The sequence below is a fragment of the Mustelus asterias genome, chromosome 21, assembly GCF_964213995.1.
Source record: "Mustelus asterias chromosome 21, sMusAst1.hap1.1, whole genome shotgun sequence".
Taxonomy (NCBI): domain Eukaryota; kingdom Metazoa; phylum Chordata; class Chondrichthyes; order Carcharhiniformes; family Triakidae; genus Mustelus; species Mustelus asterias.
In genome coordinates this window covers 30,214,226-30,286,314 of record NC_135821.1, presented here as the reverse complement: position 1 = coordinate 30,286,314, position 72,089 = coordinate 30,214,226, and the positions used below count along the sequence as shown (strand labels likewise).

The following is a 72,089-nucleotide window of genomic DNA, read 5'->3' as shown; positions in this document are numbered from 1 at the left end:
CCTCGCAATATAGGCCAACATCCCATTTGCCTTCTTGATCACCTGTTGTACCTGCAGACTGGGCTTTTGCGTCTCATGCACAAGGACCCCCAGGTCCCTTTGCACGGTAGCATGTTTTAATTTGTTTCCATTGAGATAGTAATCCCATTTGTTATTATTTCCTCCAAAGTGTATAACCTCGCATTTCTCAACGTTATACTCCATTTGCCATATCCTCGCCCACTCACTCAGCCTGTCCAAATCTCTCTGCAGATCTTCTCCGTCCTCCACACGATTCACTTTTCCACTTATCTTTGTGTCGTCTGCAAACTTCGTTACCCTACACTCCGTCCCCTCCTCCAGATCATCTATATAAATGGTAAACAGTTGCGGCCCGAGTACCGATCCCTGCGGCACGCCACTAGTTACCTTCCTCCAACCAGAAAAACACCCATTTATTCCGACTCTTTGCTTCCTGTCGGATAGCCAGTCCCCAATCCACTTTAACACACTACCCCCAACTCCGTGTGCCCTAATCTTCTTCAGCAGCCTTTTATGGGGCACCTTATCAAACGCCTTTTGGAAATCCAAAAACACCGCATCCACCGGTTCTCCTCCATCAACCGCCCTCGTCACATCTTCATAAAAATCCAACATGTTCGTCAAGCACGACTTTCCCCTCATGAATCCATGCTGCGTCTGATTGATCGAACCATTTCTATCCAGATGCCCTGCTATCTCCTCTTTAATAATGGATTCCAGCATTTTCCCTACTACAGACGTTAAGCTGACCGGCCTATAGTTACCCGCCTTTTGTCTCCTTCCTTTTTTAAACAGCGGCGTAACATTAGCCGTTTTCCAATCAACCGGCACTACCCCAGAATGCAACGAGTTTTGATAAATAATCACTAACGCATCCACTATTACCTCTGACATTTCTTTCAATACCCTGGGATGCATTCCATCCGGACCCGGGGACTTGTCCACCTTCAGTCCCATTAGTCTACCCAGCACTGCCTCTCTGGTAACATTAATCGTATTAAGTATTTCTCCTGCTGCCAACCCTCTATCGTTAATATTTGGCATACTATTTGGCATTCACGTCCTCCACCGTGAAGACCGACACAAAAAACTTATTTAAAGACTCAGCCATATCCTCATTTCCCACTATTAACTCCCCCCTCTCGTCCTCCAAGGGTCCAACATTCACTCTAGCCACTCTATTCCTTTTTATATATTTATAAAAACTTTTACTATCATTTTTTATATTAATTGCTAGCCTAACTTCATAGTCTATCCTTCCTTTCTTTATCGCTTTCTTAGTCTCTCTTTGTTGTTTCTTAAATTTTTCCCAATCACTTGTTTCTCCACTATTTTTGGCCACTCTGTACGCAGCTGTTTTTATTTTAATACTCTCCTTTATTTCCTTCGTTATCCACGGCTGGTTCTCCCTTTTCTTACAATCCTTGTTTTTTGCTGGAATATATTTTTGCTGAGAACTGAAAAGGATCTCCTTAAAAATCCTCCACTGTTCCTCAGCTATCCTACCTGCCAGCCTGCTCTCCCAGTCTACCTTAGCCAATTCATCCCTCATCCTATCATATTTCCCTCTGTTCAAACAGAGGACACTGGTTTGAGACCAAACTTTCTCCTCTTCCATCTGAATCAGAAATTCGACCATATTGTGGTCACTAGACCCAAGAGGGTCCTTCACAATAAGATCCTTAATTCTACCTACCTCGTTACACAATACCAGATCCAAAATAGCTCGTTCCCTCGTCGGTTCCGTAACATGCTGTTCAAGGAAACTATCCCGACAGCATTCTAAGAATCACCTCACATTTGTCAGGGTTAAACTCCATCTGCCATTTTTCAGCCCAGCTTTGCATCCTATCTATATCTCTTTGCAGCCTACAACAGCCCTCCACCTCATCCACTACTCCACCAATCTTGGTGTCATCAGCAAATTTACTGATCCACCCTTCAGCCCCCTCCTCTAAGTCACAAATAGCAGAGGACCAAGCACTGATCCCTGTGGCCTTCCGCTAGCAACCTGCCTCCAGTCCGAAAATTTTCCATCCACCACCACCTTCTGTCTTCGATCAGATAGCCAGTTACCTATCCAATCGGCCAACTTTCCCTCTATCCCACACCTCCTTACTTTCATCATAAGCCGACCATGGGGGACCTTATCAAACGCCTTACTAAAATCCATGTATATGACATCAACCTTCATCAACACACTTAATTACCTCCTCAAAAAATTCTATCAAATTTGTGAGGCACGACTTGCCCTTCACGAATCCGTGCTGACTATCCCGGATTAATCCGCATCTTTCTAAATGGTCATAAATACCATCCCTAAGGACCTTTTCCATCAACTTACCAACCACCGAAGACTAACCGGCATATAATTACCAGGGTCATTTCTATTCCCTTTCTTAAACAGAGGAACAACATTTGCCACTCTCTAGTCCTCTGGCACCATCCTGTGGACAGTGAGGACCCAAAGATCAAAGCCAAAGGAACTGCAATCTCATCCCTTGCCTCCCAAAGAATCCTAGGATATATCTCATCAGACCCAGGGGACTTATCGACCTTCAGTTTATTCAAAACTGTGAGTACATCCTCCCTCCGAACATCTATTTCCTCCAGCCTATTAGCCTGTAACACCTTCTCTTCCTCAAAAACATGGTCTCTCTCCTTGGTGAACACTGAAGAAAAGTATTCATTCATCACCTCTCCTATCTCTACTGACTCCATACACAAGTTCCCACTACTGTCCTTGACCGGCCCCAACCTCACCCTGGTCATTCTTTTATTCCTCACATAAGAGTAAAAAGCCTTGGGGTTTTCCTTGATCTGACCCGCCAAGGACTTCTCATGTCCCCTCCTAGCTCTCCTAAGGCAGAGGTAGATAGATTCGCGGCTAACGAGGGAGTCAAAGGTTATCAAAGGTGGGTAGGAGGAAATGTGGGGTTGAAGCCACAATCAGATCAGCAAGCTCGAGGGGCCGAATGGCCTATTCCTGCTTGCAATTTGTACACTCGTAGGTACTTCAGCAGCATGTTAGCATTTCAGGATCCCCGGTGGTTGTACAAAGAACGAGATTTCCTTCTTTTTAGACTCTGGTTTGATGTCCCTTGGTGGCCTCTTGTTTAATCTCGATTCTATTCTGTTCAACATGGACACAGTTGCTTTTCTGACAGCCAAGTTCTTGTGCAGTGTCAACACCCTGTCCTGGTCCCCCCATAGTTAAGAAAGCCCCACCAACGCCTCTACTTTCTCAGAAGACTAAGGAAATTTGGCATGTCAGCTACGACTCTCACCAACGTTTACAGATGCACCATAGAAAGCATCCTTTCTGGTTGTATCACAGCTTGGTATGGGCTCCTGCTCTGCCTAAGACCACAAGAAACTACAGAAGGTCATGAACGTAGCCCAATCCATCACGCAAACCAGCCTCCCATCCATTGACTCTGTCTACACTTCCCGCTGCCTCGGCAAAGCAGCCAGCATAATTAAGGGCCCCGTGCACCCCGGACATTCTCTCTTCCACCTTCTTCCGTCGGGAAGAAGATACAAAAGTCTGAGGTCACTTACCAACCAACTCAAGATGGGTCGAATGGCCTCCTGCTGCACTGTAGTGATTCTACAGATTCTGTGATGTGGGCCTCTCTGGCTGGGCCAGCATTTACTGCCCATCTCTAATTGCCCCTTGAGGTGGTGGTGAGCTGCCTTCTTGAACTCGCTGCAGTCCCTGTGGTGTAGGTACACCCGCCGTGCTGTTAGAGAGGACTTCGACCCAGTGATACTGAAAGAATGGTGATATATTTCCAAGGCAGTGCATGTTGTAGATGGCACACACGGCTGCCACTGTGCATCAGACATGGAGGGAGTGAATGTTTATGGAAGGGGTGACAATCAAGCGGGGCCGCTCTGTTCTAGATGGTGTTGAGCTTCTTGAGTGTTGTTGGAGCTGCACCCATCCCGGAAAGCGGAGAGTTTTCCATCACGCTCCTGACTTGTGCCTTGTAGATGGTGGACAGGCCTTGGGGAGTCAGGAGGGGAGTTACTCACCACAGGATTCCCAGCCTCTGACCTGCTCTTGTAGCCACTGTGTTTATATGGCAGTGGCTAGTCCAGTTCAGTTTCTAGAACATAGAACATTACAGTGCAGTACAGGCCCTTCGGCCCTCGATGTTGCGCCGACCATTGAAACCAATCTAAAGCCCATCTAACCTACACTATTCCAATATCATCCATATGTTTATCCATGACCCTTTAAATGCCCTTAATGTTGACGAGTCCATTACTGTTGCAGGCAGGGCATTCCACGCCCTTACTACTCTCTGAGTAAAGAACCTACCTCTAACATCTGTCCTATATCTATCACCCCTCAATTTAAAGCTATGTCCCCCTCGTGCTAGCCATCACCATCCGAGGAAAAAGGCTCTCACTATCCACCCTATCTAATCCTCTGATCATCTTGTATGCCTCTATTAAGTCACCTCTTAACCTTCTTCTCTCTAACGAAAACAGCCTCAAGTCACTCAGCCTTTCCTCATAAGACCTTCCCACCATACCAGGCCACATCCTGGTAAATCTCCTCTGCATTCTTGTTCTGGTCAATAGTAACCCCCACCATGGTGATAACAGGGGATTGTGTGGTGGTAACGCCATTGAATGTCAAGGGGGAGATGGTTAGATTGTCTCTTGTTGGAGGTGGACATTGCCTGGCTGCTGTGGGTGTGAATGTTACTTGTCACTTCTCAGCCCAAGTCTGGACATTGTCCAGGTCTTGCTGCACTTGGACATGGACTGCTTCCCCCCCGCCTTCGCCCCAGAGCCCTGTCCATTCTTCCTCGTCAGGTAACAATCCAATTCCCTCTTGAAAGCCTGGGTGAAGCCTCCCCAATGAGACACATCCAAACCACTCGCTGCGTGAAGATGCTTTTCCTCGTGATGCCTTTGCTTGTTTTGCTGATCACCGTTAATTCAGTGCTCCCCCACACCCCACCCTAACCCAGGTTAGCAGCCCTTCAGCACTGCAAACAGTATCTCCTCATTCACTCGATGGAAAGCCGCCAAGATTTTAAACAGCTCTCTTAGCGTTCTCTGCTCCAAACAAACCATCACCAGATTCTCCATTATCTCTACATAAGACCATAAGACCATAAGACATAGGAGCGGAAGTAAGGCCATTCGGCCCATCGAGTCCACTCCACCATTCAATCATGGTTGATTTCAACTCCATTTACCCGCTCTCTCCCCATAGCCCTTAATTCCTCGAGAAATCAAGAATTTATCAATTTCTGTCTTGAAGACGCTCAACGTCTCGGCCTCCACAGCCCTCTGTGGCAATGAATTCCACAGACATAACTCCTGCCCCTTAGCAGGCAATATAACCTCCTGCATTTTACACTCTATTCCTCCGTTCACAAACACAGTGATAATTTTATTCATCATTTTACAATTATATTTTATAAAATTGTGGGGTTGTGAACTATTTAGCAATTGAGGATCAACAGCACCACCTTGTGACAACATGCCATTACTGCATCTCTCTCCAAGTGCTGACGCTTTCTGTTCATTTACAGGGATGCTGGTTAGTCCAACACTTATTACCCATCCCTAGCTGCCCTCGAAAAGGTGGTGGTGAGCTGCTTTCTTGAACCGCTGGAGTCCCCAAGGTGTAGGTACATCCACCTGTGCTGTCACAGAGGGAGTTCCAGGATTTGGACCCAGCGACAGTGGAGGAACAGCGACATATTTCCGAGTCACGCTGGTGAGTGGCTTGGAGGGGAACTTCCAAGTGGTGGTGTTCCCAGCTGTCTGTTGCTCTTGTCCTTTTAGGTGATAGAGGTTTGGAAGGTGCTGCCTAAGGAGCCTTGGTGAGTTCCTGCAGTGTATCTTATAGATGGTACACACGGCTGCTACTGTGGATGGGTGGTGGAAGCAATGGATGTTTGCAGAAAGGGCACCAATCAAGTGGGGCTGCTCTGTCCTGGATGGTGTTGAGCTTCTAGAGTGTTGTTGGAGCCACACCCATCCTGGCAAGTGGGGAGTATTCCATCACACTCCTGACTTGTGCCTTGTAGATGGTGGACGGGCTTTGGGGAGTCAGGAGGGGAGTTACTCTCCGCAGGATTCCCAGCCCCTGACCTGCCACAGTATTTATATAGTTAGTCCAGTTCCTGATCAATGGTAACCTCCAGGATGTTGATGGTGGGGATTCGGTGATGGTAATGTGATTGAAGGTTTGGGGGAGGGGAAGGAATTATAACTATTGATGAATTTCACAGACTTATAGGAAGTCTTGAAAATGTCATCGCAAAAGACAGGCCGTTTGATGTTTCCATCAGAAACATTATTTGACACTGTCCCATTTTAAATCGACCTTTCTCAATGTCATTACTGATGCAGACTTCACAAATTACTGTTGGAACTACTCTACTTTGACTCAAAATGAGGGAGAGTCACCAACACTACGCTGACAACACCATCCTCATAGCCACAAACCAAGGAGACTTGCAAAGATTAGTCCTGAAGGAAAGTGGTGGATCCAGGCTTCGACTCGGCTACAAAGACATCCAGTACGGTAAAGGCAACACAAGCAGACCGCCCTGATTACACTGACAAAGTTAATGCAAGCAAGTTAGAACACGACAATCAACTCAACTGTCTAGAATGTACGGTCACGTCTGTTGTCAATGCACCAGTGAAATCCAAACTAGGATTGGACAAACCAAGGGGGTTTTTATAAAATGAAACAGCATTTTAAGAAAGGCCAGCTTGTGTCTTGAAAGAAGAATCCATGTCCGGAGATGTTACATCTGGTCAGTAATGAAATCTGGGTGTGAAGCTTGAAGCGCTGGGAAAGACAAGGAGGAGAAAATCAACAGCGTCAACAGATGCTGCTTCCGAAGAATCCGGAGGGCAGGTCTTAGAATCTTAGAAACCCTACAGCACAGAAAGAGGCCATTCGGCCCATCGAGTCTGCACCAACCACAATCCCACCCAGGCCCTACCTCCATATCCCTACATATTTACCCACTAATCCCTCTAACCTACGCATCCCAGGACACTAAGGGGCAATTTAGCATGGCCAATCAACCTAACCCGCACATCTTTGGACTGTGGGAGGAAACCGGAGCACCCGGAGGAAACCCACGCAGACACGAGGAGAATGTGCAAACTCCACACAGACAGTGACCCAAGCCGGGAATCGAACCCAGGTCCCTGGAGCTGTGAAGCAGCAGTGCTAACCACTGTGCTATCGTACCGCTGGTCCTGCAGAGAAAACAACTAAATGATGAAGTTCTGAATGAGGCCGACAGAACAAGAGAATTCTTAAATAATATCAAAACAAAATGAAGGGACCAGTTAAACAACATTAAACACCAGCTTAACCAGAACCCCAACATTAAACACCAGTTTAACCAGAACCCAACATTAAACACCAGCTTAACCAGAACCCCAACAACATTAAACACCAGTTTAACCAGAACCCAACATTAAACACCAGCTTAACCAGAACCCCAACATTAAACACCAGTTTAACCAGAACCCAACATTAAACACCAGCTTAACCAGAACCCAACATTAAACACCAGCTTAACCAGAACCCCAACAACATTAAACACCAGTTTAACCAGAACCCAACATTAAACACCAGCTTAACCAGAACCCCAACAACATTAAACACCAGCTTAACCAGAACCCCAACAACATTAAACACCAGTTTAACCAGAACCCCAACATTAAACACCAGCTTAACCAGAACCCCAACAACATTAAACACCAGCTTAACCAGAACCCCAACATTAAACACCAGTTTAACCAGAACCCCAACAACATTAAACACCAACTTAACCAGAACCCCAACAACATTAAACACCAACTTAACCAGAACCCCAACAACATTAAACACCAACTTAACCAGAACCCCAACAACATTAAACACCAACTTAACCAGAACCCCAACAACATTAAACACCAGCTTAACCAGAACCCCAACATTAAACACCAACTTAACCAGAACCCCAACAACATTAAACACCAGCTTAACCAGAACCCCAACATTAAACACCAGTTTAACCAGAACCCCAACATTAAACACCAGCTTAACCAGAACCCCAACAACATTAAACACCAGCTTAACCAGAACCCCAACATTAAACACCAGTTTAACCAGAACCCCAACAACATTAAACACCAGTTTAACCAGAACCCCAACAACATTAAACACCAACTTAACCAGAACCCCAACAACATTAAACACCAACTTAACCAGAACCCCAACAACATTAAACACCAACTTAACCAGAACCCCAACAACATTAAACACCAACTTAACCAGAACCCCAACAACATTAAACACCAGCTTAACCAGAACCCCAACATTAAACACCAACTTAACCAGAACCCCAACAACATTAAACACCAGCTTAACCAGAACCCAACATTAAACACCAACTTAACCAGAACCCCAACAACATTAAACACCAGCTTAACCAGAACCCAACATTAAACACCAGCTTAACCAGAACCCCAACATTAAACACCAACTTAACCAGAACCCCAACAACATTAAACACCAACTTAACCAGAACCCCAACAACATTAAACACCAGCTTAACCAGAACCCCAACATTAAACACCAGCTTAACCAGAACCCCAACAACATTAAACTCCAATTTAACCAGAACTCCAACAACAGGTGCATCCAGTGTGGGAAGACGAGGAGGTTTGTTAGATGATAGTCACCCTCGCGTGGCATTTGGACAGTGGCATCGGTAATGATAATTCTCAAGATGCTTGACCAGTGAGTCATGGGCCGGGAGATTAGGAGAGTCTGACAGTTGTTTTTTGAGGTTATTAAAGGTTGCGGGTGAGTAAGTTGCAGAATTCAGGGCTATGTACACCTGACAAGACTGAGGTAATGAGTATCAAAATCTCACAATCTTAGACTGTTTACTACTTGACTCTGCCTCTTCCCCATTCGCCTCCTCATTCTCGATACTTTCCTGTTCCCTCTCGCTATTACCTGTTGCATTCTAGCCTTGCGACATGTCCCAGCAATATGGCCGTTTTCAATGTAACATCCCCTTAAGCTTTCAATGCAGGTTACTATCACTCATTGGTAGGTAGGTGGGGCTAAAATACAGATCAGTCAAGGTCCAACTGAATGGGGGCAGGCTTGAGGGGGCTGGGCGGCACAGTGGTTAACACCGCTGCCTTACAGCTCCAGAGACCTGGGGTTCGAATCCCGGCTTGGGTCACTGTGTGTGGAGTTTGCACATTCTTCTCGTGTCTGCGTGGGTTTCCTCCGGGTGCTCCGGTTTCCTGCCACAGTCCGAAAGACGTGCTGGTCAGGTGCATTGGCCGTGCTAAATTCTCCCTCAGTGTGGTGACTACGGGACTTTCATAGTAACTTCATTGCAGTGTTAATCGCAACCTACTTGTGACAATAATAAATAAAATAAACTTTAAAAATGGCCATCTTGTGTCCTGTGTTTGGAATGTGTACTGCAATGAATTCTGTCCCATCTGCTTCCCTGAGAATCCCTTTATATTGAAACATCTGTTTTTCACTTGCTTTGATGACATTCCACTCTGTTAAATAACAACCAACTAAACCATTAAAACACTCCCATTAGCTCACAGGAAAACACTTGCATTTATGTAGCACCTTTCCCAACGACAGGATGCCCCCAAGGCACTTTACAGCCACTGTTGTAACAGTGGAAAGCCCAATTTATACCCAGCAAGCCTGCACAAACAGCAACGCGATAATGTCCAGGTTTTAACAAGATTAAGTGAGAGATAGATATTGGCCAGGACACTGGAGAGAATTTGTCAGAGATCCTGGGCACCAGCAACCTTAGGCACTCTTAGTCGATTTGAGCACGAACAGCGTTAGACACCATTCATACTCCAATACGAGGCCTTTAATGACTTGTGCACAAGGAGAACCATCCTGCAGTTGTCTTGCAAGTGTTCCTGAAGTTACAGAAAAATAATTTGGCAATTATACTCAATTACAGCAAATCAGAAACAAGCAACTTTCCTAATCCTTCATTTGCATACATATTCGCCAATTAAATCCTGGCTTTTCACCCTTTCTCATTCGATGAGAAACTAATCCTTCATTTGCATAGCAGATCCCCATATTTCGCCTTTGGTATTTGTTATGGAAAAATCTGGTCTTGCTCAGCCTCTGGTGAAGGCCGAAAATCAGTATGTTATGGAGCCTACGCAGATGAAGATTAGCCTATTCATGCTGAAATAGCAGACACTGACTCCTTTGCAGGTCCGCAAGGTGATAAACATTTAAAAAACTGTACAGAGAAAGCATGAAATTTTGATTTGAATATTTTAGCTTCCGCACAATTTAGCTTCCAAACTATGAAACGTCAATCTGAGCATTTTAACTTCCACAAATTTTTACCTTTCTTCAAAATGGTGGCAAAGTAAATGTCCCGAGAGGGCAGATGGGACCTCATTTGAAAGTCTCAGTGTAATATCAAGTGTCAATCTCTCTGCAGTGGGGCTTTAAGCCATAACTTTCTGATCTGAGGCAACAGTGTCACTAGCTGAGCTGTGGCTGACACCTAAACATGCTCAGTAGACAATGCACCGTGTAGCACAGTCACACGCCTTACAGACCACGCCTGCTCCTTCTTGCCTTGGTAAATATATAACATTACCATAGAAACCCTACACTGCAGAAAGAGGTCATTCAGCCCATTGAGTCTGCAGTTTAACGATTATTTATTAGCGTCACAGGTAGGCTTACATTAACATTGCAATGAAGTGACGGTGAAATTCCCCTAGTCGCCACACTCCGGCATCTGTTCGGGTACACTGAGGGACAACTTAGCATGGCACCGTGCACTAATTCTCTGAAAAAGAGCATCCCACTCAGGCCCTCCTCTCAACCGTATCCCTAGGACCCCACATATTTGCCATGGCTAATCCACCTAACCTACACATCTCGGGACACTAAGGGGCAATTTATCATGGCCAATCCACCTAACCTGCACATCTTTGGACTTTGGGAGGAAACCGGAGCACCCGGAGGAGACCCACATAGACATGGGGAGAACATGCAGACTCCACACAGACAGTGACCCAAGGCAGGAATTGAACCCAGGTCCCTGGTGCTGTGAGGCAGCAGTGCTAATCACTTTGCCACCGTGCTGCCGGGTGACTGAACCCGAGTCCCTGGTGCTGTGAGGCAGCAGTGCTCACCACCGTGCCATTCCACTTACATTCCTCCACCCATGCTGGATCACCCTCCGCTGAGTCAACTCAGCTGTGATCACTCCTGTATTGGAATAGCATTGTGTACATGTACATGGTCAGAATACTGTGGAAGATCATCGAGATTTTCAAAAAAGTGATCAATGAGAAGGATATGTAGGAGGTTCCTTGAGGTTGACTGGCAGGGAAGTAAGCCAAATTCATTTTTTTTAACCTAGTTTGAACTCCTCCCGCTCAGGGTTCTGCAGCAGAGTGTGGCAGCTAGGGGATTTTCACAGTAACTTCATTGCAGTGTTAATGTAAGCCTACTTCAGGAAGTGTAGTGGAGAACATGTCCCTCTCTACATCATGATGTGGAGATGCCGGCGTTGGAGTGGGGTGAACACAGTAAGAGTTTTAACAACACCAGGTTAAAGTCCAACAGGTTTATTTGGTAGCAAATACCATTAGCTTTCGGAGCGCTGCTCCTTCATCAGATGGAGTGGAAATGTGCTCTCATCAACAGGGATGAAGTAGAAATGATTGAGAGCTTCAAGTTTTTAGGTGTTCCAGATCACCAACAACCTTTCTGGTCTCCCCATGCCGACACTATAGTTAAGAAAGCCCACCAACGCCTCTACTTTCTTAGAAGACTAAGGAAATTTGGCATGTCAGCTACTACTCTCGCCAACTTTTACAGATGCACCATAGAAAGCATTCTTTCTGGTTGTATCACAGCTTGGTATGGCTCCTTCTATGCCTAAGATCGCAAGGAACTTGGGCAGAGAAAGACGTAGGAGAATGGTAGAGCGTTGGGGAGAGTTATAGAACAAAGAGATCTAGGGGTACATGTTCATAGCTCTTGAAAGTGGAGTCACAGGTGGACAGAGTTGTGAAGAAGGCATTCGGCATGCTTGGTTTCATTGGTCAGAACATTGAATACAGGAGTTGGGACGTCTTGTTGAAGTTGTACAAGAAATTGGTAAGGCCACACTTGGAATACTGTATGCAGTTCTGGTCACCCTATTATAGAAAGAATATTATTAAATTAGAAAGAGTGCAGAAAAGATTTACTCGGACTTGATGGTTTGAGTTATAAGGAGAGGCTGGATAGACTGGGACTTTTTTCTCTGGAGCGTAGGAGGCTGAGGGGTGACCTTATAGAGGTCTATAAAATAATGAGGGGCATAGATCAGCGAGATAGTCAATATCTTTTCCCAAAGGTAGGAGAGTCTAAAACTAGAGGGCATAGGTTTAAGGTGAGAGGGGAGAGATACAAAAGTGTCCGGAGGGGCAATTTCTTCACACAGAGGGTGGTGAGTGTCTGGAACAAGCTGCCAGAGGTAGTAGTAGAGGCGGGTACAATTTTGTCTTTTAAAAAGCATTTAGATAGTTACATGGGTAAGATGGGTATAGAGGGATATGGGCCAAATGCAGGTAATTGGGATTAGCTTAGGGGTTTAAAAAAAAAGGGCAGCATGGACAAGTTGGGCCGAAGGGTCTGTTTCCATGCTGAAAAAGAAAAAAAAAACTACAAAAGAATGTAGCCCAATCCATCACGCAAACCGGCCTCCCATTCATTGATTCTGTCTACACTTCCCGATGCCTCGGCAAAGCAGCCAGCATAATTAAGGACCCCACGCACCCCGGACATTCTCTCTTCCACCTTCTTCCATCGGGAAACAGATATAAAAGTCTGAGGTCACGTACCAACCGACTCAAGAACAGCTTCTTCCCTGCTGCTGTCAGACTTTTGAATGGACCTACCTCGCATTAAGTTGATCTTTCTCTACACCCTAGCTATGAGTGTAACACTACATTCTGCACTCTCTCCTTTCCTTCTCTATGAATGGTATGCTTTGTCTGTATAGCGCGCAAGAAACAATACTTTTCACTGTATGTTAATACATGTGACAACAATAAATCAAATCAAATCACAAAAACTTGTTACACTAATAAGTAAACTTTAAAACTATGCTTTGGAGATGCCAGAGTTCGATTTTGCAACAGATTCATTTGTTTTCGGTTAAAGCCTTTGGGGGCTAATAACATTATAAATATAACGACTAAAGTCCCCTAGGATTGTCTCTGAGTGAAACTACAGACAACTAATCTATATTTAAGAGCTTTCGAAAGAGTTGGTGGCTCCAACATTTTATGGCACACAATTACTTACAGAAAGAGAAAAAACATTCTTAAAACAAAACCGAAAATACTAAAAATACTGAGGTTTGTCATCAGCCACAAGAGAAAGAGAGGCTGTTTTGCAAAGGACACACCACAAGAAAGTTTCATTTTTACTGGGAGCTGATCCAATGACATCTAAGGTGGTGTCATGAAGGTTTGAAGCTAAACTGAGTTATCAGATTCAGTCAATTCCACCCAACAAGCTTTCGTTTAGGAAACATTGTTTTGGGGCAGCACGGTGACAGTGGTTAGCACTGCTGCCTCACGGCACCAGTATCCCGGGTTCAATTCCCGGCTTGTGTCACTGTCTGTGCGGAGTCTGCATGTTTCCCCCCGTGTCTGCGTGGGTTTCCTCCCACAGACTGAAAGACGTGCTGGTTAGGGTGCATTGGCCATGCTAAATTCTCCCTCAGTGTACCCGAACAGGCGCCGGACTAGGGGATTTTCACAGTAACTTCATTGCAGTGTTAATGTAAGCCTATTTGTGACTAATAAATAAACTTTACTTAAGACTCACTGATTGGTGCATAGATCAGCACTGAGACTGTATGACCCAGGCACCACTGAGGACTCCATCATCTGTCCCTTGCCTTTGAATCATTGACTTTTAACTTTTAGCAGAATTGCTTTCTTTTTATTTTATTTTTGACAAGACTGTTTTTTAATAAACTAATAAGCTTGTTGTTTATTGAAAGAAGCCCGTTTAAAGTCTCTTTTATTTATTTTCTTATTCATTCATGGGACATGGGCGTCGCTGGCTGGGCCAGCATTTATTGCCCATCCCTCGTTGCCCTTGAGAAGGTGGTGGTGAGCTGCCTTCTTGAATCGCTGCAGTCCATGCGCTGTGGGTTGACCCACAATGCCGTTAAGGAGGAAATTCTAGGATTTTGGCCCAGCGACTGCGAAGGAACGGCCGATATATTTCCAAATCAGGATGGTGAGTGGCTTGGAGGGGAATTTGCAGGTGGTGGTGTTCCCAGGTATCTGCTGCCCTTGTCCTTCTGGAAGTGCGTTTGGAAGGTGCTGTCTAAGGATTTTTGGTGAATTGCTGCAGTGCATTCCGGATAACATTGGTGAAGGTAAATGTTTGGCCATTTAGATGAGTGAATCAAGCATTCAAACTAATGGAAAATAAGCAAACCACTGTAAGTGCTGGAATCTGAAAGAACAGAGGGTGGTGCGAAAGCTCAGCAGGTCTGACAGCGTCGACCAGGAGAGAGGCAGAGTTGATGTTGAGAAAGTCATAGGCCATTTCCGACGATGGGTCTATGACTCAAAACATTAACTTTGTTTCTTTCCTGATAGATGCTGGCAGATTTGCTGAGATTTTCCAGCGACTTCTGTTCTTATTTTAAACTAACAATGCAACTTGTTGGAATAGTGAGGCTAGAGAAATTGCGTACTGCACCCATTTTAAAAAAAATTTTAAATCTTTTTTAATTCATTCATGGGACACGGGCATCACTGGCTGGCCAGCATTTATTCACAGTAAGAAGTTTAACAACACCAGGTTAAAGTCCAACAGGTTTATTTGGTAGCAAAAGCCACACAAGCTTTCGGAGCTCTTAGCCCCTTCTTCAGGTGAGTGGGAATTCTGTTCACAAACAGAGCTTATAAAGACACAGACTCAATTTACATGAATAATGGTTGGAATGCGAATACTTACAACTAATCAAGTCTTTAAGAAACGAAACAATGTGAGTGGAGAGAGCATCAAGACAGGCTAAAAATATGTGTATTGTCTCCAGACAAGACAGCCAGTGAAACTCTGCAGCTCCACAGCATTTATTGCCCATTGTTGAGAGTCAGCCACATTGCTGTGGCTCTGGGGTCACGTGTAGGCCAGACCAGGTAAGGACTGCAGATTTCCTTCCCGAAAGGACATTAGTGAACCAAAAGGGTTTTTCCGACAATCAACAACGGTTTCATGGTCATCAGTAGATTCTTAATCTTAAGGCGGCACGGTAGCACAGTGGTTAGCACTGCTGCTTCACAGCTCCAGGGTCCCGGGTTCGATTCCCGGCTCGGGTCACTGTCTGTGTGGAGTTTGCACATTCTCCTCGTGTCTGCGTGGGTTTCCTCCGGGTGCTCCGGTTTCCTCCCACAGTCCAAAGATGTGCGGGTTAGGTTGATTGGCCAGGTTAAAAATTGTCCCTTAGAGTCCTGGGACGCGTAGGTTAGAGGAATTAGCGGGTAAAATGTGTGGGGGTAGGGTGGGATTGTGGTAAAATGTGTGGGGGTAAAATGTGTGGGGGTAGGGTGGGATTGTGGTCGGTGCAGACTCGATGGGCCGAATGGCCTCCTTCTGCACTGTAGGGTTTCTATGTTAATTCCATTTTTTTTTTATTGAATTCAAATTCCACCAGCTGCCGTGGCGGGATTCGAACCCGGGTCCCCAGAACATTAGCTGAGTTTCTGGATTAATAGTCGAACGATAATACCACGAGGCCATCACCTCCCCTAAACACTAACACTAGCATTCAAGGTTATAGAGGTTAAGTAGCAGTAAAGGAGATTTAAGAAATTTGCAACCTTGGTGAAGTACTCCATGCAGGATTGTTTAAATGTCTGACATCAAATAGTCTACATTATTTTAACATTTACACGACCAACCCCAGCCGAGGACATATCCAAACCTAATGTCAAAATCAAAGTCATACATAAAATCACTATTCAAGATTTACTAACATCTTTATAATAAAAGTATGCAGAATCTTAGTTGTAAAATTGAGAGAATATGTAAGATACTTGTGTAGATAAATATTAATTTCACCAACTAAGAATGATGAGACAAAGAAAATTCAAGTGAGTTGCAGTCACTCAGCAATAACTGAGCTCCAACTAAAGTTTAAAGTTTATTTATTAGTGTCACAAGTAGACTTGCATTAACACTGCAATGGAGTTACTGTGAAAATCCCCTCCCTGGTGGCCACACTCCGGCGCCTGTTCGGGTACACTGAGGGAGAATTTAGCATGGCCAATGCACTTAACCAGCACGTTTTTTGGACTATGGGAGAAAACTGGAGCACCCGGAGGAAACCCATGCAGACATGGGGAGAACGTACAGAGTGACCCAAGCCGGGAATCGAACCCGGGTCCCTGGTGCTGTGAGGCAGCAGTGCTAACCACTGTGCCACCGATTGAAATTATGCCCAGTTTTCAAGTTTAACAAAATCAGCAAGATTAGTTTAGAACAGACGCCAGGTATAGATAACAATAGATTTGAAAATAAGTCCATTAACTGCAGTTCACCTTATTGCTGAGGTGATCATTGCTAAAGTTGTGAGTTTAAGAGTTTATATTGGAGGTGCGGACCCAAACTGTAATATTGGTTGTCTTACCTCCTCCTGGGACACTTGTGTTTCCTCCTGCTTTCGACATCAGTTCTCAGAGTTCAACAATCTCCTGTTCTCAAACAGTTGTGTCCTCCTGCACTTCCGACAGGGGGGCAGCAGATATCCAAGCTAGGATAGGGTTCCAGAAGAGAAAAGACTCTACATATAACTGATCCACTGAATTATTTGCCCTTTTCTAGCTATTAGTGTTCGTAAAGTTTCTCGGGAATCTTTTTCCAGACTTCTGTTCCAATTTCATCTGTGTATGGAAAACAGCATGTTATACACCAGATTCTCAAACTAAAATTTATCTTCCCCCTCACTGATAGACTGAATAATCATAGATAGATCATAGAATCCTACAGTGCAGGAAGAGCTCATTCAGCCAATCAAGTCTGCACCGACCACAATCCCACCCAGGCCCTATCCCCATAACCCCATGCATTTATCCTAGCTAGTCCCCCTGACACTAAGGGACAATTTAGCATGGCCAATCCACCTAACCTGCACATCTTTGGACTGTGGGAGGAAACTGGAGCATCCGGAGGAAACCCGGGCATCCGGAGGAAACCCACGTAGACACAGGGAGAACGTGCAAACTCCACAGATAGTGATCCAAGCCGGGAATCGAACCCGGGTCCCTAGTGCTGTAAGGCAGTAGTGCTAACCGCTGTGCCACCATGTCGCCCCAAGCAATACACTTCAGGTAAAGAACTCCTATATATTGCATTGATATCTTGGACGGATACAAGTCAAACATTATGCAAATTTTTAATTATTGAGAAGTCAAATCTGACCATTGGTTACAAAGGTTTTTACTTTGTCCTTAAATGGTGATGGTGATGCAAGCCCAGTGCCTTTCATTCTGACTGATAAATGAAGCTGTATGTCAGACAGAGTTGATTCTCTACCTTATACAAACCTGGTTCTATCAAGCTCTGTTCACCAGTTGAGTCAAAATCCTGGACCTCCCTCCCTAACAGCACTGTGGGTGTACCTACGTACCTGTAGGGACATTGTGTTACCATTGTATAAGTCATTGGTGAGGGCGCACTTGGGAGTATTGTGTACCGTTTTGGTCACCCTGTTATAGGAAAGACATTGATAAACTGGAAAGAGTGCAGAGAAGCTCTACGAGGATTATAGCAGAACTAATGGGCCTGAGTTATAGGGAGAGGTTGGCCAGGCTAGGACTTTATTCCTTGGAACGTAGGAGAATGAGGGGTGACCTTATTGAGAAGGTGGTGAGCCGCCTTCTTAAACCACCGCAGTCTATGGTGTAGATACAACCACAGTGTTGTTAGAGGGTTCCAGGATTTTGATGCAGAAACAGCAATATAGTCCAAAGTCAGGATGGTATGTGGCTTGGAGGGAAACTCGCAGGTGATTTTCCCTGGCACCTGTTGCCCCTGTCCTTCGAGGTGGTAGAAGGTTTGGAAGGTGTTGACAAAGGAGCCTCAGCGAGTTGCTGCAATGCATTTTGCAGATGGTAAACACAGCTGCCACTGTGGGTCAGTGGTGGAGGAAGTGAATGTTTAAGGTGGTGGATAGGGTGCCACTCAAGTGGGCACTGTCGCCCTGAATAGTGTCAAACCTCTTCAGCGTTGGAGTGGCACTCATCCAGGCAATGAGGTGACTAAGACTATTTGCAAGAACTGCAAGGGGGTGGGAGGGGGGGGGGGGGGGGGAGGGGGTAATGAACAAGACTTCTGCATCTTCTCACTTATTTTGCTATTTTTTTACAAACTGAGCTTTCCGATAACCCCGGCTGCTCGATTGTGGACCTCTCTCAATGTGATTCAGAAATTCAACACCGTGCTGGACTGGATACTCCTCTGCACCCCACTCCTGCACTGCGGTGACCACAAACCACTTTGATCATTCAAGCTTCCTTCAGCTACTATGATGGTCATCCAATCTTAGGCTGGCTGCAGTAATGTTCTTTCCGGTGCACCAAGAGTTATCTAACTATTGTAGAAAGGTTGAAGAGTTTGAAAGTTGGCCAGAGGTTCATTCCTCCAGCCTTCCTTCCCAACGAATGCTGCACATTGCCAAATCCAATGGTATTTGATCTGAATGAAATAAACTGGACAAGATCCAAATATATATTTATATACACTTTATTTCTATTGCACATTGTATTATTTAAAGCATTTTTGCAGAACCAACTGAAAGAAATAATCTCCTTGGTGAATTCCAAGGCTGAGAAAATCTGCATTTTTTTGCAGACTAAATTGCAGGTCAATGTAGACATGTGAATACGGTGAATAGAGTGGCTCCTCAGCCATTGATTGGTGAGAAGAGTCGCCATGAACCCAATCTACCGCTCAGCATCTTTCTAGTTCGCTCTTGAAGGTGGGTCTGATCAAGGAGCTGAGCGCAAGAGCAGAGACACCTGGTACCAGGCCTGCTGCAACCTTCAATATCTGAAGTAGTCTTTGGGCTATCACAGATCTTCCCTCTGTGGACTAAATAAAACATGTTATTTCAGTCCAGTGTTTTCCAGTTTGCAAATTGCAGCCAAGGTCAAAGCAGAAATTCCACAATATACACAAAGTCTCTTTCGTGTGTTTCCATGCAGAATGGGCTGTTTGGTCCCGGTTTTTATAACATGACCTTTTGTCCCTCATTCAGTCACTCTGTATTATGCACAGTTTACAAGGCAAGGGGCAAGTAACTGCCCCTTTAAACTCATCTTCAAAAGGGGCGGCACAGTGGTTAGCACTGCTGCCTCACAGTGCCAGGGACCCGGGTTCAATTCCCGGCTTGGGTCACTGTCTGTGTGGAGTTTGCAAATTCTCCCCGTGTCCGGGTGAGTTTCCTCCCACAGTCTAAAGGTGTGTGGGTTAAGTGGATTGGCCATGCTAAATTGCCCCTTAGTGTCCCGGGGTGTGTAGGTTAGAGGAATTAGCAGGGTAAATGTGTGGGGATAGGGCCTGGGGTGGGATTGTTGTTGGTGCAGACTCGATGGGCCGAATGGCCTCCTTCTGCATTGTGGTCATGAAACCACTCAGAGTGAGCAGCCAACCTGGTGCTAGAGTTACCCTGCCAATATGATTTATCCAGTTCAATCCAGCATTGAAAAGGCAATTTGATTTTTTATCTGAGAAGGAAGAATATGCAGGGTTACAGGGAGAATGCAGGGGAAAGGCACTAAATCAGAAAGCTGGGTGCAGACACAATGGGCTGGGTGGCTTCTTTCTGTACCTTGACAATTCTGTGATTCTGAATTCTAAAACGGAATATGACCATCTCATGGACATGAGGTGGAATTATCTCTTTCAAAACCCAAATTAAATTCATTCCACTTATAAACGTGGCTATGACCAGAAGTGAAAATGATCAATCTGTTCAGTTCAATGCTCTCAGTCCTTTGTTGGTTGTAGTATATACAAATGATCTGGAGGAAAATGGAGGTGGTTTGATTAGTAAGTTTGCAGATGACACAAAATTGGGTAGAGCTGCAGCTAGTGACAAGGATTGTCAAAGGATACAGCAGGATATAGATAAATTGCAGACTTAGAACATAGAACATTACAGCGCAGTACAGGCCTTTCGGCCCTCGATGTTGCACCGACCAGTGGAACCAATCTAAAGCCCCTCTAATCTACACTACTCCAATATCATCCATATGTTTATCCAATAACAATTTAAATGCTCTTAATGTTGACGAGTCCACTACTGCTGCAGGCAGGGCATTCCACGCCCTTACTACTCTCTGAGTAAAGAACCTACCTCTAACATCTGTCCTATATCTCTCACCCCTCAATTTAAAGCTATGTCCCCTCGTGCTAGCCGTCACCATCCGACTTGGGCAGAGAAATGGAAGATGGAGTTTAATCCAGACAAATACCAAGGGACGCATTTTGGAAGATCAAATTTAGATATGAATTTTACAGTAAATGGCAGAACCCTTAGGAACATTGACATAGGGGGATCTGGGTGCACAGGTCCACGATCCCTGAAAGGGGCAAAACAGGTGGATAAGGTGATTAAGAAGGCATACAGCATGTTTGCCTTCAGCTGCCGGGGCATCGAGTATAAAAGTTGACAAGTTGTGTTACAGCTGCATTTGGAATATTGCATGCAGTTCTGGTCGCCACACTACCAGAAGGACATGGATGCAAAGAAGGTTTACCAGGATGTGGCCCGGTCTGGAGGGTTTTAGGTATGAGGAGAGGTTGGATAAACTTGGATTGTTTTCACTGGAAAGGTGGAGGCTGATGGGAGACCTGATAGAGGTCTACAAAATTATGAGGGGCATAGACAGGGTGGATAGTCTTTTCCCAGGGTGGAAAGGTCAACTACAAGAGGGCACAGGTTTAAGGTAAGAGGTGGTAAGTTTAGGGGAGACGTGTGGGGAAAGTTTTTCACACAGAGGGTGGTGGGTGCCTGCAGCACACTGCCAGTGGAGGTGGTGGAAGCAGGCACATTAGCCATGTTCAAGGTGTATCTTGATAGACAGATGAACGGGAGGCAAACAGAGGAATAGAAACTGTGCATCGGCGCAGGCCTGGTGGGCCAGAGGGCCTGTTCCTGTGCTGTATTGTTCTTTGTTCTTTATTAGATGTCACCTAATCTTTGGAATAAGAGTAAGTGCAATACTATATACAGAGTTTTAGGTATGCCAGGTTAGGACTGGGTAAAATAGCTGCAGAGTTGTGAAGTAAGAGGGCAAGGAATTCTCCCCAAAATGCTTGAGAGAGAAACTGGGCATCAACGCTAGTATAATACCGTGCACTGTTATGTCAATACTTGTAGCATCTAACTTATCCATAGATTAGCAAATCTTACAAGAAAGTTACAGAAGACACCTCGCTAACCCCCTTAAACCTAAACACCAGCTTGCGCCTGGGTTAAACTCAAAACATTCTGCCCACAGACCACACCCCCTGGCTGTTTTGCTTTTACTCTCCCCACGTTGTAAGAAAGCATCTCCGGTGCTAGACTATTTTTTCAAGTTCACATCTTTTCAGAATGGTTGAAAACATTCTGAAACCGTCTAGAGGGGAAAAAAACCTGTAGTATGGAAACGCCTGGACACCCACAGAATGAGCCAGGCCTCGGTACACAAAGTAAATCTAGTTTATTGATGACATAAGCTTTCCATTATTGAAAACTCCAGCTGGTTATTTTTCCTTTACAACATAACTTTTGCATAACACCGATACCCATACTCAAATATCCCCACCCCTTATCATTAATCTGTTATATTAAACAGCAGAGGACAAACAAAACCTCTGACAAGATCTCCCAAACCCAGATTGTCAGAGCTCAGGGCAACTTTCCTGCATACAATACACACACAGTTACAAGCAAGGACAGGGGTAGGCCATTCAGCCCTTCGAATCTGCTCTACCATTTAATATCATTACTGATCTGATAGTAACCTCAAGTCTCTCCTATCCCTGATAACAGATCACCTCCTTACTCATCAAGAATCTATCTCGTTCTGCATTAATTCAAAGACTCTGCTTCTACCACCATTTCAAGAAGAGACTTCCAAAGATTCTGAACACCCAGAGAGAAAATGTTTCACCTTATCTCCATTTTAAACGGGTGACCACTTACTTTTTAACAGTGAGTCTCTAGTTCTACGTTCTCCCACAAGAGGAAACATCCTCTCCACATCCACCCTGTCAACACCCCCTCAGGATCTTATCTGTTTCAATCAAGTCGCCTCTTATTCTTCGAAACTCCAGCGGATACAAGGTTCACCTCTCCAAACCTTGCTCAAAAGACAACCCACCCATTCCTGGTATTAGTCCAGTAAACATTCTCCGAACTGCTTTCAACGCATTTACATCCTTCCTTAAATTAGCTGACCAATACCGTACACAATACTCCAGATGTGGTCTCACTAGTGGCTTTGTACAACAGAAACATAACAGCCTTATTTTTATATTACTCGCTGTACCTGCATACTAGCCTTTTATGATTCATGCACTAAGCCACCCAGATCCCTCGGCATCTCAGAATTCTGCATCTTCTCACCATTTAGATAATATCCTTCTTTTATTCTTTCTACCAAAATGGACAACTTCACATTTTCCCACATTATACTCCATTTGTAAGATCACTGCCCACTCACTTAACCGATCTATATCTTTTTGTAGCCCCCTTACGTCATAGGTTCATATTTAGCAGCACAGAACATTAGTAAACTATACTCTGGCAACATTAATCCCATTTTCCAGCCCATAGTCCTGGAGGTTACGGCAGTGCTAGTGAACATCTAAATTCTTGCTGAATATTGTGTGTGTTTCTGACTCAACCACCCTTTCAGGCTGTGACTTCCAGATTCCTACCACCCTCTGGGTGGAAAAAGTTTCTCCTCAACTCCTCTCTCACCTTAAATCCATGCCCCCTGGTTATTGACTCCTCCACTAATGGAAAAAGTACCATCCCATCCATCCTCTGTCCCTCATAATCTTATATACCTCCACCAATCTTTGTGGCATCCGCAAGCTTCTAGACCCCTGACATTTAAGTCCCAATCATTAATGTACACCACAAATAGCAAGGGCCAGATGTCAAAAAGCTTGGTAAATGTGGTGGGTTTTAAGAATTGTCTTAAAGGAGGAAAGTGAAGTCAAAGGGGTGAGAGGAAATTCCAAGGTTTGGGAACCAGGCGGCTTAAAGCACTGCCACCAATGGCGCAGCTGTTATAATTAGAAATGCGCCAGGATTAGTGGGGATTGGAGGGGATTACTGAGGTAGGGAGGGGCAAAACCATGAAGGGGTGGCACAGTGATTAGCGACCTGGGTTCGATTCCCAGGTCATTGTCTGTGTGGAGTCTGCACATTCGCCCCATGTCTGCGTGGGTTTCCTCCGGGTGCTCCAGTTCCCTCCCACAGTCTGAAAGATGTGCTGGTTAGGGTGCATTGACCCGAACAGGTGCTGGAGTGTGGTGACTAGGGGAATTTCACAGTAACTTAATTGCAGTGTTAATATAAGCCTTACTTGTGACACTAATAAATAAACTTTAAACATGAAGGAAGTTGAAAAGGAGGATGAGAATTTTAAAGTCAAGCATTGCTTGACCAGGAATCCATGTAGATCAGTGAGTACAGGACTTGCTGAGAGTTCAGGCATGGACCTTAGCGTTTTGGATGACCTCAAGTCTATAGAAGAGAGAATGTGGGAGAGCAGACGGGAGTGTCCTGGAATAGTTGAATCCAGAGGTAACAAAGGCACGAATGAGTATTTCAGCAGCAGATGAGAACATAAGAACATAAGAAATAGGAGCAGGAGTAGGCCATCTAGCCCCTCGAGCCTGCCCCGCCATTCAATAAGATCATGGCTGATCTGAAGTGGATCAGTTCCACTTACCCACCTGATCCCCATAACCCCTAATTCCCTTACCGATCAGGAATCCATCTATCCGTGATTTAAACATATTCAACGAGGTAGCCTCTACCACTTCAGTGGGCAGAGAATTCCAGAGATTCACCACCCTCTGAGAGAAGAAGTTCCTCCTCAACTCTGTCCTAAACTGACCCCCCCTTTATTTTGAGGCTGTGCCCTCTAGTTCTAGTTTCCTTTCTAAGTGGAAAGAATCTCTCCACCTCTACCCTATCCAGCCCCTTCATTATCTTATAGGTCTCTATAAGATCCCCCTCAGCCTTCTAAATTCCAACGAATACAAACCCAATCTGCTCAGTCTCTCCTCATAACCAACACCCCTCATCTCTGGTATCAACCTGGTGAACCTTCTCTGCACTCCCTCCAAGGCCAATATATCCTTCCGCAAATAAGGGGACCAATACTGCACACAGTATTCCAGCTGCGGCCTCACCAATGCCCTGTACAGATGCAGCAAGACATCTCTGCTTTTATATTCTATCCCCCTTGCGATATAAGCCAACATCCCATTTGCCTTCTTGATCACCTGTTGCACCTGCAGACTGGGTTTTTGCGTCTCATGCACAAGGACCCCCAGGTCCCTCTGCACAGCAGCATGTTGTAATTTCTTTCCATTTAAATAATAATCCAATTTGCTATTATTTCTTCCAAAGTGAATAACCTCGCATTTGTTAACATTATACTCCATCTGCCAGATCCTCGCCCACTCACTCAGCCTGTCCAAACCTCTCTGCAGACCTTCTACGCCCTCCACACGATTCACTTTTCCACTTATCTTTGTGTCGTCTGCAAACTTTGTTACCCTACACTCAGTCCCCTCCTCCAGATTATCTATATAAATGGTAAATAGTTGAGGCCCCAGTATGAGCTGAGACAGGGTGGAGGTGGGCAATGTTCCAGAGGTATAAACAGGTGGCTTTAACAAAGGAAGTCAGAAGCTCATCTCGGGGTAAAATGTGACCCCAAGATTGCGAACAGACTGGTTTAAGCTCAGACTGTCGCCAGGGAGAAGAGAAGGATGGAGTCAGTAACTAGGGAACCGAGTTTGGAGCGGTGACCAAAAGGTTTGACTTTCAGGATTTTCAATTGGAGGAAATTTCTGCTCATCCAGTACTGGATGTCGGATGAGTTGTCTGATAATTTAGCAACCGTGCAGGAGTCGAGGGAGATGGCGCTGAGGTTGAGTATACACGTGAAAACTAAAAATAAGCTTCCTACAATTTTGTATGAAAAACATCAGATCAAAACTGAAAGACCGTGCCATCAGAAACCAGCAGACAGCTTCGGAAATAAGAAAAGTGCAGAGCAACCAAGGGGCAAGAATCAACCAGGGCCACAGTGAAAAATAATGGGAACAGGACAAGGAATGTTAAAAAGATAAGCCGTAAGACTTTGTGCCTTAAAGTGCGGAGGATTCGCAGTAAAGTGGATGAATTAATCGCACAAATAGATGTAAACATGTATGATATAGTTGGGATTATGGAGACATGGCTGCAGGGTGAGCAGGGATAGGAATTGAAAATCCAGTATTGAGGAAGGACAGACAGAAAGGTGAAGGCAGTGGAGTTCCATTGCTGGTTAAAGAGGAAATTAATGCCATACTGAGGAAGGATATTAGCTCCGACAATGCAGATTTAACTGGGTGGAGCTGAGAAACACTAAGGAGCAAAAATCATCAGTGGGATTTGTACATAGACCCCCCCAAACTGCAGTGGCAATATTGGGAATGACATTAAATTAGAGATGCATATGATTAAGAAACAAAGAACAAAGAACAGTACAGCACAGGAAACAGGCCCTTCGGCCCTCCAAGCCTGTGCCACTCCTTGGTCCAACTAGACCAATCGTTTGTATCCCTCCATTCCCAGGCTGCTCATGTGACTATCCAGGTAAGTCTTAAACGATGTCAGCGTGCCTGCCTCCACCACCCTACTTGGCAGCGCATTCCAGGCCCCCACCACCCTCTGTGTAAAAAACATCCCTCTGATATCTGAGTTATACTTCGCCCCTCTCACCTTGAGCCCGTGACCCCTCGTGATCGTCACCTCCGACCTGGGAAAAAGCTTCCCACTGTTCACCCTATCTATCCCCTTCATAATCTTGTACACCTCTATTAGATCTCCCCTCATTCTCCGTCTTTCCAGGGAGAACAACCCCAGTTTACCCAATCTCTCCTCATAGCTAAGACCCTCCATGCCAGGCAACATCCTGGTAAACCTTCTCTGCACTCTCTCTAACGCCTCCACGTCCTTCTGGTAGTGCGGCGACCAGAACTGGACGCAGTACTCCAAATGTGGCCTAACCAGCGTTCTATACAGCTGCATCATCAGACTCCAGCTTTTATACTCTATACCCCGTCCTATAAAGGCAAGCATACCATATGCCTTCTTCACCACCTTCTCCACCTGTGTTGCCACCTTCAAGGATTTGTGGACTTGCACACCTAGGTCCCTCTGTGTTTCTATACTCCTGATGACTCTGCCATTTATTGTATAACTCCTCCCTACATTATTTCTTCCAAAATGCATCACTTCACATTTATCCGGATTAAACTCCATCTGCCACCTCTCCGCCCAATTTTCCAGCCTATCTATATCCTGCTGTATTGCCCGACAATGCTCTTCGCTATCCGCAAGTCCAGTGGACTTACTTTTGTAATTATGGGTGACTTTAATCTGCATATAGATTGGGCAAATCAAATTAGTCACAATATCGTAGAGGAGGAATTCCTGGAGTGTGTATGGGATGGTCTTCTGGACAAATACTTTGAGGAATCAATTTGGGAGCAGGCCATCCTAGACTGGCTATCATGTAATGAATAATTAGCAATTTTTATGTGCGAGACCCCTTGGGGATGAACGACCATAACACGATAGAACTTTTCATTAAGATGGAGAGTAGCACAGTTGATTCTGAGATTAGGGTCCTGAATCTTAATAAAGGAAACCAAGATGAAATTAGGTGCGAGTTGGCTAGGATGGATTGGGAAATGTTGCTTAAAGGGATGATGGTGGATCGGCAATGGCAAACATTCAAAGAACGCATGGGTGAACTGCAACAACTGTTCATTCCTGTCTGGCACAAAAATAAAATGGGGAAGGTGGCCAAAGCATGGCTTCCAAGGGAAATTAGAGGTAGTATTAGATCCAAGGAAGAGGCGAGAATAAACAACAGAGCTGAGGATTGGGAGCTGTTTAGAATTCAGCGAAGGAGGACCAAGGGACAGATTAAGAAGGGGATATAGAGAAGGAGAGTAAACTTGCAGGGAACATAAAAACTGACTGTAAAAGTTTCTATGGAGATGTGAGGAGAAAAGGATTGTTGAAGACAAATGTAGGTCCCTTACAGTCAGAACAGGGGAATTAAGAAATGGCTGACCAACTAAATACATACTCTAGTTCTGTCGTCACAAAGGAGGACATAAATAACATACCAGAAATGTTGGAGAACACAGGGTTTAGTGACAGAGAGGAACTGAAGAAAATTAATATTAGTAGGGAAACGGTGTTGGGGAAATTGATGGTATTGAAGGCTGATAAATCCCCAGGGCCCGATAATCTACACCCCAGAGTACTGAAGGAAGTGGCTCTAGAAATAGTGAATGCATTGGTGGTCATCGTCCAAGATTCTATAGACTCTGGAACAGTTCCTATGGATTGGAGGGTAGCTAATGTAACCCCATTATTTAAAGAGGGAGGTCGAGAGAAACGGGGAATTATAGACCAGTCAGCCTGATGTTGTGGGGAAAATGCTAGAGTCCATTATAGAAAATTTAATAGCAGAGTACTTGGTAAATAGTGGCAGAATTGGACAGAGTCAGCATGGATTTACAAAAGGGAAATCATGCTCAACAAATCTACTGGAATTCTTTGAGAATATAACTAGTAGAGTTGATGAGGGCAGCCAGTGAATGCGGTTAATTTAGACGTTCAGGAGGATTGCGACAAGGTCCCACATAAGAGATTAGCATGTAAAATTAAAGCACCTGGGACTGGGGGTAGTGTATCGAGAGCGATAGAAAACTGGTTGGCAGACAGGAAACAGAGTAGGAATAAACAGGTCTTTTTCCAAATGGTAGGCAGTGACTAGTGGGGTACCGCAGGGATTAGTGCTGGGACCCCAGCTATTCCCTCTATAAATTAATGATTTAGATCAGGCAACTAAATGTAATATCTCCAAATTTACAGATGACACCAAGCTGGGTGGGAGGGTGAGCAGTGAGGAGGATGCAGAGATGTTAGTGTGTGATCTGGACAAGTTGAGTGAGTGGGCAAATGCACGGCAGATGCAGTTTAATATGGATTGTATGTTATCAAGAAGGAGTTAGATAGAGCTCTTGGGGCTAAAGGGTTCAAAGGGTATGGGGAGGAAGGCGGGAACAGTTTACTGAGCTTGATGATCAGCCATCATCATAATGAATGGTGCAGCAGGCTCAGAAGGGCTGAATGGCCTCCTCCTGCTCCTATTTTCGATGTTTCTCTATGCCAGCATTGAAAAAGACAACTCTTCTTAAAACGGTGTTGACATTCTCACTGACAAATCACCTCTCCTGCAAATGGCACCCGTGCCTCTGATTGGCCATATCGAATGAAAATTAAGGAAGTATAGTTTATCTTCTTCCCCCTCTTGAAATAGAACCACACCACCATACAGGGAATGCTCACTTAAAGCTATGGTTGTGTTCCTGAACATGGCTACTTTAAGTGAAACAACCGTAGTGAACCATGGGTTCCCACAAGAATCAACATCAAAGACAGAGTTAGGCTCCTTCAGACACATCCCGCTTGGAAAAACCAACATACAAGTTAAAATATTGTAACAATCATGTGCAGCATTCTGCATTCCTAGATTAAATAACTTGAAAATTAAAATACATTCAATATATAACATAATAGACAATAAATGTAAAATATTTTAAAATATACTCATTTACAGTACAGTACATTTCGATTGACCAGGTTCCATCTAGTGGCCGAGATTGGTTGGTAGCAGACTACTGACACCAACCAACATCTGCCACTACATTGAGCTCTGGACTTCAGTGTTAGTTCAGAATGGGAGCAGGGGAAAGAAGTGGCTGAGGAACAAACTCTGGGGACGAAATGGGGACTTTATGGGCGGCATGGTGGCACAGTGGTTAGCACTTCTGCCTCACAGTGCCAGGGACCCCGGTCCCATTCCAGCCTTGGGTGACTGTCTGTGTGGAGTTTGCACATTCTCCCCATGTCTCCGGGTGCTCCAGTTTCCTCCCACAGTCCAAAGATGTGGTTAGGTGGATTGGCCACAGCAAATGCGTAGGGTTACGGGGATAGGGCAGAAGGGAGGGTTTGGGGCGGATGCTCTTTCAGAGAGTCGGTGCAGACTCGATGGGACAGATGGCCTCTTTCTGAAGCATAGCAATTCTATGGTATCTATGGTTAAAGAAAGAAGGAAGAACGGGAGGCACAGCCGGCAGCGAGGGAGAGGGGGACAGAGGGCGAGTGCGGAGCACTGGAGGAAAGGTCACGTACAGGCACAGCAGGAAGTCTGTGGCAAACAATGTTGAAGTGAAACTGGCAACATTAAATGGATATGTGACTACTTAATTGATGACATTAAAAATGAAACAACATTAAGTGGGGATTTAGTGTTCAGTATGCACCCAGGCCCCATAGAAAAGATGAAAATCAATCAAGGCAAGTAAGAATCAGTAAATTAGAATTAGAATTAGAACAGTACAGCACAGAACAGGCCCTTCGGCCCACGATGTTGTGCCGAGTAAAGTGTAATCCAGACAACAAAGAAATAATATCTGCTCCATCGCACGGTCCAATCACTATCCATACAACAACTAGCTCAGAATGCTTCTTACCTCCAGCTCAGCAGGAATCAGGGGGCTCGAGTAGGAATCTGCCAGTTGCTTCAGAGTGTACATCTCTACTGACTGGTGCTTAACAGCCTTGCCTGTGCCAGAAAAGCAGATGTGAACTGGGTTGCCAAAGTCTCAGGTGAAAATTATTCAATTGATATTTGCTCTGGCTGATTCAAAGCAGATCACTTCCCCTGAATTTCACAGTGGGTCACTTACCGATCGCATGAACGGGACTTTACCAACACAACATACCTCAATACTCCCTGCTTTCTACCCCACTCCTCAATGACCTTCCATCATTCCTATTTTCGGCTCATTCACTTGCCCACCAAACCCTACTAAACTGGACATGACTTCTGGTCACCACTAAATTTTAGGATTATAGAATCCCTACAGTGCAGAAGGAGGCCATTCACTCAATGAGTCTGCACCGACCACAATTCTACCCAGGCCCTATTCCCCTAACCCCATATATTTACCCTGCTAATCCTCTGACACTAAGGGGCAATTTAGTGTGGCCAATCAACCTAACCCGCACATCTTTGGAGTGTGGGAGGAAACCGGAGCACCCAGAGGAAACCCATGCAGACACAGGGAGAACATACAGACTCCGCACAGACAGTGACCCGAGGCCGAAATTGAACCCGGGTTCCTGGCGCTGTGAGGCAGCAGTGCTAACCCACTGTGTCACTATGCTGCCTAAATTGTTTTGTTTTGTGTTGATTAATCTATCAAAATAGAACCACATCCCAGGGATTGAACTAGTGGAGCCAAGCACCATGCAGGACACCAAAGTTAAAAGGAGTGCAAGATGACAGTGAATCAGGTACCAGTGGATTGGTTAGTGCAATTTTGGCTTGTAAAGTCTGGCGAGTACAAGGGAAAAGAGGGGAGGGATTCCACAGTTCGACCACTCTGAAAATTAACAATAGCATCAAAATGTGGCTGATAGGAGTGTCTCAAAGATTCAACTCCATTCTCATTTCACACTTACCTCCAACTGCAAGGAAGCAAACTTTCCCAAGAAAAAAAGTTACATCGACATAGGCCAGAGATGCCTTCACAGTTTCTACACTGGAATTAAAGCAAACAGAGATTAATGGAGATCTTTCTCAAAAAGGAAAGAGACAATGTAATGATGTTAATATGGTACAGAGATGATTCATGCTCTTTGCCCTTTTGGGCCCCTTTTAACGTATACAGCTTGTATGAAAGCAGGTCCTTACTTTGATGATGTTCACCCTGTGCTTGATTTTTGTTTCACTGTTTCTGTTGTTGTGTATTAGGAAGAAAACCAACAGTAGCTGCCACACGCTCGGAATAGCAAGCTCTCTGCAGCTCTGCATTGTCAAACTCTGAACTTAATTATTTATCTGCTTACTTTAATCCACTGAGCATCACAGATAAATTATCCAATCTGTGACAATGACACTGTCAACAGTCCGAAAGACGTGCTGGTTAGGGTGCATTGGCCGTGCTAAATTTTCCCTCAGTGTGCCTAAACAGGCGCTGGAGTGTGGCGACGAGGGGTTTTCACAGTAACTTCATTGCGGTGTTAATGTAAACCTACATGTGACTAATAAATAAACTTTAACTTTAGAACATTGGTGAGGCCACTCAGAGTAGTGTGCACAGCTTTGGTCTCTTTCGGACAGATTTGGGACTTGTATTGGAGGTAGTTCAGAGAAGGTTCACTGGGCTAATTCCTGAGATGAAGGGGTTTGCCTTATGAGGAGAGGTTGAGCCCACACTCATTGGAGTTTAGAAGAATGAGAGGTGATCCTATTGAAACACAGGATTCTGAGGGGGGGCCTGATAGGGCTGATGTTGAGTGGGTGTTTTCCCTTGTGGGGGAATCTGGAACAAGGGACGGCACGGTAGCACAGTGGCTAGCACTGCTGCCTCACAGCGCCAGGGACTCGGGTTCGATTCCCGACTTGGGTAACTGTCTGTGTGGAGTTTGCACATTCTCCCCGTGTCTGCGTGGGTTTCTTCGGGTGCTGCGGTCTCCTCCCACATTCTGAAAGACGGGGTTAGGGTGCATTGACCCGAAATGCGCCGGACTGTGGCGACTAGGGGAATTTCACAGTAACTTCATTGCCATGTTAATGTAAGCCTTACTTGTGACTAATAAATAAACTTTTGTTTCAAATTAAGGTGTCTCCCATTTCAGATGGCACTGAGGAGGAATGTTTTCTCTCAGAGGGTTGTTAATCTTTGAAATTCTCCCCCCCCGGAGAGCTGTGGGTGCTGGGTCAGTGAATATATCCGAGGCTGGGCCATGTATTAATGTAAGACTACTTGTGACACTAATAAATAAAAACTAAAAACCTCAAATGAGAATTTACAGTGTCAATTATGTTGAGTAATTATCAGGGTCAAATATAATAATACATCACAAACAACTTGATTTCTATTGCCTGCGTTCAGACACAATTTTAGCACTGATGAATACAGCATAGAGGGTGAGCCTTTAATTGAGATTGCTATTATTCCAGATTGTTCTTATTCCAGGTGATCAGAGTTAAGTTAGTGTATTGGTCCCAATCCAAAGGAAAAACATCACGTTGAATTCCAGACTTTAAAATTATGTAATATAGTTTATCCCCACAACTTGTTAATAGTGATTAATTCTATAGTTCGCAGGCTATTGTTCGCACTGACTGTAGTTTCAAAGCCTGTTTTTTGAGACAGTCCCTCATTGATAAAGGAACTAAAACTCCAGGCGGCTGTAAGTTAGAATTCCTGGCTGTGACATTGAACTTCTGATAAACCAGTCTATAGCTTTTTCTAGTGAAACAGAAGCTGATTGGGGGAGGGGGTGGGGGAAGAAAAAACAAAGCTGAGAGGTAAAATCAGAGCCACTGGTCAAAAGAAATACAGAGCTCTCGGAGTTCAGTATTTCAGCAGGAGAACAGTGGCACAGTGGTTAGCACTGCTGCCTCACAGCTCCAGAGACCCAGGGTCGATTCCTGGCTTAGATGACTGCCTGTGTGGAGTTTGCACACTCTTCCAGTGTCAGCGTGGGTTTCCTCCGGGTGCTGCGGTTTCCTCCCACAATCCAAAGATGTGCGGGTTAGGTGGATTGGCCATGCTAAATTGCTGCTGAGTGTCAGGGGGACTGGCTAGGGTAAATGCATGGGGTTATGGGGATAGGGCCTGGGTGGGATTGTGGTCGGAGCAGATTCGATGGGCCGAATAGCCTCCTTCTGCACGTTGAGATTCTATGAACAGTACAATGGCTGCAGGAAAGCTGTGTGCGTTAGACAGCTAGGGAAGAAAGTCATCATACAACTGGATCTTCAGGGGGGTTTAAACTAATTTGTCAGGGGAGTGGGAAAAGGAGTTGTAGTCCAGAAGTCAGTGAGGGTGGTGAGGTATTGGGGAAGGTATCAGGGTCAAGGGTGGGTACCGGTAGACAGGAAGGTGGGTTGAAGTGTGTCTACTTCAATGCAAGGAGCATCCGGAACAAGGTGGATGAACTTGGGGCGTGGATTGGTACTTGGGACTACGATGTTGTGGCCATTACGGAGACGTGGGTAGAACAAGGACAGGAATGGTTGTTGGACGTTCCGGGGTATAGATGTTTCACTAAGTGTAGGGAAGCTGGTAAAAGAGGTGGAGGAGTGGCATTGTTAATCAAGGATAGTTTAACGGCTGCGGAAAGGCACTTCGAGGGGGATCTGCACACTGAGGTAATATGGGCTGAGGTTAGAAATAGGAAAGGAGCGGTCACGTTGTTAGGAGTTTACTATAGGCCCCCAAATAGTAATAGAGATGTGGAGGAAGAAATTGCTAAGCCGATTATGGATATGTGTGGGGGTCACAGGGTAGTTGTCATGGGGGACTTTAACTTTCCAAATATTGATTGGAACCTTTGTAGGTCAAATAGTTCGGATGGGGCAGTTTTTGTGCAGTGTGTGCAGGAGGGTTTCCTGACACAATATGTGGATAGGCCGACAAGAGGTGAGGTCACATTGGATTTGGTACTGGGAAATGAACCGGGCCAAGTGTTAGATTTGGTTGTGGGAGAGCACTTTGGAGATAGTGACCACAATTCGGTGTCTTTTGTTATTGCAATGGAGAGGGATAGGGCCGTACGGCAGGGCAAGGTTTACAATTGGGGGAGAGGTAATTATGATGCGATTAGGCAAGAATTAGGGGGTATAAGTTGGGAACAGAAACTGTCAGAGAAAGGAACTAATGAAAAGTGGAACTTTTTCAAGGGACAAATACTGGATGTCCTTGATAGGTATGTCCCTGTCAGGCAGGGAGGAAATGGCCGAGTGAGGGAACATGGTCCACGAAAGAGGTGGAATGTCTTGTGAAAAGAAAGAGGGAAGCTTATGTAGGGATGAGGAAACAAGGTTCAGATGGCTCGATTGAGGGTTACAAGTTAGCAAGGAATGAGCTGAAAAAGGGGCTTAGGAGAGCTAGGAGGGGACACGAGAAGTCCTTGGCGGGTCGGATCAAGGAAAACCTCAAGGCCTTTTACTCTTATGTGAGGAATAAAAGAATGACCAGGGTGAATTAGGGCCGGTCAAGGACAGTAGTGGGAACTTGTGTATGGAGTCAGTAGAGATAGGCGAGGTGATGAATGAATACTTTTCTTCAGTGTTCACCAAGGAGAGGGGCCATGTTTTTGAGGAAGAGAAGGTGTTACAGGCTAATAGGCTGGAGGAAATAGATGTTCGGAGGGAGGATGTCCTGGTAGTTTTGAATAAACTGAAGGTCGATAAGTCCCCTGGGCCTGATGAAATGTATCCTAGGATTCTTTGGGAGGCAAGGGGTGAGATTGCAGAGCCTTTGGCTTTGATCTTTGGGTCCTCGCTGTCCACGGGGATGGTGCCAGAGGACTGGAGAATGGCGAATGTTGTTCCTCTGTTTAAGAAAGGGAATAGAAATGACCCTGGTAATTATAGACCGGTTAGTCTTACTTCGGTGGTTGGTAAATTGATGGAAAAGGTCCTTAGAGATGGGATTTACGACCATTTAGAAAGATGCGGATTAATCCGGGATAGTCAGCACGGATTCCTGAAGGGCAAGTCGTGCCTCACAAATTTGATAGAATTTTTTGAGGAGGTAACTAAGTGTGTTGATGAAGGTAGGGCAGTTGATGTCATATACATGGATTTTAGTAAGGCATTTGATAAGGTCCCCCATGGTCGGCTTATGATGAAAGTGAGGAGGTGTGGGATAGAGGGAAAGTTGGCCGATTGGATAGGTAACTGGCTGTCTGATCGAAGACAGAGGGTGGTGGTCGATGGAAAATTTTCGGACTGGAGGCAGGTTGCTAGCGGAGTGCCACAGGGATCAGTGCTTGGTCCTCTGCTCTGTGTGATTTTTATTAATGACTTAGAGGAGGGGGCTGAAGGGTGGATCAGTAAATTTGCTGATGACACCAAGATTGGTGGAGTAGTGGATGAGGTGGAGGGCTGTTGTAGGCTGCAAAGAGACATAGATAGGATGCAAAGCTAGGCTGAAAAATGGCAAATGGAGTTTAACCCTGATAAATGTGAAGTGATTCATTTTGGTAGGACTAATTTAAATGTGGATTGCACGGTCAAAGGTAGGGTTCTGAAGACTGTGGAGGAACAGAGAGATCTTGGGGTCCATATCCACAGATCTCTGAAGGTTGCCACTCAAGTGGATAGAGCTGTGAAGAAAGCCTATAGTGTGTTAGCTTTTATGAACACGGGGTTGGAGTTTAAGAGCCGTGGGGTTATGCTGCAACTGTACAGGACCTTGGTGAGACCACATTTGGAATATTGTGTGCAGTTCTGGTCACCTCACTATAAGAAGGATGTGGAAGCGCTGGAAAGAGTGCAGAGGAGATTTACCAGGATGCTGCCTGGTTTGGAGGGTAGGTCTTATGAGCAAAGGTTGAGGGAGCTAGGGTTGTTCTCTCTGGAGCGGAGGAGGCTGAGGGGAGACTTAATAGAGGTTTATAAAATGATGAAGGGGATAGATAGAGTGAACGTTCAAAGACTATTTCCTCGGGTGGATGGAGCTATTACAAGGGGGCATAACTATAGGGTTCGTGGTGGGAGATACAGGAAGGATATCAGAGGTAGGTTCTTTATGCAGAGAGTGGTTGGGGTGTGGAATGGACTGCCTGCAGTGATAGTGGAGTCAGACACTTTAGGAACATTTAAGCGGTTATTGGATAGGCACATGGAGCACACCAGGACGATAGGGAGTGGGATAGCTTGATCTTGGTTTCAGATAAAGCTCGGCACAACATCGTGGGCCGAAGGGCCTGTTCTGTGCTGTACTGTTCTATGTTCTATGGATAAAAATACCAAAAAGGCTGATTGCATGAGAAGAATCTGGAAAGATGCACTGTTTGGTGGATATTGTATCTTTGGCACTCGGTGTAGTAAAGCTACCGTCAGATTGCACTTCAGACCTAACTCCTGCATGAATTGAGGAACTGAAACTCCACCTGGGAAAAACAATGTTCTGTGGAACTGCATGTGGTGCAATGTGTGCTGTGGGGAACTGCCAGTAAATCCCAGAGATCTATCTTTGTTTTATCAGTATCATGCCTGTTAACTCAGGTTTAACTTGTATTGATTTGATCGATACAGTAAACGTTCTTTACATCTGTAATCTTATCCATCAGGTTGTTCTGGGGTGGTTTGGGACTTTTGAATCTGTTATTTTAGTGATCTCCACAGGAATTCTAACAAGTGTCAGCTTCGGCACAATGGTACCGCTTTCATCTTCAGAAGCAGAAGACCGTGGGTTCAAGCTGCACGCAAGACTTGAGCATGTAACCTCAGCTGACACTTCAATATAGTGCTGGGGGAATGCTGCACTATCAGAGGTGCTCTTCTTTTGATGGGACATTACACCAAGTCCTCCCTCTCAAGTGGATGTACACTTGAAGACAGAAGGAGGTCTCCTTGATGCCCTGGCCAATATTTATCTTTTTTAATTCATTTCTGGGATGTGGGTGTCGCTGGCTAGGCCAGCATTTATTGCCCATTTCTAATTGCCCCTCGAGAAGGTGGTGGGTGAACTGGCTTCTTGAACTGCAGCGGTCAATCTGGTGTAGGTACACCCACAGTGCTGTTAGAAAGGGAGTTCCAGGATTTTCACCCAGCAACAGTGAAGGAATGCAATATATGTTTCCAAGTCAGGATGGTGTTTGGCTTGGAGAGTGTTCCCATGCACCTGGGTGGTACAGGTCATGGGTTTGGAGGTTGTGGTTGAAAGAAACTTGATGGGTTGATGTAGTCAGTACATCTTGTAGATCATAGAATCATAGAACCCTACAGTGCAGAAAGAGACCATTTGGCCCGTCGAGTCTACACCAACAACAATTCCACCCAGGCCCTATCCCTGTAACCCCATGTATTTATCCTGCCAATCCCCCTGACACTAAGGGGCAATTTAGCATGGCCAATCAACTTAACCAGCACGTCTTTCGGACTGTGGGAAGAAACCGGAGCACCCGGAGGAAACCCACACAGACACGGGGAGAATGTGTAAACTCCACACAGTCACCCAAGGGCGGAATTGAACCTGGGTTCCTGGCACTGTGAGGCAGCAGTGCTAAACACTGTGCCACCATGCCGCCCACACGGATGGTACACACAGCTGCCACTGTGGGTACTGTGGTGGAGTGTGTGAATATTGAAGGTGGTGGATAAGGTGCTAATCAAGCGGATTGCTTTGTCCTGGATGGTGTTGAGCTTTTTGAGTCTGTTGTTGAGTCTGTACTCATCCAGGCAAGTGGAGAATATTCCGTCACACTCCTGACTTGTGCCTTATAGATGGTGGAGCGAGTCAGGAGGTGACTTTTTCTCTGCAGAATTCCTAGCCTCTAACCTGCTCTTGTAGCTGTAGTATTTATATGGCTGGTCCAGTTCAGTTTCTGGCTAATGATAACCTCCTGGATGTTGATCGTGGAGGATTCAGCAATGTAAATGTCATTAAATGTCATGAGGAAATGGTTTGATTCTCTCTTATTGGCGATGGGCATTGACAAGCTTGTGTGGTGCAAACGTTACCTGCCAACTAATTGGTTATTTATCTTATTGCTGTTTGTGGGAGCTTGCTTTGCACAAATTGGTTACCACATTTTCTAAATTATACCATAGAAACATAGAAACTCTTCAGTGCAGGACGACGACATTTGGTCCATCGAGTCTGCACCGACAACAATCCCACCCAGGCCCTATACCCGATACTCTACCTATTTACCCCGCTAATCCCTCTAACCTATGTATTCCAGGACACCAAGGGGCAATTTAGCATAGCCAATCTCTGACCTGCACATCGGAGTGTGGGAGGAAACCGGAGCACCCGGAGGAAACCAACGCAGACACGGGGAGAACGTGCAAACTCCACACAGACAGTGACCCAAGCCAGGAATTGAACCCGGGTCCCTGGCGCTGTGAGGCAGCAGTGCTAACCACTGTTCTACCCACCGTAACAGCAACTACACATTAAAAGTACTTTTATTCAATTTGTAAAGTACTTCAACAGACAATAAAAGAGGTGAGCATACTGTACCTCCGGGTTTCCTCCGGGTGCTCCGGTTTCCTCCCACAGTCCAAAGATTAGCCATGCTAAAATTGCCCCTTAGTGTCCTGAGATGCGTAGGTTAGAGGGATTAGCGGGTAAAATATGTAGGGATATGGGGGTAGGGCCTGGGTGGGATTGTGGTCGGTGCAGACTCGATGGGCCGAATGGCCTCTTTCTGCACTGTAGGGTTTCTATGATTCTATGATGATTCTAAGAAAAAAATCTGAAGAACTGCCCTTGGTAGGTTAGAAATCTCCACGAGTGCTGCTCTCCTGGCACCAATGGATAATATATAGAGCCAGGATTTGACAGTGACTAGATTGAAGTGCGGCACTGCTGCCTCACAGTGCCAAGGACCCCGGTTCGATTCCCGGCTTGGGTCACTGTCTGTGTGGAGTTTGCATGTTCTCCCCATGTCTGTGTGGGTTTCCTCCGGGTGCTCCGGTTTCCTCCCACAGTCCAAAAATGTGCGGGTGAGGTTGATTCGCCATGCTAAATTGCTCCTTAGTGTTAGAGGGATGTCAGGGGGATTAGGAGGGTAAATCTGTGGGGTTACAGGGATAGGGCCAGGGTGGGATTGTAGTTGGTGCAGGCTCGCTGGGCCGAATGGCCTCCTTCTGCACTGCAGGGATTCTATGATTCTATTCTAAGTGATGCACTTTTAAAGGCAATTGCAACTCACCTGTGCTGACTACGCAAATCCATGAGGAAGACAATGAGATCTATCCGTGGTCTGGTGTGCTCATTCTCCACAGGTAACGGTAGGCGTTTCGCTAAGTGACTAAACAAAAATAAGCCAGTTTCAGAGTTATACTGGGATCTCAACTGCAAATCCTTTGATAAATCGGAGATGGCTACATGTTAGCTGTCATTGTATTTGGTGAATAGGTTTGTGAACACAATTCGAGACAGAAATGCAATGATGGGAGATGTCCGATTATATGGGTGACATCCCACAGTGCAGAGAAACAGTGCTACCCTCGTATTAGTATAACATGAGAAGTCCTTAAAGCTAGCCCTCAGCAGCATACACACAGGACTGAAATTGAACTTGCTTCAACATGCACGGTGGCAGTGGTTAGCACTGCTGCTTCACAGCACCAAGGACCCGGGTTCCATTCCCAGCTTGGGTCAGTGTGTGGAGTTTGCACATTCTCCCAGTGTCTGCGTGGGTTTCCTCCAGGTGCTTCGGTTTCCTCCCACAGTCTGAAAGACGTGCTGGTTAGGTGCATTGACCCGAACAGGCGCCGGAGTGTGGTGACTAGGGGAATTTCACAGTAACTTCATTGCAGTGTTAATGTAAGCCTTACTTGTGACTAATAAATAAACTTTTCATCCACCAAGCATAGAAAGGACTTCTCCGTTTCTTTAACTATGATGTGCCGGGTAAATAGATATGTCGAGGGGGAACTGTCGCCGCATACAGATTTACCCAGAGAGCTCTCATGTCAGTGAATAAAAATCCAATTACTTAAAACATTCATTTGGGCGTTTTCTGTGGCTCATGTCGCAAACAAATGCATCATTTTGTAATGGTAGAAACTGCCGTGTCGTTCCAAGCAAAGCAAGATATGAACTCTTCCTCTGCTCATTCCCGACCGGAGTTCCCAACCATTTGTCCATTCTACAAAGTGAATTTTTCTTGAATCGTTCTTGCCTCGTGACGAATAAAAGTTTAAAAATAATCTTCTCTAATGATCGCCATCTCTGTTGTTTAACAAGTCTAACTCTGTCTCCTCACAACTCACTTTCTCATTTCACAGACTCTTTATGGGTGTAGGAGACCATTCATAGAATCATCATAGAATCCCTACAGTACAGAAAGAGGCCATTCGGCCCATCGAGTCTGCACCGACCACAATCCCACCCAGGCCCCACCTCCGTATCCCTACATATTTACCCACTAATCCCTCTAACCTACGCATCTCAGGACACTAAGGGCAATTTTAGCATAGCCAATCAACCTAACCCGCACATCTTTGGACGGGTTAGGTTCAGCCCATCAATTCTGCACTGACTCTCGGAAAGAGCATTCTACCTAATCCTACTCCCCTGCCTTATCCCCGTAACCTTGCACATTCTCGCTTTTCAGATAGCGATCCAAGTCCCTTCTGAATACCTCGATCAAAAGTTTGTTCCAAACTCCAACTGCCCTCCGGCTGAAAGAAACTTCCACACATCACTTCTACTGCTTTTGCCCATTTAGAATCTGTGCCCTCTAGTTCTTGATGCTCTCTTGAGTGAGAACAATTTCTCACTATTTGCCCTGTCCACACCCCTCAGGGTCTTGAATGTCTCTATCAAGTCTCCTCTCAGCTTTCTTTTCGCCAAGGAAAACAGCCCTAATCTCTCCAATCTATTCTCATAGCTACAGTTCTGTATCCCTGGAATCATTCTTGAGAATCTCCTCTATACTCTCTGCAATGCCTTCATATCTTTCCTTCAGTATGATGCCCAGAACTGGATGCAGTGCTCCAGATAAGGCCTAACTAGCATCTTATACAAGTTCAACATGACCTCCTTACTCTTACGCTCAATGCCCTGTTAATAAAGCCTAAGATACCATGTGCTTTATTAACTGCTCTCAACATGCCCTGCCTCTTCAATGGCCTATGTACATAAACACCGAGGTCCTTCTGTCCCTGCACCTCCTTCAGAGTTTATCCCTTTATTTTAAGCTGTCTCTCCGTACTCTTCCTGTCAAAATGATTGACTTCCCGCTCCTCTGCATTGAACTTCATCTGCCACTTGTCTGCCCAATCCACCATTGTCCTTGTGAAGTTCAAGACTATCCTCATCACAAGTGATAGCGCTTCCAATCTTCATATCATCTGCAAATAATGAACTCATGCCCTGAACACCACAGTCTGGGCCACAAATATATATCAGGAAGAGTGAGAGTCCCAACACTGAGCCCTGGGGCACTCCACTGCAAACTTTCCTCCAATCTGAAAAATAACCATTTGTCACAGCTCTGCGTCCTGTCACTCGGCCAATTTCTTATCCAAGTGCCTATTCTCCATTTTATTCTATGAGCGAGAGTTTTGCTCACGAGTCTGTTGTGCGTTTCTGTATCAAATGCCTTTTGAAAATTCAGATACAAGTCAACAACCAATCTCAGTTACCTCCACAAAACAACTCCAGAACTTTAGTACGGCCACATTTGGAATATAGTGTACAGCTCTGGTTGCCACACTACCAGAAGGATGTGGATGCTTTGGAGAGGTTTACCAGGATGTTGCCTGGTTTGGAAGGTATTAGCTATGAGGGGAGATTGGACAAACGTGGTTCGTTTTCACTTGAACGACGGAGGCTGGGGGGGGCGACCTGATAGAGGTTTACAAGATTATGAATGGTATGGATAGAATGGATAGTCAGTCTTTTTCCCAGGGTAGAAATGTCAATTACTAGGGGACAGAGGTTTAAGGGAAAAGGGGGAAAGTTTAAAGATGTGAGAGGCAAGTTTTTACAGAGGGTGGTAAGTGCCTGGAACTCGCTGCCAGAGGAGATGGTAGAAGCAGGTACATTAGCAACGTTTAAGAGGCTCCTTGACAGACACATGAATAGGCCGGGAATAGAGGGATATATTTTAAAGTTTATCTATTATTGTCACAAGTAGGCTTACATTAACACTGCAATTAAGTTTCTGCGAAAATCCCCTGCTCGTGTAGAGGCAAAAGCTCTTTAGTTTAGAAAGGCATCATGTGTCAGTGCTGGCGTGGTGGGCCCGAAGGTCCTGTTCTTAAAGTTACTAAAACATGGTTTTCCCTTAATGAATCCATACTGGCTTTCCTTTCTTATTTTTATCCATTTATGGAATGTGGGTGTCAGTGGCTAGACCAATTGCCCTTCAGGTGGTGCTGAGCTGCCTTCTTGAACAGCTGCAGTCCTTGTGGTGTAGGTACACCCACAGTGCTGTTAGGGAGAGAATTCCAGGATTTTGACCCAGTGACAGTGAAGGAATGGCATATATATTTCCAAGTCAGGATGGTGAGTGACTTGGGAAAGGAACCTTCAGATGATGGTGTTCCCAGGTATCTGCTGGCTTTGTCCTCCTGGGTGGTAGCAGTTGTGGGTTTGGAAGGTGCTGAGTGAGGAGCCTTGGTGATTTTCTGCAGTGCATCTTACAGATGGCGCACGCCGCTGCCACTGTGCGTCAGTGGTGGCGGGATGGAACGTTTGTTGAAGGGGTGCCAATCAAGCAGGCTGCTTTTCCTGGGTGGTGTTGAGCTTCGTAAGTGTTGGAGCTGCACCCATCCAGGCAAGTCACAGAGGTTTACAGCATGGAAACAGGCCCTTCAGCCCAACTTGTCCATGCCACCCTTTGTTTTTAAACCCCTAAACTAATCCCAATTGCCCGCATTTGGCCCATATCCCTCTATACCCATCTTACTCATGTAACTGTCTAAATGCTTTTTAAAGGACAAAATTGGACCCGCCTCTACTACTACTTCTGGCAGCTTGTTCCGGATACTCATCACCTTGTGTGTGAAAGAATTGCCCCTCTGGACACTTTTGTATCTCTCCCCTCTCACCTTAAACCTATGCCCTCTAGTTTTAGACTCCCCTACCTTTGGGAAAAGATATTGACTATCTAGCTGATCTATGCCCCTCATTATTTTATGGACCGTTATAAGATCACCCCTCAGCCTTCTACATTCCAGAGAAAAAAGTCCCAGTCTATCCAGGCCCTCCTTATAACTCAAACCATCAAGTGCCGGTAGCATCCTAGTAAATCTTTTCTGCACTCTTTCTAGTTTAATAATATCCTTTCTATAATAGGGTGACCAGAACTGTACACAGTATTCCAAGTGTGGCCTTATCAATGTCTTGTACAACTTCAACAAGACGTCCCAACTCCTGTATTTAATGTTCTGGCCAATGAAACCAAGCATGCTGAATGCCTTCTTCACCACTCTGTCCACCTGTGACTCCACTTTCAAGGAGCTATGAACCTGTACCCCTAGGTCTCTTTGTTCTGTAACTCTCCACAATGCCCTACCATTAACTGAGTAAGTCCCGCCCTGGTTCAATCTACCAAAATGCATCACCTCGCATTTATCTAAATTAAACTCCATCTGCCATTCGTCAGCCCACTAACCCAATTGATCAAGATCCCATTGCAATCCGAGATAACTTTCTTCACTATCCACTACGCCACCAATCTTGGTGTCATCTGCAAACTTACTAACCATGCCTCCTATATTCTCATCCAAATCATTAATATAAATGACAAATAACAGTGGACCCAGCACTGATCTCTGAGGCACACCGCTGGTCAGTGGGGAGTATTCCATCACACTCCTGACTTGTACCTTGTAGATGGTGGACAGGCTTTGGGGAGTCAGGGGTGAGTTACTTGCCGAAGGATTCCTAGCTTCTGACCTGCTCTGGTAGCCATAGTATTTATACGGCTAGTCCAGTTCAGTTTCTGGTCAATGGTAACCCTCCCAGAATGTTGATGGTGAGGAATTCCTTAATTCCAAAGGCAGCAGATACCTGGGAACGCCATCATCTGAAGGTTCCTCTCCCAAGTCACTCACCATCCTGACTTGGAAATGTATCACCATTCCTTCACTGTCACTGGGTCAAAATCCTGGAACGCGCTCCCTAACAGCACAGTGGATGTACCTACACCACAGGGAATGCAGCAGTTCAAGAAGGCAGCTCATCACCACCTTCTGAAGAGCAATTAGGTCTAGCCAATGACTCTCACATCCCATAAATAGATAAAAATTATTAAGGGAAGACTAATAGTAATGCCATTGAATCACAGAATTCCTACAGTGCAGAAGGAGGCCATTCGGCCCATCGGGTCTGCACCGGCACTCTGAAAGATCATCTCACCCGGGGCCATTCCTCCACCCTATCCATTTAATCCCATGCATTTACCATGGATAATCCACCTAATCTACACATTTTAGGACACAAAGGGGCAATTTAGTATGGCTAATCCACCTAACCGGCACATCTTTGGAATGTCAAGGGACAATGGTGAGATCCTCTCTTGCTGGAGATGGTCATTGCTTGGTACTTGAGGTCCATAAAATAATGAGAGGCATAGATGAGGTAGATAAGTCAACATCTTTTCCCAAAGGTACGGGAGTCTAAAACTAGAGGGCATAGGTTTAAGGTGAGAGGGGAAAGATATAAAAGGGTCCAGAGGGGCAATTTTTTCACACAGAGGGTGGTGAGTGTCTGGAACAAGCTGCCAGAGGTAGTAGTAGAGGCGGGTACAACTTTATCTTTTAAAAAGCGTTTAGATAGTTACATGGATAAGATGGGTATAGAGGGATATGGGCCAAATACGGATTGGTTTCGTGGTAAAAACTGGGCAGCATGGACAAGTTATGGCCGAAGGGCCTGTTTCCATGCTGTAAACCTCGATGACTCTAAAGTTGATCTTTCTCTACACCCTAGCTACGACTTTAACACCATATTCTGTACCCACTTCTTTCATTCTTCCCTATGTACTCTCTGAAAGGTTTGTTTTGTCTGTATAGCCCGCAAGAAACAATACTTTTCACTGTATCCCAATACATCTGGCAATAATAAATTAAAGTCAATCCTAATCTTGTTTAACAACCTGCTGTGAAGCACCTTATTGAATGCCTTCTGAAAATCCAAGTACGCTAACATCCTTACAGACCCTGTTAGTTACACCCTCAAAAACTATCGGTAATGAAACAGTGGCCCTTTCATAAATCTATGCCGACACTGCCTAATTTGCCAAGTGCCCTGTTCTCAATATTCAGATTCGAGCATTTTCCTAATACAGATGCAGATCAGGCCAGCTGGCCCTACCGTTCATTTTCTCTGTCGCCTTTCCGAAACAGTGGTGTTACATTCCAATCCACAGGGAGCGTCCCTGAATCTGCTATCTTTCCAGCTCTTCTAAAACCCTGGAAATATCTGGTCAATGGGCACCCTGGGGGGATTTGTCAACTTTTAGTTCAACCAATTTCTCCACTACTTTTTCCTCTATTAATTTATTTTTAATCCCTCACTTCTCCACAATTCAGACTATCTCCTTTCTGCCTTCATTTCCCTCTTGGTCATCCTTTACTAATTTTAATAAACATTCACCATATGGACTTACCAGTTTTTTGGACAAAATTGGAACAGAAGAACATAAGAAATAGGAGCAGGAGTAGGCCATCTAGCCCCTCGAGCCTGCCCCGCCATTCAATAAGATCATGGCTGATCTGAAGTGGATCAGTTCCACTTACCCGCCTGATCCCCATAACCCCTAATTCCCTTACCGATCAGGAATCCATCCATCCGTGATTTAAACATATTCAACGAGGTAGCCTCCACCACTTCAGTGGGCAGAGAATTCCAGAGATTCACCACCCTCTGAGAGAAGAAGTTCCTCCTCAACTCTGTCCTAAACTGACCCCCCTTTATTTTGAGGCTGTGCCCTCTAGTTCTGGTTTCCTTTCTAAGTGGAAAGAATCTCTCCATCTCTACCCTATCCAGCCCCTTCATTATCTTATAGGTCTCTATAAGATCCCCCCTCAGCCTTCTAAACTCCAACGAATGCAAACCCAATCTGCTCAGTCTCTCCTCATAATCAACACCCCTCATCTCTGGTATCAACCTGGTGAACCTTCTCTGCACTCCCTCCAAGGCCAATATATCCTTCCGCAAATAAGGGGACCAATACTGCACACAGTATTCCAGCTGCGGCCTCACCAATGCCCTGTACAGATGCAGCAAGACATCTCTGCTTTTATATTCTATCCCCCTTGCGATATAGAAGCGATATATAGCGATATGGAAGCCTCTTCATTTAATCTAACACTATCTCCACAAAGCAAAGGCAGACTCAGATCCCATTGGTTTGAGCTGGACTTGTACCAAATTCCCAGGGGGAAGAGAGAACTGTGTAAAACCTTCCAGAATATCTGCATACTGCCTCAGTAATTGGTATTCTGATAAGAGATCGAGGGGATTGCTAGAACGCATCACTGAACAGTTTACTCCTGTACCATCAACAACAATTTTCCCATGTTGCATCTGACAACAGTAGCTTCACTGCAGTGTTAATGTAAGCCCACTTGTGACACTAATAAATAAAACTTTAAAACTAAACGTAGTTTTAAATGATTATAGCAAAGGATTCAGCCCATCATGTCTGCACAGACTCTGTTAGAAGCAATGATTGTTACGGTGTGGATAACGTTTAAATGATTTTGGTGCTCCTTGCGGGACTTACACATTCACTTCAAAAGACTTGTTCTCCTTCAGGATCGCCGCTGCAAGTTGGTCCAGATGAAGACCTTCAGCTCCCACCAACTGCAACAGGAAGAGAAGAAATAAATCTCTCCAATTCCGAATTCTCCTGCAGTCAAAACATATTTAGTGACATGGATCCAGCCACTGACTGAAGGCACCAATAATTGACAGGTACATTTGGTGCCTTCTCAAAGTAGCTAAAACCTCAGCAGCAAATTCAGTCCAGCCAGGGAAAGAGGGGAAAGAATCATGGCCAAGCCTCATCCTTCATCACGAATGTTCAGAGAAACATAGAAACTTGGCCTCAGCTACTTTCTGTGGTAGTGAATTCCACACATTCACTACTCTCTGGGTGAAGAAATTTCTCCTCACCTCAGTTCTAAAAGGTTGACACCTTATCCTCAAACTATGACCCCTAATTCTGGACTCCCCCACCATCGGGAACATTCTTTCTGAATCTACCCTGTCTAACCCTGCTAGAATTTTATAAGTTTCTATGAGATCCCCTCTCACTCTTCTAAACTCCAGTGAATATAATCCTAACCGACTTAGTCTCCCCTCATATGACAGACCTGCCACCCCAGGAATCAGCTTGGTAATCCTTCGCTGTACTCCCTCTATAGCAAGGACATCCTTCCTCAGATAAAGACTCCAAAACTGACACAATACTGTAGGTGTGGCCTCATCAACGCCCTATACAATTGCAGCAAAACATCCCTATTCCTATACTCAAATCCTCGCGTTACGAATGGTCTCACCATTTGCCTTCATTACTGCCTGCTGTACCTGCGCACTTACTTTCAGTGACTGATGCACGAGGACTCCAAAGTCTCGCCGAGTATCCACCTCTCCCAATTTACACCCATTCATGTAATAATCCGTCTTCCTGTTATCACTACCAAAGTGGATAACCTCACATTTATCCACATCATACACTCAGCCTGTCCAAATCACCATCATTATTACCCACCGCCAAATTAACAAACAGATCAGGAGGAGGAATGGAGAGGGGGACTCAGAGGATGGGATTGACAAGGTGACTGGAAGAGGGACACATCAACAGGAGGCCATTCAGCCCATCATGTCTGCGCCAGGAAAGGGGGGGGGGGGGGGGGAGGGCAGGTAAAGGAGGCAGTAAAGGTGAGTGAGTGAGATTGAGGAAGCGTGAGTGAGGGGGAGAAGAGGAAGGGGAAGGAAGTGAGTGAGGGAGTGACTGGGGGTGAGGGGTCGTGAGGGTGAGCAGTGTGTGTCTCTCTCATCAGCACAGTGTGAGGGGGGGGTGCTGGTTTAGGGATTGGGGGGTGAGGGTGCTGAGGGTGAGGGGCTGGGTAGTGGGGGATGAGGGGTTGGATGGTGAGGGGTTGGATAGTGAGGGGTTGGATAGTGAGGGTGAGCGGGTGCAGTGTCTCACCAGCGCGGTGAGTGAGGGAGGGGAGGGTGAGGGGGTGGGGGTGAAGGTAGTGGGGGTGCAGTGACTCACCAGCGCGGTGAGTGAGGGTGCTGAGGGGGGGTGAGGGTAGTGAGGGTGAGGATGGTGAGGGGCTGGGTGGTGGGGGTGAGGGGCTGGGTGGTGGGGGTGAGGGGCTGGGTGGTGGGGGTGAGGGGCTGGGTGGTGGGGGTGAGGGGCTGGGTGGTGGGGGTGAGGGGCTGGGTGGTGGGGGTGAGGGGCTGGGTGGTGGGGGTGAGGGGCTGGGTGGTGGGGGTGAGGGGCTGGGTGGTGGGGGTGAGGGGCTGGGTGGTGGGGGTGAGGGGCTGGGTGGTGGGGGTGAGGGGCTGGGTGGTGGGGGTGAGGGGCTGGGTGGTGGGGGTGAGGGGCTGGGTGGTGGGGGTGAGGGGCTGGGTGGTGGGGGTGAGGGGCTGGGTGGTGGGGGTGAGGGGCTGGGTGGTGGGGGTGAGGGGCTGGGTGGTGGGGGTGAGGGGCTGGGTGGTGGGGGTGAGGGGCTGGGTGGTGGGGGTGAGGGGCTGGGTGGTGGGGGTGAGGGGCTGGGTGGTGGGGGTGAGGGGCTGGGTGGTGGGGGTGAGGGGCTGGGTGGTGGGGGTGAGGGGCTGGGTGGTGGGGGTGAGGGGCTGGGTGGTGGGGGTGAGGGGCTGGGTGGTGGGGGTGAGGGCTGGGTGGTGGGGGTGAGGATAGTGGGGGTGAGGATGGTGGGGGTGAGGATGGTGAGGGGTTGGTTGGTGAGGATAATGAGGGTGAGGGGCTGGGTGGTGAGGGTAGTGAGGGGGGTGAGGGTAGTGGGGGTGAGGGTCGTGGGGGTGAGGGTAGTGGGGGTGAGCGGGTGCAGTGTCTCACCAGCGCGGTGAGTGAGGGAGGGGAGGGTGAGGGGGTGGGGGTGAAGGTAGTGGGGGTGCAGTGTCTCACCAGCGCGGTGAGTGAGGGTGCTGAGGGGGGGTGAGGGTAGTGAGGGTGAGGATGGTGAGGGGCTGGGTGGTGGGGGTGAGGGGCTGGGTGGTGGGGTGAGGGGCTGGGTGGTGGGGGTGAGGATGGTGGGGGTGAGGATGGTGAGGGGTTGGATGGTGAGGATGGTGAGGGGCAGGGTAGTGAGGGTAGTGGGGGTGAGGGTAGTGAGGGTGAGCGGGTTCAGTGTCTCACCAGCGCGGTGAGTGAGGGAGGGGAGGGTGAGGGGCTGGGTGGTGGGGGTGAGGATGGTGAGGGGCTGAGGGTAGCGGGGGTGAGGGTAGCGGGGGTGAGGGTAGCGGGGGTGAGGGTAGCGGGGGTGAGGGTAGTGGGGGTAGTGGGAGTGAGGGGGGTGAGGGGGTGCAGTGTCTCACCAGCACGGTGAGTGAGAGGGAGGGGCTGGGTGGTGGGGGTGAGGGTAGTGAGGGTAGGGGGGGTGAGGGTAGGTGAGGGTAGTGAGGGGCTGGGTGAGGGGGTGCAGTGTCTCACCAGCACGGTGAGTGAGTGAGGGAGGGGCTGGGTGGTGGGGGTGAGGGTAGTGAGGGTGAGGGTAGTGAGGGTGGTGAAGGGGGGTGAGGGGCTGGGTGAGGGGGTGCAGTGTCTCACCAGCACGGTGCCGCTGTTCAGATCCGGGTGTTTGTTCTGCGGCTTCAGCACCGCCATCGCGCGCCCGCATCCAAACCGCCCGCCCCGGGACCACGTGATCAGGAATATGTTAATGCCAACGTCGCCATTGGAACCGTCCGTATGCATAAATTAATAAATTAGCGCCTCATTACGGCGGAGGCGGAGTCACAGCGACACCGACAGGCCGGATGACCGCCGGTCACAGCGACACCGACAGGCCGGAGGACTGCCGGTCACAGCGACACCGACAGGCCGGAGGACCGCCGGTCACAGCGACACCGATAGGCCGGAGGACCGCCGGTCACAGCGACACCGACAGGCCGGAGGACCGCCGGTGACAGCGACACCGACCGGTCGGAGGACCGCCGGTCACAGCGACACCGACAGACCGGAGGACCGCCGGTGACAGCGACATTGACAGGCTGGAGGACCACCAGTCACAGCGACGCCGACAGGCCGGAGGACCGCCGGTCACACCGACACCGACAGGCCGGAGGACCGCCGGGCACAGCGACACCGACAGGCCGGAGGACCGCCATTCAGTTACTCTATTCACATGGGATAGAGGGGCTCCTATTATTCCCTATTTATATCAATGACATAGGTGACAGTGTGGGAGGTAGAATTAGTAAATGTGCAGATGACACAAAGATTGGTTAACAGTGAGGCAGAGTGTCTTGGGCTACAAGATGATAAGTGCGGAATCAATGGGCCGAGGGGTCTCTTCTGCACTGCATGATTCTTTACTGGAGGACAATTCCGCCCCCCACCTCCCCGCCCCCCGCCCCCTGTCCCCAGCCTCTTGTGACTCTGGTACAATTGAAGAATTGCATTTCAAAGATAGAAGCAGAAAATGCTGGAAAAAACCCAGCATGTCTGGCAGCAAATGAGGGGAGAGATGTAGATCCACATGACCGTTTTGGGGGTTCAGACAAAGAGTCCCTATTAATTGTACTGGAACTCTGTTTCTACAGAGTTACTCTAGGGCAGCACGGTAGCACAGTGGTCAGCCCTGCTGCCTCATAGCCAGGGACCCGGATTCAATTCCCGGCTTGGATCACTGTCTGTGTGGAGTCTGCACATTCTCCCCGTGTCTGCGTGGGTTTCCTCCGGGTGCTCCGGTTTCAAAGAACAAAGAACAAAGAACAGTACAGCACAGGAAACAGGCCCTTCGGCCCTCCAAGCCTCTGCCGCTCCTTGGTCCAACTAGACCAATCGTTTGTATCCCTCCATTCCCAGGCTGCTCATGTGACTATCCAGGTAAGTCTTAAACGATGTCAGCGTGCCTGCCTCCACCACCCGACTTGGCAGCGCATTCCAAGCCCCCACCACCCTCTGTGTAACAAACATCCCTCTAATATCTGAGTTATACTTCGCCCCTCTCACCTTGAGCCCGTGACCCCTCGTGAACGTCACTTCTGATCTGGGAAAAAGCTTCCCACCGTTCACCCTATCTATCCCCTTCATAATCTTGTTCACCTCTATTAGATCTCCCCTCATTCTCCGTCTTTCCAGGGAGAACAACCCCAGTTTACCCAATCTCACCTCATAGCTAAGACCCTCCATACCAGGCAACATCCTGGTAAACCTTCTCTGCACTCTCTCTGACGCCTCCACGTCCTTCTGGCAGTGCGGCGACCAGAACTGGACGCAGTACTCCAAATGTGGCCTAACCAGCGTTCTATACAGCTGCATCATCAGACTCCAGCTTTTATACTCTATACCCCGTTCTATAAAGGCAAGCATACCATATGCCTTCTTCACCACCTTCTCCACCTGTGTTGCCACCTTCAAGGATTTGTGGACTTGCACACCTAGGTCCCTCTGTGTTTCTATACTCCTGATGACTCTGCCATTTATTGTATAACTCCTCCCTACATTATTTCTTCCAAAATGCATCACTTCGCATTTATCCGGATTAAACTCCATCTGCCACCTCTCCGCCCAATTTTCCAGCCTATCTATATCCTGCTGTATTGCCCGACAATGCTCTTCGCTATCTGCAAGTCCAGCCATCTTCGTGTCATCCGCAAACTTGCTGATTACACCAGTTACACCTTCTTCCAAATCATTTATATATATCACAAATAGCAGAGGTCCCAGTACAGAGCCCCGCGGAACACCACTGGTCACAGACCTCCAGCCGGAAAAAGACCCTTCGACCACTACCCTCTGTCCCCTATGGCCAAGCCAGTTCTCCACCCATCTAGCCACTTCTGCTTCCATCCCATGAGCCTTAACCTTCTTAACCAACCTGCCATGTGGGACTTTGTCAAATGCCTTACTGAAATCCATATAGACGACATCCACGGCCCTTCGTTCATCAACCGTTTTTGTCACCGTTTCCTCCCACACTCCAATTATAAGCGGGTTAGATTGATTGGCCATGCTAAATTGCCTCTTATTGTCAGGGGGATTGGCTTGGGTAAATACTTGGGGTTGTAGGAATAGGGCCTGGGTGGGATTGTGGTCGGTGCAGACTCAATGGGCCAAATAGCCTCCTTCTGCACTGTAGAATTCTATGATATTCCAGACATGATTAATATTTCCAGCATTTTCTGTTTTTATTTTAGATCCGCAGTTGTGAAAAATACATGAATAAGATGGGAATGGAGGGATATGGTCCGCAGAAGGGTAGGGGGTTTTAGTTCAGTCGGGCAACATGGTCGGTGCAGGCTTGGACGGCCAAAGGGCCTGTTCCTGTGCTGTAATTTTCTTTATTCTCTTTGTTCTTTGGATACTTTCAATGCTTGCATTTCAAAGATGTTAGCTTTTCCAATTCCCAAATCAAATATGTTTCACCAATATTTTCTCTCTTTGTTAGGGTACCATAATGCACTCTGTTCCTTCAATTTGTGCTCAGGATGTGGACAAGGCTGGCATCTGCTGCCCATCATCTGTCACACAGCAGAGCCAATCGACTGGGCATCCTCAAACAGTGCCAGGAGAACGTCCATGTCACCAGGACCAGCACTCTGTCGAACCAGCTTTCTTCTTCTGAAGGAAAAGCCTTCTCACCATTAGCACTCCCTCAGTCCTGTCCAAAAGTGTCAGCCCAAGGTATGTGCTCAAGTCCTGGATCATAGAATCTTACAGAGCAGCAGGAGGTCACTCAGCCTGTCGGGCCTGCACCATAGAACCATAGAACCATAGAAAATTACAGCTCAGAAACAGGCCTTTTGGCCCTTCTTGTCTGTGCCGAACCATTTTATGCCTAGTCCCACTGACCTGCACTTGGACCATATCCCTCCACACCCCTCTCATCCATGAACCCGTCCAAGTTTTTCTTAAATGTTAAAAGTGACCCCGCATTTACCACTTTATCCGGCAGCTCATTCCACACTCCCAACACTCTCTGCGTGAAGAAGCCCCCCCTAATCTTCCCTTTAAACTTTTCTCCTTTCACCCTTAACCCATGCCCTCTGGTTTTTTTCTCCCCGAGCCTCAGCGGAAAAAGCCTGCTTGCATTCACTCTATCTATACCCATCAAAATCTTATACACCTCTATCAAATCTCCCCTCAATCTTCTACGCTCCAGGGAATAAAGTCCCAACCTATTCAATCTCTCTCTGTAACTCAGCTTCTCAATCCCGGCAACATCCTTGTGAACCTTCTCTGCACTCTTTCAATCTTATTTACATCCTTCCTGTAACTAGGTGACCAAAACTGTACACAATACTCCAAATTCGGCCTCACCAATGCCTTATATAACCTTACCATAACACTCCAACTTTTATACTCGATACTCCGATTTATAAAGGCCAAAGTACCAAAGGCACACTTTACGACCAACAACAATCCCAACCAGGACCTATCCCCATAACCCCACATACTTACTCTTCTAATCACCCTGACACTGAAGCCAACTTACCATGGCCAACCCACACATCTTTGGAGTGTGGGAGTAAACCGGAGCACCCGGAGGAAACCCATGCAGACACGGGGAGAATGTGCAGACTCCGCACAGACAGTGACCCGAGGCCGGAATTGAACCTGGGTCCCTGGCGCTGGGAGGCAGCACTGCTCATCACTGTGCCACCATGCTGCCCACAGGTTACTGGCTGAGCTAAGCCTGTGGTTAACTTGTGTTCAGGCGCCTCTTCAAAGACTGCTCCAAACTGAGAAAACATCTCTGATTTCTCCTCTCATTAGGAATTTTCTCTCATTCTCCTTTCTCCCCTCACACTGTCTTCATTAAGCTCTTTTCTTCACTCAATTCTTTCTCCCACCTCAAAGTTCCATCCCCTCTGTGACATAACCATTCTTATTTTTATTTTCTCAATATTAACACAGCCCTTCAATGTTTGCGATTATTTTTTGAGTGTACACCTAGATGCATCCTGTTCTGTTACCTGGAAGATATATCAGAACTCCAGTTTTATCTATTTTATCTGTCCCTATTTTCCCTGTAGCTTTAGTTTTTCTCTGTATCTTTAAGGGTGGCATGGTGGCACAGTGATTAGCACTGCTGCCTCCCAGCGCCAGGGACCCGGGTTCGATTCCCGGCTTGGGTCACTGCCTGTGCGGAGTTTGCACATTCTCCCCGTGTCTGCGTGGGTTTTCTCCGGGTGTTCCGGTTTCCTCCCACAGTGCTGGTTAGGGTGCATCGGCCGTGCTAAATTCTCCCTCAGTGTACCCAATCTGGTGCCGGAGTGTGGCGATTAGGGGATTTTCACAGTAACTTCATTGCAATGTCAATATAAGCCTTACTTGTGACTAATAAACTTTTTACTTTAGTTCTATCTCCCCTGTGCCACATGACAGCATTTCAAATGCAGAGGACATCTGCTTAGCGATGTTCAAATACCACAATAGTCATTACAGCACCTACGAATAAAGAGTTGACCATTCAGCCCATCAAGCTGTTTCATTGTTTAATTTGATGGATTCTCCCATCACTGTGCTGGATCAGTGTTTGGAAAGTGGGAGGAAAAGAGTGGTTTACAATTCATGCTGTTGTTGTCTAACGTGTTGCATTAGGCCAAGTCTCAATTTGCATAACCAATTGCAATATGAAGTCAGTGCTGGAGGGATGACTGGAGGCACTGGCTTCATGCCACAGTCACTTATCCTGAAGGCTCGCCGGATGTGGGAATCGCTTGGTGACAGACTTCTCCAATTGGGTCTGACCAAGGTTGCTGTTTCCCATGTACTGGGATTTGGGATTCAGCTGGCAAGCTCTGAGGTTATAGTTTTGGATTGTCTAAGTTTGGGATGGCCTGCAGTGTGCGTTCCTGTTCCCAGCTGGTTGTCGGGACTTTGGTCTGGGGGAATCCTCCATCCGGGCAACATGACTGACCCAGTGAAGCTGAACTCTCATGAGGAAAGGGCATGGAGGTTGTTTCAAAATAATGACCAAAGTCAACCAGACAGTGGTTCTTACATCGCCCAGAATCACAGAATTATACAGTGCAGAAGAGGCCCTTCAGCCCACCAGGTCTGCACTGACTCTCACAGAATCACAAAATCCTACAGTGTAGAAGAGGCCCCATGCCCATCGAGTCTGCACCAACGCATGAAAGGCCCTGACCTGTCTACCTCATCCCAGTTGTCAGCACTTGGTCCATAGCCTTGAATGTTACGGCGTGCCAAGAACATAAACATAAGAACATAAGAACTAGGAGCAGGAGTAGGCCACCTGGCCCCTCGAGCCTGCTCCGCCATTCAATAAGATCATGGCTGACCTTTTTGTGGACTCAGCTCCACTTACCCGCCCGCTCACCATAACCCTTAATTCCTTTACTGTTCAAAAATTTATCTATCCTTGCCTTAAAAATATTCAATGAGGTCGCCTCAACTGCAGCATTGGGCAGGGAATTCCACAGATTCACAACCCTTTTTGTGAAGAAGTTCCTCCTCAACTCAGTCCTAAATCTGCTCCCCCTTATTTTGAGGCCATGCCCCCTAGTTCTGGTTTCAAAGTACTCATCCGGGTACTTTTTAAAGGACGTGAGGCAACCCGCCTCCACCACCCTCCCAGGCAACACATTCCAGACCCTCATCACCCTCTGGGTAAAAATGTTTTTCCTCAAATCCCTCCTAAACCTCCCACCCCTCACTTTTAACTTGTGTCCCTCGTAACTGACCCTTCAGCTAAGCTGCTCCCTATCCACCCTGTCCATGCCACCCATAATCTTGAACACCTCAATCAGGTCGCCCTTCAGTCTTCTCTGCTCCAGAGAAAACAACCCAAGCCTATCCAACCTCTCTTCATAACTTAAATGTTCCATCCCAGGCACCCCTTTGTGGCTATGAGATTCAGACAACTTACCAGCATCACATAAAGCAATAAGAAGCATTCAATGTTCACTGGCAGGTCTATCTGTGACACAGTACTGGAACAATATCCCAAACACCAGAGTTCTTGTGAAATGCTGCGTAGCTGGCATTGAGAGGATTGTTAATTAGATCATGGTTAATGTGTTTCTCAACTGCAAGTTCCTGCCTTGATTCCATAACCCCTTAAAACCATCTGCAAGATGCAGCAGCAACATGCCAACAGTGTCTCCCAAACCTGCAACCTCTACCAGCCAGAAGGATAAGGACATGGGAACACCACCACCTGCAAGTGCCTCTTCATCACTCACCAGCCCAACAGTCAATCATTCCTCCATCATTGTTCGGTCAAAATCCTAAAGCTCCCCGCATGCTATGGATTTCCGCGCAGACTGCAGTGGGTTCAGGAAGGCAGCTCACCACCATCTTCTCAGGGGCAATTAGGGATGGGCAATAAATGCTGGTCTAGCCAGCCATGCCCACATCCCATAAACAAATAAATTCGCACCTTCTATTCTCTCTGTGGGCTGCCATTAGCAGCTTTTCCCCTTGTTTTTGTGGCTATGACTCATCTTTCATTCCCTCCCCCTGCAGTATAAATATCTCCCACTTTCTCTGCCTTTTAGCTTTGATAAAAGGTCATCTGGACTCGAAACGTCAGCTCTTTTCTCTCCTCACAGATGCTGCCAGACCTGCTGAGATTTTCCAGCATTTTCTCTTTTGCATCCAGTATTCCTTAGAGTTTAGAGGAGTGAGGGGTGACCTTATTCAAACATATAAGATCCCGAGGTGGCTTTACAGGGTAAATGGTGAGATGGTTTCACGAGTGGGAGAGTCTTGAACACGGGGGACATGGTGACAAGATAAAGAGCCGGTCATTTCAAACGGAGGTGGGAGAAATTTCTTCTTGCAGAGGGTGGTGAGTCTCTGGAATTCTTTGCCCCAAAGGAGGCTGGATCATTAGAAGTATTTAAAATGGAGGTGGATAAATATTTGATAGATTGAGGGATAGAGGGCAATGGGGAAGTGGCACAGAAAAGGAGCTGAGGCCGACATAGATCAGCCATGCTGGTACTGCATGGCGGGGCAGGCATGAAGGGACAGGTGGACTATTCCAGCTTCTATTTTGTGTGTTCTTGTCTGTTACCACACTCCTTTCCCCCTAATTCTTGAGTGGAAAGCAAAGGGAAACATCATTATACATGGGCACTCAGACACAATATCACATTCAGGACACGACAGGATTTCCATTCACAAGTCCAGTTGGTCCAGAATCTTCTGGGCTCTGACAGAACGCCGCAACTCTCCACAAGGTCCTTCAGCAACCAATGAATCTGGCTCGGCAGAACAAACGACAAACTCATCAGCTCATTCTCCCGAGTGGCTTCTTCCTCCTCAGCTACAGAAGCCAGAGGCTGCCTCGGCTCCACGCAGGCCGCAGGTATCCCTGGTTCCGTAGCTGGTACACAAATCCACAGCGGAACATCCCTGTGGCTCCTCTGGATCAGGCCCAGCTTGTTTCCTCAAATAATCCTCAAATAATCCACATGTTTTTCCACACAGTGACCTTGTACTTCCAACATGTATGAAACTGTCCCAGTCTCTCGACAATTCTTCCCAACACCCGGACTCTCCACTGCCAAAGTTTCGTGCCGTGACTAGGTAATTGATTTTGAACGTTCTGTACCCTTCGAAACATTTGATTTGATTTGATTTATTATTGTCACATGTATTAGTATACAGTGAAAAGTATTGTTTCTTGCGCGCTATACAGACAAAGCATACCATTCATAGAGAAGGAAAGGAGAGAGTGCAGAATGTAGTGTTACAGTCATAGCTAGGGTGTAGAGAAAGATCAACTTAATGCGAGGTCGGTCCATTCAAAAGTCTGACAACAGCGGGAAGAAACTGTTCTTGAGTCGGTTGGTACGTGACCTCAGACTTTTGCATCCTTTTCCCAATGGAAGAAGGTGGAAGAGAGAATGTCCAGGGTGCGTGGGGTCCTTAATTATGCTGGCTGCTTCTCTGAGGTAGCGGGAAGTGTGGACAGAATCAGTGGAATGGGAGGCTGGTTTGAGAGATGGACTGGGCTACATTCACGACCTTTTGTAGTTTCTTGCGGTCTTGGGCAGAGCAGGAGCCATACCAAGCTGTGATACAACCAGAAAGATCTAGAATACCTAGTCTTCTTTCTGGGAGGCTTGCCCAGTCTCCACCATCCCTGACAAATCTGGAAACACTAAATCCAAGCGGGTTCATAGGTGGCACCCTGTTAATAATTCACTTGGTGTAACTCCGGTGGCACCTTTCGGTGTAGCATTATACAACAACAAGAAACTTGCTGAGCATAAACGCAGTGGCTCCTGAGCTTGCTTTTGCATAGAAGTTTTAAATGTTTGTATGGCTCACTCTGGGTGGTTAGAGGCTGACTGAACGTGGAGTTTACCATTTGACCTGACAAACCAGCAGAACTCCTGAGCTGTAAATGCTGTGCCATTGCCAGACATGAAGACCTCTGGGATGCCATGAAGGCAAAAGTCTGCTGCAAGGTATCATAAAATCCCTACAGTGCAGAAGGAGGCCATTCGGCCCATCGAGTCTGCACCGACCACAATCCCACCCGGGCCCTACTCCCACATCCCTACACATTTTACCCTCTAATCCCTTTAACCTATGCATCTCAGGACACTAAGGGGCAATTTTAGCATGGCCAATCAACCTAACCCACACATCTTTGGACTGTGGGAGGAAACCGGAGGAAACCCACGCAGATACGGGGAGAATGTGCTTATGATCAAATACTATGGTGTAGTGTCTCCCATATATATTTGATCATAGAATCCCTACAGTGCAGAAAGAGGCCATTTGGCCCATCGAGTCTGCACTGACCACAATCCCACCCAGGCCCTATTCCCGTAACCTTACATATTTACCCTAGGGTCAATTTAGCATGGCCAATCAACCTAACCAGCACATAGTTGGACTGTGGGAGGAAACCGGAGCACCCGGAGAAAACCCATGCAGACATGGGGAGAATGTGTAAACTCCACGCAGACAGTGACCCGAGGCCGGAATTGAACCCTCCAGTGCAATCACAATCTTCCTATAATGTGGCGACCAGAACTGCACACAGTGCTCCAGCTGTGGCCTCACCAACGTTCTGTATAACTCCATCATGACTTCCCTGCTTTTGTAATCTATGCCCCGTTTGATAAAGGTGAGTGTTCCACCCTAGTAACATATCCTTCCGCCTTCAGAGAGCTGTGGACAAACATGCCAAGGTCCCTTTGTTCCTCAGAGCTTCCTAGTGTCCGACCTTTCATAGAGTACTTCCTTGTCAAATTGCTCCTTCCAAAGTGCATCACCTCACACTATTCAGGGTTAATTTCCATCTGCCACTTATCCACCCATTTGACCATTCCGTCTATATCTTCTTGTAACCCAAGACACTAAACCTCACTGTTAACCACCCGGCCAATCATCGTGTCATCCTGATGAACTTTATAACTGGGATATTGCACCGGCAGCAACGGTGACCTGGGAGTAAAACCTTGTGCAAGGCCTAAACCGAGGGCCTCGTTGGTGAAATCTCACGACGCAACTCTCCCCGCTTCCCCGCCATTGACATAACTTGGTTCACACCCAGGGAGATCGGGAACCTCAGTTAAATACGTTTCAATATCAGCAGCGAGCTTTCCCACTTGTAGCGTCTCCTCACGTTCGAACTTCCCACACGGCGAGGGTTACAACAGTTTGGAGCAACATGAACCAGGTGAGGCCTCCCAGGGTGCACAGGTAAGTACAGCCCCTAGGAGAGAGAGGGGCAGTGTTCTGGTACTGCTGCCTGGCAACTGCTGGCCAATCAGATAGACCAGCAGTTCCATCAGTCCCAGCAGCACCAGGAGGACATCAGTGGGCACTGCCAGACTGCAGAAGAGGACTAAAGCCCGAGGATCCCCGGGGCAGCTGAGTCTGGAGTCTTGGGCTGGGAGGACTTGGGTAGGTTAGGCAGGGGGGGGATGGGAGGGAGGGAGTTTAAGGGGGGAATATGTAGGAAGGGGATTTGATCTTCGGTGGGGCTGCCCAGCAGTACCTGGGTCCCCTCCCTCACAGCGCCAGGGACCCAGGTTCAATTCCGGCCTCAGGTCACTGTCTGTGTGGAGTCTGCACGTTCTCCCCGTGTCTGCGTGGGTTTCCTCCAGGTGCTCCGGTTTCCTCCCACATTCCAAAGATGTGCTGGTTAGGTGGATTGGCCGTGCTAAATTGCCCCTTTAGTGTCAGGGGGATTAGCTAGGGTAAATGCATGGGGTTATGGGGACAGGGCCTGGGTGGGATTGTGGTCGGTGCAGACCCGATGGGCTGAATGGCCTCTTTCTGCACTGGGTTCATAGAAATCATAGAAATCATAGAAACCCTACAGTGCAGAAGGAGGCCATTCGGCCCATCGAGTCTGCACCGACCACAATCCCACCCAGGCCCTACCCCCACATATTTACCCGCTAATCCCTCTAACCTACGCATTTTAGGATTCTAAGGGGCAATTTTTAACCTGGCCAATCAACCTAACCCGCACATCTTTGGGTTCTATGTCAATGATTGGCAAAACGCAGCCCCTGTCTGTTCTTTCCCACCCTTTAAACAGGGTGAGTCACGATGGGCTGAAGGGTCTTTTTCTGTGCTCTATATGCCAATGACTCTAAATGAAAAGATGGGGCTGCCTGCTATCCCCTGGCTGCCTGCTATCCCCTGGCTGCCTGCTATCCCCTGGCTGCCTATGCCTTGCGATGTGTGATGTGGACAGCATATTCTCAGGGTCAGACTGATTGACTTTGGTTATTGATATAAATATGATGGGAGCGCTGGAGCCCGCACGTCACCCCCACGTTATCGGGGTGAGCTCGGGGCGGGGGGAGGGGTGGGGTTTTGTGATGGGAAGGGCATGTGCCCTGTTTTATGTCCCCCTCCCACAGGAAACATGCCCTCTGGGGGCACGTTAAATTCAGCCCCAGGGCTGGGGAATCCTGCTGCTCTCCAGATACTGCCGCAGCATGAAGACATCGCAGACAAACGGACTGAAATCAGAAACTCTACAAAACCTCCAATTCAATAAACTGTTTGACCTGAGGCAGAAAAAGAAGATTTTCATTTCTATAGCGCCTTTCACCATCTCAGGGTGTCTCAGTGTGTGTGACCGTCTCTGCGGAACCTTTGAAAGGTAGGGCATGAACTTACCTGACTTGATTTGATTTGATTTGATTTATTATTGTCACATGTATTAGCACACAGTGAAAAGTGCGCGCTATACAAAGCATACCGTTCATAGAGAAGGAAAGGAGAGAGTGCAGAATGTAGTGTTACAGTCATAGCTAGGGTGTAGAGAAAGATCAACTAATGCAAGGTAGGTCCATTCAAAAGTCTGACAGCAGCAGGGAAGAAGCTGTTCTTGAGTCGGTTGGTACGTGACCTCAGACTTTTGTATCTTTTTCCCGATGGAAGAAGGTGGAAGAGAGAATGTCCGGGGTGCGTGGGGTCCTTAACTATGCTGGCTGCTTTGCCGAGGCAGCGGGAAGTGTAGACAGAGTCAATGGATGGGAGGCTGGTTTGCGTGATGGACTGGACTACATTCACAACCCTTTGTAGTTCCTTGCGGTCTTGGGCAGAGCAGGAGCCATACCAAGCTGTGATACATCCAGAAAGGATGCTTTCTATGGTGCATCTGTAAAAATCTGTAAAACGGCATCCTGTCGTTTACGCCTTGCTCCTGCTGCAGCGAGGTTGGAGAATTTGGCGGCCAGCCAAACCTCCGCTCACTGAAACAGGAGAGGAAAATCCTGCCGTCATGGACAATGATAAAATTCCGGCTGAAACCACCGTTGTAACATAGGAAAGATGGCAGCCAATTAGCACACAGCAAGATCCCAGCAATGTCATCATGACCAAGTAATCTTTTTAACTTTAGTGATGTTGACTAAGGGCGAGACAAACTGGAGAACCACTTATCCATTAGTGCCGTGGGATCTTTTACATCCACCTGACAGAGCAGATTGGAGGAGAGGGGGGGCCTTGCTTCAATCTCTCACCCAAAAGGCAGCATGTCCGACAGTGCAGAGCTCCATCGGTACTGCACTGGCATGTCAGCTTAGACTGACTTCCTGTGCTCAGCAAGCCTCCACTTTCTCAGGAGACTAAGGAAGTTTGGCATGTCAGCTACGACTCTCACCAACTTTTACAGATGCACCATAGAGAGCATTCTTTCTGGTTGTATCACAGCTTGGTATGGCTCCTGCTCTGCCCAAGACCACAAGGAAGTACAAAAGGTGGTGAATGTAACCCAACCCATCACGCAAACCAGCCTCCCATCCATTGACTCTGTCTACACTTCCCACTGCCTCGGAAAAGCAGCCCCACGCACCCCCGACATTCTCTCTTCCACCTTCTTGGGCGGCATGGTAGCCCAGTGATTAGCACTGCTTCTACATAGTACCAGGGACCCAGGTTCAATTCCGACCTCAATCACTGTCTGTGTGGAGTTTGCACATTCTCCCCGTGTCTGCGTGGGTTTCCTCTGGGTGCTCCGGTTTCCTCCCACACTCCAACGATGTGTGGGTTAGGAGGATTGACCATGCTAAATTGACCGTAGTGTCAGGAGGATTAGCAGGGTAAATATGTGGGGTTAAGGGAATAGGGTCTGGGTGGGATTGTGGGCGGTGCAGACTCAATGGGCCGAATGGCCTTCTTCTGCACATGTAGGGATTCTATGATTCTATGAATCTATGATTCTTCCATCAGGAAAAAGATACAAAAGTCTGAGGCCATGTACCAACCGACTCAAGAACAGCCTCTTCCCTGCTGCCATCAGACTTTTGAATGGACCTACCTCATTTTAAGTTCATCTTTCTCTACACCCAAGCTTGGCGGCACGGTAGCACAGTGGTTAGCACTGCTGCTTCACAGCTCCAGGGACCTGGGTTCGATTCCCAGCTTGGGCTGCTGTCTGTGTGGAGTTTGCACATTCTCCTCGTGTCTGCGTGGGTTTCCTCCGGGTACTCCGGTTTCCTCCCACAGTCCAAAGATGTGCGGGTTAGGTTGATTGGCCAAGCTAAAAAAATTGCCCTTAGTGTCCTGGGATGCGTAGGTTAGAGGGATTAGTGGGTAAATATGTAGGGATATGGGGGTAGGGCCTGGGTGGGATTGTGATCGGTGCAGACTCGATGGGCTGAATGGCCTCCTTCTGCACTGTAGGGATTCTATGATTCTTCCGTCAGGAAAAAGATACAAAAGTCTGAGGTCACGTACCAACTGACTCAAGAACAGCTTCTTCCCTGCTGCTGTCAGACTTTCGAATGGACCTACCTCATTTTAAGTTGATCTTTCTCTACATTCTGCACTGTCTCCTCTCCTTCACTATGAACAGTATGCTTTGTATAGCGCGCAAGGAACAATACTTTTCACTATATGTCAATACATGTGACAATAATAAATCAAATCAAGTCAAAAAACCAGGGGTAGAATTCTCCGGCCTTGCTGGTCTTAAAGCCGGAAATTCCTGCCCTGCCTTCAATGGGGTTTCACATTCTCCGCTGAAATTCCAGTGGCGGGCGGGATGGGAGAATTCCAGCCCAGGTGTCTGGAGTGGGACTGGAACCCACTGATTTTGAGGTGAAGCTACTCGCCATTGAGTTAAGGCTGATCTGATATTAACCAATTCCAGCATCCGCAACAATTTGCTTTTAACATTAACCAAAGCTTATCTCTCCTGCTCCCTTGGGAGGCTGCGTATGTGACACAATGCCATTGCTTTGGGTTGCAATCTACACTGAGTATAAAAGGATGTGTAAAGTATATTAGTCTTAACCGTGCCACCTAAAAAATCAGGACATTAAAACCAGGTTTGATAAAACCTGGACAATCTCAGTCCAGCCCGGCTTTTATTCACTGTGTCTCTGTGTGAAATTCTAGCCACGCTTTGATGAGATGCTTCATCTCTGTCTGTCTGTCTCTCTCTCTCTCTCTCTCCTCAGCACCACATGGAATAGCTCAGCAAGCTGGTTACCCTGACAACCGAGGGATGAAAAATCTATCCGGCCCATGAATAAAAGCACCGATTGGCCGAGGCGAGTCTTCGGGGAGGGATTTTTCAGGCTGGAGGTTTGCCAGATTGGTGGTGTGTGTTAGAGGAAAGGAGAGAGAGAGAGAGAGAGAGAGAAAGGAATAGAGAGTTTGGCATTGGGTTCTCTGAGGGCAGTGTCTGACTGCCAATCCTGCGGCCTTCAGTTGGTGCCAGGCTCCATCTGATCCAGGACTCTCCGCTTTAAACTGGGAAATGGGACCTTGAAGAGGACGCAGGAAGTGGCCGTACTGGTGGACCTCAGGCCTGCCTCTCGTTCCTCGCCCAAATCCATCTTGGAACGGTGACTGCCCTGGTCTCTACGTCGAGTAAGTCTGCATCGGCGCAGCAGCAGCTCTGGGCACTGCATGCTCCCTGTGTTTGTCTGACATGTTTCGGCACCTTCACCTTCAGAAGGAGGGGGACGTGCCGACGCAGTCGCTTGCTCTTCATTGAGACGGCTGCTTGGAGGGGTTAAACCTCCCAGAATCGCTGTCCAGCTATGCTCCTGGTAACAAGCCAAAATGTCACGCAGCAGCACCCACGTCTGCTGACTGTTGGGAACTTATTCCAGCCTGTGTTACTGATGGTTAGAGAAGTGTCAAAACAAATTGTAAACCCTCTTTAATTCTGGTCGGATCCTGCATTTGTATATAACCTGTCACAATCTCAGGGCGTCCAAAAACATTTACCATCCTGTGAATTACTTTGGAAGTTTTATCACTGTTATAATGTCAGGAACACAGCAGCCAATTTGTGCACAGCAAGCTCCCACAAACAGCAGCGCGGTAAATGATCAGATGGTCTGCTGCAGAGGTGGTTGAGGGATGAAGATTAACACTGGGGAGAACGTCCCCTGCTTTCCTTCTTGCAATAGAAGACAACATTCAGTTTGCTTTTCTAATCACTTACTGGACCTTCGTGCTAACTTTATGTGATTCATATACAGGAAAATCCCAAGATCCCTCTGTACCACAGCATTCCGCAGTCTCTCTCCATTTCAATAATATTAACGCTACTTGACTTTGTCTGTCCTCCTGAGTGGACAGGCACAATCGTGGTTTAATGTTTCATCCGACAGTGCAGCACTTTCTCACTGCACCAGCCTGGATTACTCCTAGAATCATAGAATCCCTACAGTACAGAAGGAGGTCATTCGGCCCATCGAGTCTGCACCGACCACAATCTCACCCAGGCCCTATCCCCATAACACCACATATTTGTCCTGCTAATCCCCCTGACACCAAGGGGCAATTTAGCACGGCCAATCAACCTAGCCAGCACATCTTTGGACTGTGGGAGGAAACCGGAGCACCCGGAGGAAACCCACGCAGACACGGGGAGAATGTGCAAACTCCACATAGAGAGTGACCCGAGGCTAGAATTGAATGCGGGTCCCTAGCGCTGTGAGGCAGCAGTGCTAACCACTGTGCTGCCGTGCCACCATGCCGCCCCCGTGTGTGCATCTTAGGTATACACAGAACTCAAACCCACAGCTTCACTGAGTCACAGGTGGGTAAGTTAGCTACTAAAACACAGTGACTACCAGTGCTTACACTACACAGCACCATGCTTTAGTGGCTATAGGGGTAGCCTTTCCATGGGAAATGTGTTGGATGAGAAACTTTTCCATTCTCACACAGGATAGCGGGACACAGTAGCAAGATCAGCCTTCTATCACTGTCATTTATACAATAGAGAAACAGGATATTATTGAAATGGAGAGAGACTGCAGAATGCTGTGGTGCAGAGGGATCTGGGTGTTCTTGTCTATGAATCACACAAAGTTAGCAAGCAGCTCCAGCAAGTGATTAGAAAAGCAAACTGAATGTTGTCCTGTATTGCAAGAAGGAACGCAACATATAAGGAGGGCAGTTTAGCTACACAGTACAGGCCGGTACAGTGGCACAGTGCTTAGCCCTGCTGCCTCACAGCGCGAGGGACCCGGGTTTGATTCCTGGCTTGGGTCACTGTCTGTGTGGAGTTTGCACATTCTCCCCGTGTCTGCGTGGGTTTCCTCCGAGTGCTCCGGTTTCCTCCCACAGTTCGAAAGACGTGCTGGTTAGGGTGCATTGGCCGTGCTAAATTCTCCCTCAGTGTACCCAAACGGGCACCGGAATGTGGCGACTGGGGGATTTTCACAGTAACTTCATTGCAGTGTTAATGTAAGCCTACTTGTGACACTAATAAATAAACTTTAGGATATTGGTGAGACCACACCTGGAGTAGTGTGCACAGTTTTGGTCTCCATACTTTCGGACACATTTGGAACTTATATTGGAGGCAGTTCAGAGGGGTTCACTGGGCTAATTCCTGGGATGAAGGGGTTTGTCTTACGAGGAGAGGTTGAGCAGGTTGGGCCCACACTGATTGGAGTTTAGAAGAATGTGAGGTGATCTTATTGAAACACAGGATTCTGAGGGGGGCTTGACAAGGTCGAGGCTGAGAGGCTGTTTCCCCTCTTGGGGGAATCTGGAACAAGGGTCCATTGTTTCAAAATAAGGTGTCTTCCATTTCAGATGGCACTGAGGAGGAATGTTTTCTCTCAGAGGGTTGTTAATCTTTGGAATTCCCCCCCGGAGAGCTGTGGGTGCTGGGTCAGTGAATATATCCGAGGCTGAGTTTGAGCTGAGGCCACAGTCAGATCAACCTTGATCTTATTGAATGGGGGAGCAGGCTCGATGGGTTGAATAGCCTCGTATTGCTCCTGTTCCTGTGTTCTTAAAGGGGGAGTTACTTCTCGGCCTTCACACAACTACAGAGGGTTACCTGGGCAGGTGGTAAATCAAATGGTTATGGCCATAAATTTACATTGCTTGGGCCCAACCTGGAAGTGAGTGAAATTGTGTGAGAGGGTGTCAGGACGCTGTGCCCGACGGGTGAAAAACTCATTAGAAATGCGAAGTGGGCCGAAGCCTGTGTGTAAAGGCCCCACACCATTCTCCTCCATTTAAATTAATGAACAATAATCCTTTCCAGTCAGTACTCACTGACAATTTCTCACTGAGTTCCAGATACCCACTGACCTCAAGAACAGCCCCAGCCTGGGCTCCCCTTGCAAACCCCGAGAATTCACTGAACACACACTCACACTCACACACACACTCACACACACACTCTCGCTAACACACAAACACACACACACGCATATACACGCACACACTCACACACACTCGTTCACATACACACACACTCACACTCGCTCACACTCACACACACACACACTTGCTCATGTTCACACACACATATTCACACACACACACACACACACCCGCTCACACTCACACACACACTCGCTCACACTCACACACACTCGCTCATGTTCACACACACACATATTCACACACACACACACACTTGCTCACACTTGCTCACACTCACACACACACTCGCTCACATTCGCACACACACTCACACTCACTCACACACGCTCACATTCACGCGCACACTCACACACACACACTCGCTCACTCGCACCCACATACACACACACACTTGCTCACTCACACACACACACACACTCACACACACTCACACATATTCACACTCACACACACACTTGCTCACATTCGCACATACACACACACACACACACTCGCTCACATTTGCACATACACACACACACTCGCTCACTCACACACACACTTGCTCACTCGCACACACACACACTCTCACACACGCACTCGCTCACACTCTCACACACACACACACTCGCTCACATTCGCACGCATACACACACACACACTCTCGCTCACACTCGCTCACTCGCACACACTCACTCACACACACACATTCACACTCGCACACACACACACACACACACATACTCTCACACACACACACTCACACTCTCACACACATTCTCACACACACTTACACAAACCACACACACACACTCGCACTCACACTCACATGTGGGGCGGCATGGTGGCACAGTGGTTAGCGCTGCTGCTTCACAGCGCCAGGGACCCGGTTTCGATTCCGGCCTTGGGTCACTGTCTTTGCAGGGTCTGCACATTCTACCCATGTCTGCGTGGGTTTCCTCTGGGTGCTCCGGTTTCCTCCCACAGTCCGAAAGACGTGTTGGTTTGGGTGCGTTGGCCGTGCTAAATTCTCCCTCAGTGTACTCGAACAGGCGCCGGAGTGTGGCGACTAGGGGATTTTCACAGTAACTTCATTGCAGTGTTAATGTAAGCTTACTTGTGACACTAATAAATAAACTTTAACGCACACTCACACACACACTCTCACACACTCTCTCACACACTCTCTCTCACACACACACACACACACACACACACACACATATAAATACACACACACGGACACAAACACACATACAGACAAACAGACACACACACATACACAGACATCGATGAGCACTGGCAAGAACAGCATTTATTGCCCATCCTGAGTTGCCCTTGAGAAGGTGGTGGTGAGCTGCCTTCTTGAATCGCTGCAGTCCATTTGGTGTAGGTACACCCACAGTGCTGTTAGGGAGGGAGTTCTTGATTTTGACCCAGCGACAGTGAAGGAACGGCAATATATTTACAAGTCAGGATGGTGAGTGGTTTGGCGGGGAACTTGTTGGAGTTCCCAGTATCTGCTGCCCTTGTCCTTCTAGATGGAAGTGGTCATTGGTTTGGAAGATGCTGTCTAAGGATCTTTGGTGAATTGCTGCCGTGCCTCTTGTAGATAGTACACACTGCTGCTACTGAGCATCGGTGGTGGAGGGAGTGGATGTTTGTAGATGTGGTGCCAATCAAGCAGGGCCGCTCTGTCCTGGATGGTGTTGAGCTTCTTGAGTGTTGTTGGAGCTGCACCCATTCAGGCAAGTGGGGAGTGTTCCATCAGACTCCTGACTTGTGCCTTGTAGATGGTGGATAGGCTTTGGGGAGTCAGGAGGTGAGTTACTCGCCGCAGTATTCCCAGCCTCTGACCTGCTCTTGTAGTCACTGTGTTTATGTGGTGAGTCCAGCTGTGGTCAATGGTAACCCCAAGGATGTTGACAGTGGGGGATTCAGTGATGGTTACATGATTCAATGTCAAGGGGCGGGGGTTAGGGAGTCTCTTATTGGTGATGGTCATTGCCTGGCATTTGTGTGGCGTGAATGTTACTGCCACTTGTCAGCCCAAGCCTGGATATTGTTCAGATCTTGTTGCATTTGAACATGGACTGTTTCAGTATCTGAGGAGTTGCGAATGGTGCTGAACATTGTGCAATCATCGGCGAACATCCCCACTTCTGACCTGATGATGGAGGGAAGGTCATTGATGAAGCAGCTGAAGGTTGTTGGGCCTCGGACACTCCCCTGAGGGACTCCTGCAGAGATGTCTTGGAGCTGAGATGACTGACCCTCCACAACCACGACCATCTTCCTATGTACCAGGTATGACTCCAACCAGCGGAGAGTTTGTCCCCTGATACCCATTGACTCCAGTTTTGCTAGGGCTCCTTGATGCCAGACTTGATCGAATGCAGCCTTAATGCCAAGGACTGTCACTCTCACCTCACCTCTGGAATTCAGCTCTTTTGTCCGTGTTTGAACCAAGACTGGAATGAGGTCAGGAGCTGAGTGACCCTGGTGAACCCAAACTGGGCGTCACTGAGCAGGTTATTGCTGAGCAGGTGCTGCTTGATAGCACTGATGATGACGCTACCATCACTTACTAGTGATCGAGAGTAGACTGATTGAACGGTAATGAGCCGGGTTGGATTTGTCCTGCTTTTTGTGTACAGGATATACCTGGGCAATTTTCCACATTTTTGGGCAGATGACACTGTTGTAATTGTACTGGAAGAGCTCGGCTATGGGAAGCGGCAAGTTCTGGAGCACAAGTCTTCAGTACTATTGCCGGAATGTTATCAGGGCCCATTGCCTTTGCAGTATCCAGTGCCTCCGACCGTTTCTTGATGTCACCTGGAGTGAATCGAATTGGCTGGAGACTGGTATCTGAGATGCTGGGGACCACTGGAGGAGGCCGAGATGGATCATCCACTCGCACTTCTGGCTGAAGATTGTTGCGAATACCTCAGCCTTATCTTTTTCACTGATGTGCTGGGCTCCTCCATCATTGAGGATGGGGATATTTTTGGAGCCTCCTCCTCCAGTGAGTTGTTTATTTGTCCACTACCATTCACGACTGGATGTGGAAGGACTGCAGAGCTTAGATCTGATCTGATCCACACGTTGTCGGTGTTTCCCAGTTTAAAAACTCTATCAGGCTTATATCCATCGTGGCCCCTTTTCTGGGCTTCTTGTTTTTCCTCAATTTTCCCACTCAGATTCGGGAACGTGAGGCTAAGCCTGGTCCAAAGCCGTCTGCCCATCGGGGGTTCCGCCAGGGCTAAACCTGGTGTCATGTGCTGTGTTGCCCTGGAGTTATAAAGGAACTGTGCCATCTTTGTATCTAAGGAGCCCTCAGTCTGTTGCTTCATGCCGTTTTTAAACATCTGGACTGCCCGCTCAGCCAGGCCATTTGACAATGGGTGATAGAGGGTCACGCAGACGTTCATAAGTTCATAAGATATAGGAGCAGAATTAGGCCATTCGGCCCATCGAGTCCGCTCCGCCATTCAATCATGGCTGATATGCTCCTCATCCCCATTTTCCTGCCTTCTCTCCATAACCCTTCAACCCATTCCCAATTAAAAATCTAACTCCTCCTTAAATTTACTCACTGTCCCAGCATCCACCGCACTTTGGGGGAGCGAATTCCACAGATTCACAATCATTTTGGAAGAAATAATGTAGGGAGGAGTTATACAATAAATGGCAGAGTCATCAGGAGTATAGAAACACAGAGGGACCTAGGTGTGCAAGTGCACAAATCCTTGAAGGTGGCAACACAGGTGGAGAAGGTGGTGAAGAAGGCATATGGTATGCTTGCCTTTATAGGACAGGGTATAGAGTATAAAAGCTGGAGTCTGATGATGCAGCTGTATAGAACGCTGGTTAGGCCACATTTGGAGTACTGCGTCCAGTTCTGGTCGCCGCACTGCCAGAAGGACGTGGAGGCGTTAGAGAGAGTGCAGAGAAGGTTTACCAGGATGTTGACTGGTATGGAGGGTCTTAGCTATGAGGAGAGATTGGGTAGACTGGGGTTGTTCTCCTTGGAAAGACGGAGAATGAGGGGAGATCTAATAGAGGTATACAAGATTATGAAGGGTATAGATAGGGTGAACAGTGGGAAGCTTTTTCCCAGGTCGGAGGTGACGATCACGAGGGGTCACGGGCTCAAGCTGAGAGGGGCGAAGTATAACTCAGACATCAGAGGGACGTTTTTTACACAGAGGGTGGTGGGGGCCTGGAATGCGCTGCCAAGTAGGGTGGTGGAGGCAGGCACGCTGACATCGTTTAAGACTTACCTGGATAGTCACATGAGCAGCCTGGGAATGGAGGGATACAAACGATTGGTCTAGTTGGACCAAGGAGCGGCACAGGCTTGGAGGGCCGAAGGGCCTGTTTCCTGTGCTGTACTGTTCTTTGTTCTTTGGGAGAAGTTTCTCCTCAACTCTGTTTTAAATTTGCTGCCCCTTATCCTAAGACTATGACCTCTCATCCTAGAATGCCCCACAAGAGGAAGCATCCGCTCCACGTCTACTTTATCCATACCTTTTATCATCCTGTACACCTCAATTTGATCTCCCCTCATTCTTCTAAATTCCAGCGTATAGGCCTAAACTGTTCAATCTCTCTTCATACGACAAACCCCTCATCTCTGGAATCAATCTAGTGAACCTCCTCTGAACTGCCTCCGATGCCACTCGGGTCCCATTGTCTATTATAAGAACCTCAGGTATCCTGTGTTTCTTTAAAAATGGACACCTGAAAATAAGTATTTGATGGACATTTCTGTCTGCATTAGGGTTATGCAGTAAGTCATGCACTGTGATGAGTGCTTGTAAATACACTGTATAAAACAGTGGACTGCATTGGGATACC

The 72,089-nt window shown here is 47.1% G+C and overlaps 1 protein-coding gene across 1 annotated transcript; it reads right to left on the bottom strand.

Moving 5' to 3' along the window:
* Positions 1 to 18,859: 18,859 nt before the first annotated feature.
* Positions 18,860 to 49,827, bottom strand: LOC144508943 (centromere protein M-like). Its single transcript, XM_078237157.1, has 6 exons — positions 49,740 to 49,827; positions 46,719 to 46,798; positions 39,183 to 39,281; positions 30,960 to 31,039; positions 29,966 to 30,057; positions 18,860 to 19,216 (listed from the first exon to the last, which is right to left on the bottom strand). The coding sequence occupies exons 1-6, from the start codon at positions 49,794 to 49,796 to the stop codon at positions 19,076 to 19,078; spliced, it is 549 nt and encodes a 182-aa protein (XP_078093283.1). The 5' UTR covers positions 49,797 to 49,827; the 3' UTR covers positions 18,860 to 19,075.
* Between the last annotated feature and the right edge of the window lie 22,262 nt (positions 49,828 to 72,089).

Excerpts from the sequence above, each read along its gene's own strand:
- LOC144508943 (XM_078237157.1), bottom strand. The coding sequence starts at position 49,796 with ATGGCGGTGCTGAAGCCGCAGAACAAACACCCGGATCTGAACAGCGGC. Across the intron at positions 46,799-49,739 it reads TGAACAGCGGCACCGTGCTG|TTGGTGGGAGCTGAAGGTCT; the intron begins GTGAGACACTGC and ends TTCCTGTTGCAG. Across the intron at positions 30,058-30,959 it reads TTGCTTCCTTGCAGTTGGAG|GCAAGGCTGTTAAGCACCAG; the intron begins GTAAGTGTGAAA and ends TTTCTGGCACAG.